Source organism: Sminthopsis crassicaudata, chromosome 5 (genome assembly GCF_048593235.1).
Source record: "Sminthopsis crassicaudata isolate SCR6 chromosome 5, ASM4859323v1, whole genome shotgun sequence".
NCBI lineage: Eukaryota > Metazoa > Chordata > Mammalia > Dasyuromorphia > Dasyuridae > Sminthopsis > Sminthopsis crassicaudata.
Genome location: NC_133621.1, coordinates 199,567,408 through 199,639,496, shown reverse-complemented (window position 1 = coordinate 199,639,496; position 72,089 = coordinate 199,567,408). Strand labels below are relative to the sequence as shown.

General features: G+C 41.2%; 2 protein-coding genes, 1 long non-coding RNA gene and 3 pseudogenes across 3 annotated transcripts in view; 3 read left to right on the top strand and 3 right to left on the bottom strand.

Annotated features, from left to right (window-relative positions):
• The first annotated feature begins 7,370 nt into the window (after positions 1-7,370).
• Positions 7,371-17,836, top strand: LOC141543724 (uncharacterized). The gene is made up of 3 exons (XR_012482500.1): positions 7,371-7,610; positions 12,916-12,997; positions 15,785-17,836. It is a non-coding gene; the product is annotated as an uncharacterized LOC141543724 (long non-coding RNA).
• Positions 13,601-14,425, top strand: LOC141542708 (protein farnesyltransferase subunit beta pseudogene; annotated as a pseudogene).
• Positions 17,837-20,652: 2,816 nt separating the features above from the next.
• On the top strand, positions 20,653-37,466 carry LOC141543931 (uncharacterized; annotated as a pseudogene).
• Positions 35,697-48,740, bottom strand: LOC141543723 (uncharacterized). The gene is made up of 3 exons (XM_074269415.1): positions 47,013-48,740; positions 39,436-40,973; positions 35,697-37,865 (listed from the first exon to the last, which is right to left on the bottom strand). The coding sequence occupies exon 1, from the start codon at positions 48,692-48,694 to the stop codon at positions 48,077-48,079; it is 618 nt and encodes a 205-aa protein (XP_074125516.1). The 5' UTR covers positions 48,695-48,740; the 3' UTR covers positions 35,697-37,865; positions 39,436-40,973; positions 47,013-48,076.
• LOC141543930 (protein farnesyltransferase subunit beta-like) lies at positions 42,534-47,141 on the bottom strand (annotated as a pseudogene).
• Positions 48,741-57,729: 8,989 nt separating the features above from the next.
• Positions 57,730-72,089, bottom strand: part of LOC141542442 (prostaglandin-E(2) 9-reductase-like) — a 25,499-nt gene continuing 11,139 nt past the window's right edge. Inside the window, exons 6-9 of the mRNA XM_074266851.1 lie at positions 70,783-70,892; positions 69,038-69,203; positions 60,718-60,800; positions 57,730-59,221 (exon numbers count right to left, since the gene is read on the bottom strand). Coding sequence (XP_074122952.1) covers positions 59,179-59,221; positions 60,718-60,800; positions 69,038-69,203; positions 70,783-70,892 — 402 coding nt within the window. The 3' untranslated portion in view covers positions 57,730-59,178. The remainder of the gene's footprint in view (positions 59,222-60,717; positions 60,801-69,037; positions 69,204-70,782; positions 70,893-72,089) is intronic.

Genomic DNA, 72,089 nt, shown 5'->3' with positions numbered 1-72,089 from the left:
AGCCCCCTGACCATGGCTATTTTCTCCTTTCCTGCAGTCCATCTGCTCACTCACAGCAACTGTCCTCTAAAGGATTTCATGGGGTGCACTGATGGGCATGTGGGTAACCCCTGGCAAGCCGTGCTTCTGGAGATGAAGCTGCAGTCTGGGACCACATCCTGCTCTTCAGTGATGTTCACCTCCTCAGGTCCTTCCTTACAGACCATGGTAGTTCCAGCAGCATCTCAGCACCCTTTAGGAACTGGACCTTAAGCAGGGTGGTGGAGGGGGTTGAGGGGGAAGAGGGAAGTGAAGGGGATGAGGGCTGGGGTCTGGGCCATCCTTCTCCAGGGCTCCCAGGGAGGAGGGGGGAGAGGTCTGGAGGCAGCTCCAGCTTCTCCCAAGGTTTTCCAATGAAACGGGAAGAGAATGCTTATTTCTGGGGACATTCGGTGTGGGAGAGCCTCAGCCAGAGCCTGGGAGAACTGGCCCTTGACTGTGGAGGGCACATTTCAGACAGGACATGGATCTAGAGGAGTTTATATGCAGATAAGTGCACACTACCAAGTCCAGCATCAGAAATACATGTGATTGGATCAGTTCAATGGAGAGGCAGGAGCATCTACCTGGTCCTGGAGGCCAGTGGTCCACACGGCCTCAACCCAACTGGAGGCTGAAGCCTCCCTCTTGCAGCATCGTCCCAACCAGGAGCTGGCTGGATGGTTTTCCTCTTCTACGCTTGACCCATGGCACCATGGGAGGGCTCTAGAAATGCCTTGGTTGTTGGGATGCTGGACTGCCTTTCCAAGGAGGCTGCACCTGCCCCAAAGCAGGTTTGTAGCCCCGAGATGTGAGCATCCTTCTTAGAAGATATCAGCCCCAGATGAGGAACTCTGCCACTCAGATGTTTCTTCGCTGAATGCCCAGTGGGCCCCTCAGTAGCTGTGGGGCTCCTTGGAAATTAGAGAGCCCTGGATTTCCTTGGTAGGAAGCAGCTGCTCCTTGGCAATAGCTGTTGGATAGCCACTGGGTAATGGACTCAGGAAATTCTTGTTCGTGTAGGGTTTGGAGTCTTGTCACTCAACAAGCATTGTGTAAGTGCCCACTCTGTGCAGCCATCATACTGGACGCAGGGCCAGTCTCAATTTGCACCCCCAGAACTTGGCCCCTAGTCAACACTGAATGCACACACTGATTCTCCTGGGAAAAGGCCCCGGGTTTGTTCAAGTGAACAGCTTGTTCTGATGTAGGCGGCTACCAAAGGAAGGAGCTCTAGAGGCTTCATGCTGCTGGAAGCACATATGAATGGAGCATTCCTGGACTCTCTGAGCATCTATACCCCACTGAAAAGCTCCAGTGTTAGTTCAGTGGAGAGAGCCCTTAATTGATGCTGATTGCTAAAAAGCTCCCTTTCTTTCTCCCTTTCTTAGGTTACATGAAAGGTATTTATTATTTTGGTTTTGTGGAAATGAACCTCTTGGATGCCTTTATTTTGCCCTTGACTTTAGTCAGAATATTGAGCAATTAGAACAGGATACTGGCAGTTAGTATATTCAATAGACTACTGGAATCAGGAGAATGTGAATTTCAATCTTGCCTCAGACTTTCAGTAGATAGGGCAATGGAGAGAACTGGCACCTGGAATCAGGAAGCCTCATCTTCTTGAGTTCAAATCCCACCTCAGATATTTACTAGCTGTGTGACCCTGAGCAAGTCACTTGTTTGCCTCAGTTCCTTGTCAATAAAAGATGGAAAAAGAAACTCCAAAATGAACTCAGTAAGAGGACATGACTGAAAAAACTCAAGACACTATCTGTGGCAAGTCACTTTATTCCTGCCTTAATTTTTCCTTAATTTTATTTAGCTATAACTCTTATTTAATATTTTTCCCAGTTACATTCAAAACAATTTTTTTACATTTGTTTTTTAAAACTTTTGAGTTCCAGATTCTCTTATCCTTACCTCCCAATCCCCCTTAAGAAACATATAAAATTACACAAAACATTTCCATAAAAGTCATATTGTGAAAGAAAACTTAGATCTCCCACCTGTTTTTTTTTAATTTTTAAACTTTCCAAGAAAAATAGCTTCTTTTTTAAAAAAGAGAATATGATTCTATATTTAGACACAATTTCTTCTCTGAGTATGGATAGGATTTTTCATCATAAGTCCTTCAGAGTAGTCATGGATCATTGTATTGCTGAGAATAGCAAAGCCATTCACAATTGCTCATCCCAGGACATTGCTATTACTTTGTATACAGTATATTTTACTTTGCTTGAGTTCACGGAGGACTTTCCAGGCAATTTTTTTTGAGAGCATCCTGCTCATTTCCCACAGAATAATATTTCATGGCAATCACACACCACAGTTCACACAACTATTCTCCAATTGATGGGCATCAATTTCTAATTCTTTGCTCTGAGAAGAGAGTTTCTACATTTGTACATCTTGGTACTTTTCCTTTTGTTGAATCTCTTGTGGTATTCATGCCTAATAATGATATTGTTAGGTCAAAGGCTATGCATGAATTTATAGCCCTTTGGGCATAGATTGTAGATTGTAGATGGTCTCAGTCAGTGGGGGAATTCTGGGTAAGGTATAAGACCCTCCAGCCCAGAGGGAACCTGATGACATCTGGTTTGGCTCCCCATCTACTCTGAGGACTCTTGGCCTTCCTGAGAAGTGGGGGGGCTGACACTCTGCGTTGTGATTGAAGCAGAGTGATACCAGGTGGCAAACTATATAGAATAGCAAGTGTGGTCCCACATGCCCAGTATATACTTGGCACATGCCCACTATTTGTTACAGAAGGGTATGAGGGTATAAAAAGGGGCAAGTCCTTGAAATAAATGGCTGAGAGGTCTGGAAACACCAGTACCTTGCTGATTCAAAAGTCCTGCTTTCAGGCAGGGGCTAGGGCTGGAGCCTGGACTATACTAGCGAGTCCTGCACACTGGGCTCCCACCCTGTCTCCACAGACCTCTCCTGCTCTCCTTCCAAGTATTCTTTGGTGTCTCTGGACTGAGAGGGCTGGAAAGCTCCAGTATAGTGCTGATTCAGAAGTCCTACTTTGCTTAGGCCAGGGCTGGGGCTGGGACTGGGACTGGAGCTGGAGCCGGGATTATACTAGTGAGTCCTTCACGCTGGGCTCCCACCCTGTCTCCACAGACCTTTTCTGCTGATCTAAGTTGCCTCCAGCTGGAAACTGTTCTGGGGCGTTCTGATGCTCTAAAAAAATTTGGATCCCTTTGAGGGAGAGGTGGTGGACTTCCTGCCTTTTACCTTATCTTGGCTCCATCTCCAGAAACAAACTTCTGTGATCAAGTGGAACAGCTCTGGTTCTGGGCTCTGTCCTGGTAGTGAATAATCCTAGCCTGGCCTCTGCAAAGCTGACCTTTTAAATTAGCCTCCAGTGCAGAGCTGATCTTGAACCTTAGGCATTCTTTCTATATCTCTTAAGCACTTAACTGTGTGCAAAGCATCATCCTTAAGCACCTGCTGTGTGCACTGCACTGTCTGTGGCAGGGGTAAGGGTGAGAAATAAAAGATGAACAAGGCATCCCTGCCTCATGGGAGGAAATCCTGCCAGAACCTGGCATTTAGCTGACATTAAGTGCTCTGCTGGCTCCATCTACCCCCTCCTTCCCCAAGGTTTAACATGGTTCATTTCTAGGTTTCAACCAGGAAAGATGGCCTTGGTAGGGATTTTCAGGGATAGAATCATGTAGCTTCTTCCCTTAAATGGGAACAACTCTCAGCTCTATCAGAGCATCAGTGAGCATGCCAGGTTTTGCACAGCCCTTTCAGCATGGAATTTATCTTATTAGATTCAGGGAGCAGCCTAAAGGGTTCTGCTCTACTAGGCAGAGAGTGAGTGCCCAGAGTACCAGAATTATCCTATTGCTCTTTTGTGTCTCCCCCAGCTAAGCATGTTACAACAGTAATATGTCTGTATACAGTAAGTACTTCATAGGGAATGAAGAATTCACCAAGTGTGTGTTGATTGAACAGGAAACTCTCACAGAGGTTTACTTTCTTTCCTCCTGACACCTTGAACCTGACATTTCCCCAAAGGGGTGTGTTGACTCCTAAAATTCCCATTGTAGATTTAACATGTGCTTGAAGCGGACTAGAAAGAGCCAGCTCTGTGTGCCTGGAGTAAGGGGATGGATGGAGGATAGTGTTATCAGTATTTATCTGCTCACTGTGCCACTAAGTTAGTGCACAGTGCTGGCTCTGGAGTCAGGAAAATACAAGTTCAAATCTATGCTCGGAAACTTATGTGACTCTGGAAAAGTCACTTCATTCTGCTTGTCAGTTTCCTTATCTGTCAGAAATGGCAAACCACTCCAGTACCTTTGCCCAGAAAACCCAAATGGAGTTAGGGAAAAGTCAGATATGACTGAACACCAAATGGCCCAATTAATGTTCTAGAGTGCTGGTGGTAAAATGAGAACTCTACAAGCTCATGTTTTGCATTCACTCTGTTATGGTGGATGCTTCAGTTCTCCCTCCCCCCAGCCTCCCTTTCCTCATCTGTAGAAGCAGCATAATCCCTGACAGCAGCCCGGCTCCAGGGAGAAATGTTTTAGTGGGCAAGGCCAGACCAGGAACCTGAGCAGCCCCCAAAAGGGATGTTTGGTTTAGTCTCCTCCCTGTGAAGCCCTGACTGTCACCATTTTTATCAGAAGAAGAAAGCCTTCATGGACATCTGTAGGAGCAAACAAGTCAGAAGGGTCTGCTTCCTTTATCTGAAAATGATCTGAGGGTCTTAGGAGACTCCAGCTCCCCTGAGTTGACAGTATGATACAGTAGCCAAGAAAACCAATGCTACCGTGGGTAGGAGGACCACCAGATTCCAGCTCTGGAAAACAATGGGGGCAATAAAGGACAGAATTGTGCCCCAGGGGTTAGAACTAGGAAAGAGGTAAATTTAGGGTGGACATCAGCAGAGAGATCCCACCAGTAAGAGCTGCCCTGACTCTGGGGACTGCTTGGGGCAGGGGAGAGAGAAAGGTCTATCTTAAGGGAGGGCTATCCCACCCTTTGTCCAGGTTGGAGCTTGTGTCCAGCAGCACAGAACCTATCCAGAGCCAGGGGATCATTTCCTTCCCCTGATCCGTCCCTGAAGGCTCTATAATCCAACAAATGCCTGGTCAGTCCATCAATAGCCCCCATCTAAGAGATGAAAGCAGGGCTTAAGGATGGATGTCCTTCATGTAGAGTTCAGAATCTAACTGGAAGGTCAAGGCCCTGTTCCCTAACTACTGCTCAAGCTTCTTTAATTGGCCCCATTAAGGACAATGATATTGGGGGCTGAGGGAGAACTTAAATCAGTATTCTGGTTTTTTGGAAAGGCTTGACTTGGGGAGACTTGTGGTCAACCTATGGTCTTGGTATTATAATTCAGAGGACATACCTGTTGTATACCTGCGGTATACCTCTTACCATTTCTCAGATTCCTGTGCAACTGGGGTTGCCCTAAAGGCTTTGAGATAGCAAAGGAATGGATGAATGTTTTTCCTTCCTCTCTTCTCCTTCTTGGTGGAGGGGTCCTCCCTCCACTGATGCAGATTGCAACCCTCTGCCTTAACTAAATGATCTTTGAAGGTTGTTGTGGCTGCGGAATTCATCCTTCACTTAGGAGGGATGGTCCTCTGAGCAGATTCTCTTGTCCATCTCTGGATCTGAGCTCAAAGCCCTCCCAGCCTGCTTGAACCTAACATTCCCCCAAAGGGGCATGTTGACTCCTAAAATTCCCATTGTAGATTTAACATCATGTGCTTGAGGCGGACAAGAAAGAGCCAGCTCTGTCTGCCTGGAGTAAGGGAATGGAGCCAGGATAAAGTGTTTTATCAGTATTTAGCCACTCACTGTGCCACTAAGGGGCATCATTAGGGCACAGTTCTGGTCTGGAATCAGGAAAACCTGAGTTCAAATTTGTGCTCAGAAACTTACTAGTTATGTGACTCTGGAAAAGTCACTTCATTCTGCTTATAGGAGGGTTCACCAGAGCTTGTTCTTTGGGACATGGAGAAGGAGGAGGAGGAAGAGGAAGAGGAGGAGATATCAATAAAACAACAATGGGGAATGGGGGGGGGAGTGCTGTGCACCAGCACAAGTAATCATCTGAGATAATGAAGCAGGGTAGAAGGGCCAGCTAGTGAGTGAAGAGGCTCATTAACACAGGAGAACCTATCGAGGTGAGGGCAGGCTGCAATCTGCAGGTGTGGATGCAAGGGATGAACCATGGGGGCCGGAAGCTTAGAACATGAATATTTGGGTCTCACTGGATCTCTCTTCCAGCTTGCCATCCACATGAATTAATCTGGTTTACTGTCATTCATCATATACTGTTGGCTGCTGAAGAGCACTGAGCCTGGACTCAGGCAGACCTGAGTTCAAATCCAGTCTTAGACACTGAATAGTGTGACCCTGGCCAAATAATTTCACCTGTCTACCTCAGTCTTCTCATGTAAAAAATGGGTATCATAACAGTACATATCTCACAGGGTTTTTGTGAGGATCAAATGAAATAAAAATAGTGTCAGGCATCTAGTAGGTGCTATATAAATCCACAAGTGTATAGCGCTGTGTGTGTGTGTGTGTGTGTGTGTGTGTGTGTGTATTTCCAACTCTCTCCTGAGCTCCCTTCAGCTATCAGTTGGACACTTCCCATGCACACAGCAAGTGCATAATCAGTGCTTGATTTGACTGCTTAGGCTGCTCCAGACTGACCTGCCACTCATTCCCATCTCTCTCCTTGCCACCCTCTCCGCTGCTCTTGCTCCCCGTTCTCCATTAGGCTATCTGGGACGGCTTTGGCCCTTTCTTTGGCTTAGATCTGATAAGCGTTGGCTCTTCACCTACTGCATACAGGCACAGGGTGGGGAGTAAAGAAGATGGCCGCCCTGGAATCTTCTCTCTGCCCAAACAGGCTCCTACCATATCCAGCTCTCATCAATTCCTGCCCCTTCTCTGAGCTCCCCAAAGTTGGACGTCCATCCCGTCCTCACTGCCTCCAGGATAAGCTCCAGCCACCCTCCTCTGACTCCACCCTCAGCCCCCTCCCCAGCCGTTGCAGGACCCCTCCCCCACCCCCAGGCTTCTCCGGGGACTCTGCTAGTGGCGGTTGCAAGTCTCAGTCTCCCAGAAATCTCCCCCGACCCTTCTGCACCCCCACCCCGACCACCCATCTCGCTAGGGCGGGGCCTCGAGGCCTAGTAGCGGGTCGGAGTCATCAAGCAGCGTTTGTTGCCATAACTACTGGCACCGGCGGATAGAGGTGGTGACTGGGCGTCCGTCCCCTCTTCTCTCTCTTCCCCCCCCCTCCCCCGCCAGTCCCGTTCCTAGCCGTTGTAACGGCTAAACTAAGAGTCTGGTACTGGCTCGTGCGCGAGGCCGGCCGGAGGAGAGCGGGAATGGTCCCGGCGGCCAGTCTCAGTCCTGAACTTGTCTTGCTGCCTCTTCTCAACTGCTTTTTGCCGCCGGTGAAAATATTTCTAGTAACATGTCTAGCGTTCCTGACTCGCACCTTTCTGACAGCGGTCCCCAAACTCAGCTCCGGGCCGGAGGGCGAGGGACGTGCCGCACGGTCTTGGAACCGCGAGGTCCCTCTCCAAAAATGGGTCAGTAAACTTAATGGGGGGGGTACTTCTGGGACCAGGTTCCGGATCTGTCCTCTGCCTCCCGGTCTCCGCTCTTCGCACCGGCTCGGTGGTCGCTTCTCCGAAGTGTTGGGGTTATGGGACAAGATTAGGAAAAGCCTACCTGAGCTCCGCCAGGAGTCCTTCTCCCAGACTTCCCCAGGAGGGCCCCTGCTGTAATTCATGGATATTCTCCCCTAGGTTCTGGCATGGGGGATCATGGCCTGAGAGGATTCCTTGATGATCAATCCTGGAAGACGACCCAGAATGTCAGTTACAGTCCCATGAGTTCTACAGTCCCAGCAAGTTCCAATGATCATAGTGTCATAGCTAAGTTTCATCCTTAATGACTAAGCATCACATATCTTTGATGTAGATGAAAAAAGTCCAAGGCATTCAATTTTATATTTTTAAAACAAATCATGTTCTTAAAAAAAAAAAAGCTCTAAAAGGACTTTTTCCTTCTAGATCTGTGTCTAAGTTGTCAAGATTTAACTCAAACTCAATATAAAATAAGAGCTATAAGAACAATTAGTATATTGAAAACACAAAATTCAACTAGAACTTGAGAATTATTACAATTATTACAGGGCCTGTATTGGAAAATGAATATTTCTCTTAAACATTATTAGAAGTTTCAAACTCTTCTTTTTTAATACTTATCCTTGTCAATGGAATTTGCTGCAGGAGAAGGCAGGCAGGACATAACATTAGTTCTGTTTGATTTCAGGTATGAGAGTCATAAGTAGCCGATTATATGACAGGACTTTATGGCCAGGTTAGAAAATTTTTTTCACCAAGGAAGGTGGAAGTAGATCACGAGAATCCTACCTTCACTTTTGGAAAGTCATTCTCTCAACTTACCCAGGGACAGACATCACCTACTGAAGTTATTATATTGTAGAAGACATTTCCCTTGATGAACCAGCAGCCTTGTCTAACGCTAAGACACTTAGACCTGAATTCAAAACTCAGAATAACAGCAAATTGAAGTCCCAAGAGACTTCTTAAAAGAGACTTAGCAAAATTTTACTAATTCTAATAGCTGAGGGCTAGATAATTGTTTTTCTCACATATTAGCCTCAATCACATCTAGAAATTTTTTTAAGTATTCATAAATTTCATCTATTTGTAACTATCATTTCTTCCACCCCCCCCCCTTATCCCTTGGTTGGCAGAGAAAACCAAAGGGAAAAGATTAAACTATTTCTAGAATACATTGGGATAAGACTAAAATGAAATCCCCTCAAGAGCATTCATGTAGACAAATAGGTCATACCTGTGCACAATTTCCTTGGTGAAGGGTAGGGTCTCAGAAGGAGCCTTGTCTTTAGAATTAGAGAATAGTTCGACCTTGGTCAAGGACTGACTTGACACAATTATAATCTGCTTGGTGGTACTTCTGGAAAGGAGTGCCTTCCTTTCCTCAAGTCACCCAGATCCAAGAGACCTGTTTAGCATTGTACTGTTGTTTCCACTTCTTCACTACAAGTTCCTACACAGTGAATTCATTAATTCATTAATGGCATTAAAAGATAGATGAGTTTCCAACTGATCCCAAATGACATCCACTTTACTATTCAAAAATGTCATTTTTTTTCACTTTGGGTGGAAGAGATCTTAGTTTCTCAAATGGCAATGCTGCAGAGTTTGACATTACCCTATCAGTAGGGCTCACACTAAGGGACCTCACAAAGATCTCTCTTAAGAGGATTTTATCATGCCAGTAAGTCATTTAATATTACCATGGCAGTAAGTCATTTAATATTATTTTCTATATAAATATATGTATGTATATATACACCAATATCCACATAATATATTTGTATTAATATAATACACTAATATCCACATAATATATTTGTAACGTATTCAAATTGAAAAGAGGAAGAAATTTCCTTTCAACAGTTTCTCTTAGCCTTTTTGCATTTAAAATATTACTAAGCATATAATTTAAATACCTTTAAAACTTCTCAATTCGTAGAAAATAATTTATCTCATTGCCTCCTGGCATTTTCATGCTAATTATAGTAGTTTATGCAGTGCCCACTACATGCCAGGCTTTTTCTAAGTCTTGAAAGGTGCTTAAGGGGCAGCTAGGTGGTGCAGTGGATAGGGCACTAGCCCTGATGTCAGGAGGATCTTAGTTCAAATCTGATCTTAGACGCTTAACACTTCCTAGCTTGTATGACCCTGGGCAAGTCACTTAACCCTGATTGTCTCAGCAAAAAATAAAATAAAAGTTGCTTAAGCCTATTTTTTAGTAATACTTTAATATGTTTAGCTAAAAGTTTCCCTATTTTGTTAATATTCCATGCCAATTTTTAAAAGTACCACTAAATGGATAGCATCTTGCTTAATTTAACTATATTCCTACAAGGTCTGAACGGTATTTTTTACATAAACTAGGCACTGAGTTAAGCACTTAATAACAGTGTGTTTCTTTCCCTATATCCCAATTGAGATATAGGGGTAAATATTTATTATTTTTATACATACAAAGACTGATATAATTTACTAATATTACAATATTTCCAACTCTGTCAATTTTGATTAATAATAACTAGTGGTAATAACTAAATATCATTTTGCCCAAGGTGCCATTATTTTTAAGTGGCTTATGTTCAAAAGAATTTGTGGTGACACTTCCAATTTCCCATTTCTGCCTTTTTTTTTTTTTTTTGGTTACCAAAAAGACAAACTAATTCCTTTATATTTTCTTAATTACTAGTCCTTTAGTGTAACTATTGAAACTAGAGCACAAAGATTCTTTCTCTAGCAGTGAATCAACATGGATTTTATGAAGCATATTTTGTAGTCTTAAATTGATTGGGAAAGCAACAGATGCACTAACTATCAAAAGGATATTCAGAATATTCCTCTCTGAAATTTCCTTTGCAAAATTCTAAAACTCTTTACTTTCAAACCTTGAAGTTATATTGAAAGTTCAAACAACCTTTAACTTTATCCATCCAATCATGCTTAACTTTTCTTATTTCCCTATGAAACACTATTTTTCTACTTATTTTTCTAGTAAATTCAATTTTGGTTCTTTAATGGTTACAAATGGAAAATTTCATATTAATTTCTTTAAGGACTACTAGGTAATCTTAGTTAAAAGAACATAGTTATTTTTATTTAATTAAAGGTAATTAGATTCAAAAGCAACTCAGCACAATGAGTTCCTCATTGTAGAGGTGTCACAGATTATAATAAGCAAGATGATTTTAGAGAAACTATCTCCTCAATTAATTTTTGTCTTCCTTTCCTCTCATCAATTTCCAACATGGCAGTGTTAAAAACAGAAGGAAAAAAGAGAGATATGTCCTTTTAAAAATCTGTTTTAGGCAGGAAAAATCTATTCTCTGATTACTTTGGCAGTTTGGTGTCCTCAGGTTGGTCAGTTAAAAGTAGCAAACTGAAGATTAAATCAACTCCATTACTAACCACATTGACCTTTTTCTGAAGATAGTCTAAAATTTCCTTATTCCTTGCTACAATAATAATTTTAAGTACACCTTTATTCTATAAATTAAATCGAAATCAATTTTACAAATTGATGTTCCCAAATTTGTAAGATTAGCAAACTGAAACTTCTTTAGAATTAGCAAATTCTGAGTTGTGAAATTATTTAAATTCATAAGATTTTTAATCTAATTTTTCCTATAATACTTCCTAATGTTTACTTATTTTCATACTCCTTTGAATTCTTATTTCACTGCATCTTTCCTAAATATCTCTTATGGCTAAAAAGACAGTTCTTAAAATGCAAACTTTAGCTTTAAATAAATCATTAGTCATTTTTAAGTTCCTCTAAGGAATAATTGATTTGTGCATTTTTTTTTTTTGGCTAATGTGGCTGTTTTCATTAAACTCTAAAGAGTTTAGTAATACCCTAAAAGTTCATTAAAATATTTTATAAAGTTTTCCAAATTATAATTTAAAAATTAAAGAACTTTGAATTTTTGTTTTTCACAAGTTTGGTTTCCAATTTTTATCATAGTTGGTTCAATTAATTTGTATGGTCTGTCTTTCCTCTCATCAATTTCCAACATGGCAGTGTTAAAAACAGAGGGAAAACAGAGAGATCTGTCCTTTTAAAAAATCTTCTTTAAAAAGTTTGTTTTTATAGCCTTTTTTTATTTGATTTTTTGATTTTTGATTTTGATTTGATTTGATTTTTGATTGAGGAAGGGCTTAGATAAAAACACCGGTTAGCTATGGGTTAGCACAAAAGCACAAATAGTATAGCTATGGGTTAGCACAAATAGTATAGATAATTATAACAGACACATTTCCCATTCTCTTAACTTATAACTTGTCAATATAGAATATTCTTTGTTTCTAAATTAAATGAGTACTTTCAGAATCATATCAAAAATGTAAATTATTAACAAAAATTGCTTTTGTCTAATAGACCAATTGAATTCACTTATTTTAAGTGCTCTTTGTATTTAGTCCCTAAAAGATAACAGAATTGATTAAAGTTCCATTTCTTTTTCTTTTTTTAAATACAACCACAGGAAGAAAAACAAAACCATGATGTAAAATTTAGCAGTATCAATAGTTCATTTGTTCTAAGCTGATTTTCGGAGATTATTCAATAAAACTTCATAACTTTCTAAGGAATCAAAAGTTCTATACTTTGGTCAAAACAATCCTCTAAACCTTTGGGGTCCTCAAACCAAACTTTACATAGTCTTTCTTTAGTCATTCCCCTAATAGGAACTCCAACCCTGTCCTAATTGGGATCCTGTAGGATGCATTGCTCCCTTTCCCTGATCTTTTTTTCTCCTATGGCATCCCGATCAGGAGGGCACTTCTTCAGAGGACCTTCCCCTAAGAAAATTGGATCAGATTTCCAAAGATCTGCTTTATCCTTCTGAGAAGTTCTCCAACTGAAAGTGCTGGAGATTAACTGTCTCCAATATGAAGCAAGAGAGACCATTTCCTATCTGCTTGAGTCCTCCCTACATAAGTGCCTTTCCTATAGCTAACACTATAATATTTAGGGATTTGTTTTGGCAGATGCTCTAATAATTCTTGTAATTCTTAACTTATTTCTCTTATTCCAAGGCCACATAGCCACCCAGGGCAGGGCTGAAATCCAGGTCTTCCTGCCTCCAAAGCGTGCCCTTTCTCCACAAGTCACACTCCTGGATTGGGGGGTTCTAACGTCACCCAAAATAAGAGACCTGAGTCTCTGGACCCTGATGGGAGCAGCACTTGGAGGGCTTGGGTCCTCAATTACAGCCAAATAATCCATGTTGAAATGTTTGAATTGCAGATTGTACCCAGCTTTCTGTCCACTGGGTCGGTGGTAGATATTGTGGACAGCTACGCTAGGCTGTAGAGATTTCAGATGGAAGGTGAGACACTTTTTTCTTCTTGCCCTTGATTTGGGATTTTCCAGAAATCTGGCATCTCCCAACATTTTCAACCGTGACTTTGATAAATACCACATGGGAGGGCTTACCCAACCTCCCAGGGACTCAAAATAAGGTGGCATATGAGATGCCAGGTGCCCCCAAACATCAGCAGCCTTGCACATTAGCCCAAATGTTAAAAGAGACCAATGTAAAGGTCTTTACTGGGCCTACATACTCAATTTCACAAGTACACTAAAGAGGAGCTTTGGCTGGATAAATTTGTCTGAAAAATGTCCTGGATTCTTAGGGAACTGTAAGTAGAATGAGTGTGGTAGAAGAGCCAGGATCCAAGAAAGCTGGAGTGATCTTGGGAGACAATGGGGAAAGCAAGGGGTCCAGAGCTAGAGAGTGAGGGATCATTGTGTAGCCAACAGACTGGTTTGTGCAAATTCAAGTTTGGGCTCAAGGGAGCCTCCTGGATGGCAGGGGATACCTCCCCTTGGATCCTGCACAGCTTGGAGTTGCTTGATGAATTGGCTTAACATGTGCATCACAAGCTCAACAGGTGGCACTTAGACCTTGCTCCCACGTAGGCAGAAGTGAATGCACTGTGCATCATTAGCACTGAAGAGGTCTTTGCTGTCATCAATCAAGAGAAACTCATAGAATATTTCCGTTACTAAAGCAATCTGTTTTTTTTTTCCTGCACATTGGTAGTGAGGTGGAAGTCAGAAGTACTTACTGGGCTGCCTGGGTTACTTCTCCGACATCACACCTAAACTGGAAGCACTGCAGAATGGATAGCAAGGTATAACTGGGAAGATAGAAGTGGTAGTGTGCCAGGCATGGAGGCCCATGATGGCGATCCTTTTTTGTATAGCAGATCATCCTCAAGAAGGAGAAATCCTTAAACCCAAAATGTTTGGTTACAGTGGGTGACAAGTTGGCAAGTGAAATTTATAGGTAGATTCCAGGGCTGACACAAGAAGTTGGTAGGTGGCTGTTATTTCTTCTGGCAGCTTACTGCCACTGTTCCTCTAAGCACTACATGCTCAAGGTGATGCTCCCTTTGGTATGAATTGCTGGATGTTTCACCAGCAGGCTTTGCAGGAATAGGTTTACCGATGCTGCCAGTGCCCTGTAGCAGGTCTTCTGGATAAATGTGGCAAGACTTAGCCCACCTGTTATTGCCTGAGTGGCTTATCCATAGCACAACACTTTAGCAGTGGAGAGATTCTATGCGATATAGTCTTGGGAATGCTAGAAAATAGCTTCCAACCTACTCAGCCCGCATACAACATTGTCTCAGCAAAAAGTGTTCCAAGCTTCTATGTATTTCCTGCAGAAATCCATCCCATGTATAGAGGAGGTAGCAGCAATTTCTGCTGCCACTGACTAAAAGGCACTGAGTACCCTCCCGTCACCACTTTGATATACACAATGGTGTGCAAAGCTTTAGCTACCATGGAGCTAGGTTTTTCCCCCTTAAAGCACACGCGGATGTGTGTCTATATGAACATATGCATGAATTTGTACATGCACACACGCACACACACAACAGTCCCAGATTTGAAGAGCACTTATTTTGTCATTGTTCTTTTTATTCCTAGGCCAGGTAGATCAAAAAACCAACTGGCCCATGCAGAATCATTAATGCAGAATCATTAATTAGCTTGGCTCTAATTATGGTGTATTTGGGGAACATTGCATGCTGAGAAGAAAATGGTCCTTTTATCATTTTCCAAGCATGGATAATTGTTTTTAAATTAATTATGTGAATATAGCACCAATTGCTGCCATTTCTGCTTCCACTTCACCATAAATGTGCCAGGAGAGATGCCCTTCCAAGAATAGCAAATAAGAGCACCTGAAGGCTTGGGACCAATGGGATGTCTCCCAAAGGACATTGATGGGTACTCAGTTGCTTCCTAAGCTGCAGTGCTCTTATTTCAAGGGAAAATGGATGTGGTGGGAAGTCCTGAATAGTTTTCCCCGGGGTTAGTAAACTGAATCCTTTTCTACCATTGGATATTGGAGGAGTTCATTATCTTGCAGAGGCCACAGTTTTACTGATAGGACTTTATTCCTCCTTGGGGTAGCCCTGGCAGTCCAGAGAAGTGTGGGAAATTAGCCTCCAGCTTAAATCTGCACAGGAAGAGGAAGCAAATGCCCACATCTCACTCCCCATCCCTTCTATACGGTTAAAATAACTTTGCATCTTTGAGGGAGGCAGCTGGAGCCTGGGATCATCTTTTGTCCCCGTTCCTTCAGATTCCATCCTCCTGGGGTGTGCTCTCCAACCTCCCCCATCCGTTACCATTCACTTTAAAATCTGACCCGGGATTCTTGTGTCCCACCAATACTGGGTAACAAAGGAGGTTAAGCCGCAGCATGTGGTCAAATAAGTAAGACTTTTCTAGGAGAGAGCTCCTGCGGAGGGACGGGCCCACCGGCCCCTCCATAGCTGTCCATACGGAAGAGCTCCACTTAACCATCTGGTTCAAGGCTCAGTCAGACTGCGGCCCTTTTCTCGTTCTGTTGCTTTCGCTTATCGGACTAGGTATTGCCTCCTGTAGTTGATAAAATGATGCCTGTTTTTATTTTTTTAATTATCATCAGAATGGTCAGGAAGCCCAGGGAGCCCAGCGTGATGGGAAGGCCTTGATGCACTTGGGAAATGGCACAAAAAGTAAAATCATGCAGGTTCTGGACACAGGCAAGGGTTTTCTCGGCCATTCCGAGTTAAACACGGAGCACAAGCCTGATGGGGTGTCCTTTTCCTCACAGATGATGCCCGCCTCCACCTGACACACTGCCGTAAAAGGCACGGCCGCCCGCGCTCCACGGCCGCCTGGAAAAGCGGAGGGGACGGAGCGCGCGGACGGCCGAACGGGGCTGAGACCCTCGGTCTCTAGTACGGAGAAAGCTGGCGTCTGAATTGAAGAGGGCCCGGAGCCCGCGCCCCTGCAGCCTCGTCGCTGGCTCACACGCTGCTGGTCCAGGAAGAAATAAGAGGGGTTCCCCCCCTTCCGTAGGCTTAAGCCAGTCTGTAGGAATAATAGACCCATTTCTGTCCCCAGGAGGGGGAGGGGCGCTCCAGGAGCTGCTAGAGTTTTTCTGATCCTCCATGGCCCGGATGTGTGGCCTTTGACAATGGATGCCCTTTTTCATTAACATATCAGCTGTGGTACCGGAGAGGGGGTTCGGGCCCACTTGTCCCGTCCTGGGCGAGTCCGGGGAGCTGCTCCGATTGTTAGAGAGAAAAGCTGGATTCTGGCTATGGCGGACAGCGGGAGGTGCGGGCGCCGCCTGCGGCTGTCATTCAGTTCTCCCGCCTTTTTGAGGTTCCTGGAGAGCTGCCTGGGCAGCCGCGGCGACGCCCACGTGGGGGCGAAGGCCCGGGGCGCGCGCTCCTCACTCCTCACGGCTGGGGCGCTCTTCCCCCTCTCCTTCCTTTTGAATATTCTGGTTTCATTTTCCACCAAGGGTTGGTACATTCTAGTGTTGTGGATCCGAATGATGTCATAGTGCTGTTCTCTTGTGTCATCAGCATCGAAGTTCGAGCCTTGCAGTCTGCCCTCGATGTTATTGTACCTCGTTGTCCAGGAGATGTTCTCACAGTTCTTGGCTCCGCTTCACTTGATGCCGGACAAGAGCAAGATCTTGCTCACCCGGATCCGGAACAGAGCTGCTCAGCGAGGCCGGAGGCGGCGGCCCTCCGCGGGCTTGCGGTCTCCGCCCGGGAGCCCAGGCGAAGGGTGAAAAAGGAGCGAAGGTCGGAGCCGCGGACGGCGCCCGCGCCCCGGAAGGACAAAGCGAGGCTGGGCTTCCCAGAGCAGGCCTTCCTTAGGCCTGTCTTCTAGGATTTCACCTGAAAAACGATGGACTTCTCGGTGGCGGTCCGGGACAAGCTGCCTAAGTTGGAGGGTGCTGAACTCCCGGCCGGCCCCTGGGTATCCACGACCTCCCGCTGCCGTTGGGACGGCAGCGATCTGTTCTGGGAGCCCAGAGCTTCGCCTTGGTTTATATGACGGCACTAGTTGCCGCCTCCGGAAGCATCCCGTTGTTCCTCGGGGCCCGCTGTTTTGTGCGGCCTCCGCGGCCCCGTAGCTGCGCTCGGCCGGTCTCCGGACAGGAGCAGGCGCTCCCTGCAGTGGGCGAAGTCGCCCTCCCGAGGAGGGAAGGGGGGAAGGCGCGGAGCCACGTGCGCCCCAGCCCCGGGGGAGACCTTCCTCTGGGGATAGGCGAAGAGAGCACGAATGGCCAGCTCCCGAGGCGCACAGAGCGGGCCGCTCTCCGTGCCCTGTCACGTCCCGCAGAGGAGCGTGCTCGGGAGCTCCAGCGGGAGCTGGCCGCAGCCGGCGGGAGGCCCCAGCGCGCCGCCAAAGGCGGCAGCCAGAGGTGAGGGGGCACTGCCGAGCAGGCTGGGGCGGGGAGGAAGTCCTTCCTGCGGGCGCTGCGCTTGTGGACGGGCCCAGACCTCTGCGTCTGTGACCCTCTGAGAGCCCCGTGAGCGGGCCGGAGAGTCTTCGACCTCGACCCTGCCCGGCACCTCCGGGCCCGCTGCCGTGGGTGTTGTGCCGGATGGCCCGGAGGTTCCCCAGGTCACTTGTGGGGGTCAGCAAGAAGGTGAGTGGCGCTGCCCCGGAGAAGGGGGCGAAGTGGGCGTGCCTCGGGCAGTACCCCTCGCTGGACGTCCAGGTTCTGTTCTGGGAGCTGGAGACCGCGGGCCCGTGGGCCCGGGGCCCGAGCCCAGGCCGCTCGCTCCCCGTGTAGAAGGTGACCAGGTAGCAAACGTATTTTGTTTTGTTATTTTAAATAAGTTGTAAACAATAAAGAGAGGCAGTTTCATATCTAGTCTTTTTCTATTCTACTACATACATGGAAATACCATTTTATTTGGGATTTATGTTTAGAGTAAACATGAATTTTAACAAGAGAAAAGTAACCTTATTTGCTGACAATATGATAGTTTACTTTGAAAATCTTACAGAATCAGCAAAAATGGTGATTACAACAACAGCTTTAGCAAAGTTGCAAGCTACAATATCCTCAAAAAATCAACATTTCTATATAACAAAATATAAGCGCTAATAGTAGCGGAATTACATTCCAAATGCCTACAAAATAGCTGGAGACCCAGTCCCCAAAAGCAAGCAAACGATTTCTATGGATTCAATTACAAAGAAAGAACAACTTGAATAATTGGAGAAATAGCCTGTGTTCATGACTAGCAAACCAGTAAAAAATGAAAATGCCAAAATTTATACCTTTAGCATGATATTACTTAAATGACCAAGGGGATAATTTATAGAACTTGATAAAGTTCATTTAGAAAAACAAAAGACGGAGATTTTCAAAGGAAGTGGTGAAAAGCAGGGATAAAAAAGGAATAACGTCCAGATTTCAAAATAAAGCAGTCACCGTCAAGATCACCTGGTATTGGCTAAGAGAGATCAACGGAGCAGACTAGACAAAAGGGATCAAGAAACAAGAGGTCTCAATACCCCCGTGTTTGATAACGTTGAACACACAAATTACCAAAGGAAAACCTTATTTAATAAAAACTTAAGGGAAAACTCTAAAGTAGCCTGGAAGAAAATAGGCATAGACCAGCATTTCATACCACACTTTACATACAATACAACCTAACTGGATATACAACTTTAATGTTAAAGATATTACCAGAAATATATTTGAAGAGAAATAATGTATTTTATAAATTTATTTTTAACCAAAAAGGAGAGTAGCAATTACAAAAGATGACTTTGATTACTTGAAACTGACATTAACACATCTAAAATAAGGGAGGTTGTCAAATTGGGGGGAGGTGGAATTTTTGTATCACATTTCTTTGTGAAAGGGTATGATACCAAATAATATGACTAATAACCATTCTCCAGTGAGGAAGTAGTCATAGGATATGAACAGTTCTCCATAGAACTGCAAAGTGTTCACAATCAAATAAGGAAAAAAAAAACACTAAAACACTTAAAGAAATGCAAATCCAAATATCCCTGAGGTTTCACTTCAAAACCTGCAAGTTACAAAAATGATCAAAAGTGTTTCATGATGATCAGCCAATGATCAATGTTTGAGAACTTGAACACTTCTAACACATTGTTGGGGAGCTGTGAAATGGTTCAAGCATTTTGGAAAGCAAATTGGAATTAATGCAAAACAAAGTGACATGTCCAAATCTTGGAACTAGAGATTCCATTCACTGGACTTAAACCTCAAAGAAGCCACTGATGGGAGGGCTCATAATATTCCAAAATATTTAGAGCATTATTTTTTTTTCTGATAGTTGGAGGAAAAAATAGCTGTCCATCAATTAGGCTAAATAATGGAAGCACATGAATGTAAAGGAAAATGATTGCTATAAGAAGTGATGTGTGTGATGAATGCAAAGCAGCATGCAGAGATTTAAGTATACTGATGCAGTGAAGTCAGCGAAGTCAAAACAATCTACCCAACGACTACCACAGTGTAAAAGGAAAGTACACTCCCCAAATACAGAGGACTCAAGAAATGGTGGGGAGGTCACCATTTACACATAGCATATGTTTCTGGATTTTTAAAATGTGTTGGTGCTGATCCCCTCTAAAAAATAGGGGATGGCTCTTTGGGAAAGAGAGGGATACTTGGGGTACTAGGATACAAAAAAATCATCCCACCCTCCATTTATCCATCTTAAGCTGGTTGGTGGGGATAAAGAGAAATCCTTATCCTTCATTTCCATTCAATCCAATTCCCTTATCAGGAAACAATGAACACAAAATTAATTTTTTGCAAAGTAATTTGTAGTGGAGATTTATTGGCAGAGAGTGAAGTTTTTTTTTAAGGGGCAGGTAGGTGATGCCATAGTGCACAGAACACTAGACCTGGAGTGGGCAGAACCTGAATTCAAATCCCTACTTGGACACTTCACCTGAGCCAATTACTTCATCCTGCTTGCCTCAGTTTCATGTGGAAAATGAGCCAGAAAAGGAAATTGCCAACCTCTCAAGATCTCTGGGAAGAAAACCTTAAATGGGTTCCTGGAGATCTAACTACCAATGAAATGACAATGGCTGTATTATCTACATGCTAATGTCTATCCCGTGTAATGTGTACATGCACTCAGTGGTCCCCTCCCACCTCTCACTCCTCTTGGGCTCTTCCACATCCCCACCCCCCAATTACCCCATGTCTGTCCCTCTTCCCCATTTCACCGAAGTCCAGTCCAGTCCAGTCTACTCGCCCAGACCCCAGTCTCCCCACTGACCCCTCTCCTGTCAGGCTGCCTTTGGTCCCTCTAGCTCCACTGGAAGGTTCCTGTGGCATCTGCCTAATGTCATTCTACATGGCTCTCACTTTGATTGGGTGATTGTAACAACATAGGGAATGGAGCAAGTGGGAGTCCTTCCCTCAGAGGTCGAAGGAGGGTGCCCCAGACAGCTAAGGTCCTGCTGACTCTAAGCTCTTAAGCTTGGCCTTCTGGCCTTCCTTTTCCCCTCTTAACCCATTGATCCTGACCAAGTCACGCAAATCTGGCCTCTGCCTGGTACCTCAACCTTGAGGTGCTTCCTGAGTCAAGAGTATTATTACAGTGTAAACAAGGGACCCTCTTTGGTTCCCTCAGCTAAGGGGCAGAGCTCGTTTGTCCTGGAGCCATGAGACAAGACCATCCCCTGAGAACCTGGTTGGTCAAGCAGGCCATGTGCCTTAAGGTTCTAGACAGGTCAGACCTTGCTTTAAGAAGCCAGGTCAGTGCCCAGAAAAACTGCACACAGCCTGAGAGAAGATGAAGGTGCTAGGGACAGATGCCTCTGGAGAGGGGATCTGGGGGGTGGGGTTGGTGGCCTGCAAGCAGAGCCAGCAGTATATGATATGGCTTGTGTTTTACTGTATTTCTCTTTTTGTTAAACATTTAGCTAAATCCATTTTACCCCTGTTCAATGGACTAAAATAGGGCCAAATGATGGACCTTTCCTGATTACAGGGACAACAAGCTGGTAGTAGATAGCTGTTATTTTTTTCTGAAAGGCTCAAGGTGATGCTGCTCTTAGCGTAAGTCGCTGGATGTTTCACCTGCAGGCCTTGTAGGAAAATATTCCATGTGGCCAGGGCCTGGCAGGGGCTTTCTGGATAAAACTGGCAAGTCAAGGAACTTCTACTACACTACTTATTGCCTGAATGACTTATCCATAGCACAACACTGTGGCAGTGGAGAGATTCTATGCCAGAAAATAGCTTGCAACCTACTCAGCCTGCATACGACATCACCCCAGACAAAGTGTTCTGGGCTGTCATGTGTTTCCTGTAGAAGCCCATCTCAAATACAGAGCAGCAACTTTTGCTGCCACTGACTAAAAGGCAGTCTGCGGGCGGCCATCTCAGGAAAATCTCCAGGCGCTCCTTGCAGTATGAAGTCAGCCCTCCAGATGAGGCGCAGAGCCACGAGCCCCACGGGCATGGGGGAGACCTTCTTTGGAAGTCAGGGAAGAGAGCACGAATGGCTAATAGAGTATATAAGAACCAACAAGGACTGGAAGAGATTCATTCCATCTTCATCAGCCTTGTGGTGGCTCTCCTGTCTCCTTCACTTGGGGCCTGGTTAGCTTTCTGGAGGCCCTCCGAAATGGTTTCAGTGCAGGAGGCAGAGAGCCACCAGGAGCCTGATTAAAGATGGAATGTCTCTCTCTTAGTCTTTGTTCCACTCTAATATACTCTTAAGTACCTCATCGTAGGTGTCAATCTTCTAGAACTATATTAAGTACTAAGTACATGTAAACTAGAGAATCATCAATTCCACTGAGTTAACACTTTGCTGCAAGATTAAATCAATCATATTGAACTAGAGAACTATTAATTAATTACCATGCTAAACTAGATAACCGTTGTCTTATCAATTCCACTGAGTTAATACGTTGTTGTTTTTTCTTCTTTAAATGAGATATTAGCTAAAATTCCTTTATGATAAGAAAAAAGTAAGTAGTAAAGATAAGGATAGATTTAATCCATTCTATAAACTGCCAAACTGACCTTAATGAATTGTGCAGATCATATGTGTTAAAAAATCAAGACTAATACCAAATTAAACATGTACTTTTTGACCTAGTATTTAAGATCCCTTATAATCTAATAATATATCTTTTCCAGAAAATTGGCTACCCTGCTGTTTCCAAAGAGGTCTGGTACCTCTAGACCTTTGTTCATTGTATTCCCCTTATTTAAAATGCCTTCCTTTTCTCCTCCTCCCTCCAACACTTATATACATCTGTTTACTGTGATGCTTTATTGTGTTAAATAAAATTGCATAAGATGGGTCTGGCCCTGTATGACTTTATTTTTTCCATAAAAAGCTATATTATTTTCAGTATACATATACAATACTCTGAGATTTTCCAATCCCAATGGAACTGAAACAAGGCTGTGTGTTTTCTTCCATGCTTTTTAGCATGATGTTTTCACCTAGGTTGTCAAACATCTTCAATATGGACAAACATGGTATCCATATCAGCTACTGATAAATTCATTGATGGTAAATTCTTCAACTTGAAAATGCTACAAGTCAAAACTAAAGTGGAAGAAAAGCTGAGATGCAATAAAATATGGATGGATCTCTGCTGCTTGTGCTAATTTTGACCTAGTAATTAACACCTATGTTATATATGTCTTGTGAAGGTCCCGGCTAGCTCCTCTGAAGGGCTCATAATAAGTCCTTGTCAGGATAAGCAAAAGTCCTTGCCCCATGTTGGGCGCCAAAATGTCAAGGTCCAGTCGTCTCTAAGTTATCCTTCCTGACTGACGTCTCAACTCTGTCCCAGACTAGACTAACTCCTTGCCCTCCTGCCCTCCTGCCCTCTTCTTTTATCCTAGCAGAGATTGTAGTGAGAACTCAATGGGGCTTGTGAGAAAATACTTCAACCAATGAACTTGCTCCTTTTAAAGGTTGTGTAAACTCCTTTTCAGAAGTTCAAAGGTGCAAACTCCCCCTAAAGGCCTGAACTAAAGGTGTGAATTCTGAGCTAGAGAATTGCCCAGACAACCTGATTTCTCACCTTGCAATCCTAACATCGTCTTAATTATTTATATTTATGTATATATATGCATATACGTGTATGAAATATGTACATATTGCAACTTTCTCCATCATGGTTTTGATATACTGATGGTTGGCATAAGAAATTAAATGGGAATTTTGGGGAAGTTTTTTGTGACAGCAGACAATATACAAAACCTGTGACTAAATACTAAACCCAAATTTTACAATAAGTTGAGGTAAGGTACAGTGAACTAGACTTACTAAAATAAAATTTTAATTTCACATAATGATCTGCATATTTTCTGGTATGTGGAAATTTATTTATCTTTGAAAATAAACTTAAAACATAATCTTGATTGTTCATAGGTTAGGAAATAATGAGGTAATAGGAGGATGTAGGACAGGACTGGATCTGCAGGTCTTAGATGAGATCATTGGAATGAAATGCTAACCTAAGACAGAAAATCAGTAATTCACTGGCATCCATTGCTAGATGTAAGTCTACTTTTATGGTTCTGATCTATGTTTTATTTGTTAGTGGTTTTTTGTTGAATTATTATTATGGGAATTATTTCCTGTATTTAAATACAATTTATATTTATACACATCTATGTCATTTTATTTTTATTTAAAAATGTTATTTTTAAAAAATCATCTACATTTCCTAATATATTTCTCTACTTTATACCCAGAGAGTCATTTTTTCGAACAAATCACTAAAAGAGTGGGGGAAAAGTATTTACTAAGTCTGCCTTTGTATTGGGTATTCAAAATTCATAGTATCCAGCCTCTCAAATTAAGGCAATATATTCTAACTTTCCTTCTTTGAAACCAGGCTTGGTCATTATGATTTTGCATCATTCCATTTCTATTGTTTTGTTATTTCCATTTACAATGTAATAGACACTGTGTATATTTTTTTCTTGGCATTTTTTCACTTTGTATGGGTTCATATAATTCTTCCATACTTATTTGTACTCATCATATTCATTGTTTCTTTTGTTTTCTTTTGGTATTTTGGTATTCTATCTTGCCTGTCTGAAAGTGCTGGGTCACTTGTGGATTTAATATATTGTTGATTGGCCTAGAAGCTTTAAGCTGTGACCTAGTCTGGTTCATCCTGTTTTTTAGGCAGCCTGATGGCCTTCCCAGATCCCAAGAGTTCACCATATTGATGCAATACAGGACAGAAAACCAATATAGTGCTATTACCCCTCAGAACTCCTGAGCTTAAGTGATCCACCAGACTACTTCTATTCAGTGGCATGTATTACAGATATGTACCACTCATTTCACAAGGGAAGAAATCAAGCAAATAGTTTAAGTGACTTGTTCAAGGTCACATAGCTGGTAAGTGTGTGAGACTAGATTTGAACTCAGGGCTTCCCTATTCTGGGGCCATTATTCTATCCACTGTGCCATCTAGATGCCCCCATTGTCTCTTACATCACAGTAATATTCCATCACATTTCCATTTCACGTACCAAAAAAATAAATAAATAATAAATAAATAAATAAATTTTAAAATAAATTTTAATTTATTTAAATTAAATTTAAATTATTTAAATTTATTTAAATTAAATTTAAATAAATAAAATTTAAATAAATTTTAAATTATTAAATAAATAATAAATAAATAAATAAATAGATAAATAAATAAATGAATGAATGAATGAATAAAATAAACAATAAATAAATAAATAAATAAAGCACAGACCATAAAGGCAGTGAACAGATCACTCCCTGGATCACACTGCTTTGAAAGCACCATATATTTACAAACTCCCAGACTGAGCTGTGAAAGCAGAGGACATAAAAGAAAAATACCAGTTATTCCCCACTCCTACCTCCTGAAGCAAACAGAGTCCCAACAATACCTAATGTCCAAAGTAAAACATAGGCTGAAAAAAAAATGAGCAAACAACAACAAAAGGTCATAATAAACTATTGTGGTGACAAGGAAGCTGAGGACACAAATTCAGAAGACCTTGACTTAGAATCATCTACAAGGAAAGCTTCAAAGAAAAGTACAGATTGGATGTAAACCCACCAATAATTGATTGCAAAGCTAAAGAGAATTTTTAAAAAGCAAAATTTTAAGTATCAAATAAGAGACAGAGAAAAATTGGGGGGGAAATGAAAATGAAAGAAAATTATGGAAAGAGAATTGGAGGCTTAGTTAAAGAGACCCACATACAAAAAAATGAAGAAAATCACTTCTTAAAGCTCAAAATTGGTCAAATAGAAAAGAAGTACAGAACATAATTGAAGAAATAATTCTTTAAAGTTAGAATTAGTCAAATGAAAACCAATGACTTCAAGAGACATCAGGAAACAAAACAAAATCAAAAGTCTGAAAAAATAGAAGAAAACACAACAATAGGGAAAAACAATTGATGTAAAAAATAGATTGAATAGAGATAATTTTTTAAATTATTGTTCTACCTGAAATCCATGACCAAAAAAAGAGCTTGGAAATTATATGTCAAGGAATTTTATTTCATAGAGTAGAATTTTTAAATGTCCTCCAAGCATGTGTTGAAAAAAATCCCCAAATAAAAATTCTCAGTTATACTCTAGACAAATTCCAGACTTCTTACATCAAGGAGGAAAAACTGCAAGAAACTAGAAAGAAAGAATTAAAATACTATAGCGTCAGCCTCAGAAAAACACAAGATTTAGCAGATTCCTGTTTAAAGAACTAAAAGTCTTGGAATATAGTATGTCAGAAGGCAAAAAAGCTAGGATTATAACACCAAGAATAATTTACCCAGCAAAAGTGAGTATAATGGCTGGGGTGGGGGAGAAAATAGATTTTAATGAAATAGAGCACTTTCAAGCATTGCTGGGAATTTAAATTTTGGACATTCAAAACACAAGAATCAAGAGTAGTACAAAAAAGTAAACATGATTGATAAATCATAAAGGGTTAAACAAATTAAACCATTTACATAAGACAATTTTAAATTAACCATCAAGAACTCTGTCATCCCTAGGGGAGTTAGACTTTACTTAAATATAGCGTTTACAACCAAGTGAAAAAAATGTTCCAAATCACTAATAAGAGGCATGCACCCTGAGGTTTTATCTCAAACCCTACAAATTGACAAAAATTAAAAGAAGTGGCACCAATCAATGCTGGAGGGCTTGGGGAAAGATAGGCACACTAATAAATTTGTGAAATGATGCAAGCATTTTGGAAAGCAACTTGGAATTAGGCAAATAAAGTGATTAAAATGTCCAAACCCGTGAAACCAAAGACTCCATTAACTGGATTTCTATCCCAAAGAAGCCATTGATGTAAGTGTTCATATATTCTAAAATATTTAGAGCAGCACTTTTTCTGATAGTGAAGAATTGAGGGGAAAATGCTCAACAATTGGGCTAAACAATGGAAGCACATGAATGTAATGGAATATGACTATGCAATAAGAAATGATGTGTGAGATAAATGCAAAGAAACATACAGAGATCTACATGCACTGATGCAGAATGAAGTCAGAAGAGCCAAGAAAACAATCTATCCAGTGTCTGTACAGTGTAAATGGAAAGAACACCCCTCCCAAATCAAAAGTAAATTTAACAAAAGATGACAAGAAGATAGAGTGGAGGGGGAAGTCCACAGGACTTACACATGGCAGATGTTTCTGGACTTTTTAAATGTGTTAGTTAATTGTGCTGATTCTCTCAAAAAATGCCATCTGTGACATGAGATGGCTCTCTGGGAGCAGAGGGAAAGGATACTTGCAGTACTATGGTGATATAAGACATCAACAAATATTTTAAGAAAAAAATTCTACCCACCTTATCCAATATGCATAAAAATGAAGCAATCCTTGCCCTCCATGAGCTTCCTTCCATTTAATACATTCAATTCCTTTCTATCTGGGGAACTACAGGATAACAGAAAATAAAAATCCTTACATTCAAAGTAATTTGAATCAGGAAGTGGAATTTTCCATTCCAGGCTAAGTTTGGCAGGGAGCAAGGGAGTCTAAGAGGTAGCTATGGGGCATCATAGTGCCCAGAACACTGAGCTTGGAGTCAATAGGACCTGTGTTCAAATGTGAAGTCAGACACCTTCACCTTGGGCCAATTATTTCACCCTGCTTGCCTCAGTTTCCTCATCTGGAAAATGAGCCAGAAAACCTCTGCCAAGAAAACCCAAATGGATTCCCATAGGGTCATACGAAAATGGAATGACCACCAATGGGTAGGTTACCTACAGGCTAATGTCTGTGTACACACACACTGTGTAATGTGTACATACACCCAGTGGTGTCTTCCCAGCCCCCACTCTGGGCCCTTCCTGTTATCTCATGCTCACCCCCCAGCCACCCCATATCTACCCCTCTGTCCCCCCTCACAGCAGTCCAGCTCTCAGGCACCCTCCCAGCCTCCCCATTGGCCCTGCTCCTGTCAGACTGCCTCCCAGCCCCATCCCGCCATCTCCGTACCTCTCCAGTTCTACTGTGGCAGCATCTACCTTCTGTCATTTCTCCCCTGGCTCCCATTTTGATTGGGTGATTGCAAAAATGTAGGGATGGAGTAAGCAGGACTCCTTCCCTCAAAAGTGAAAGAAGACTGCCTGGGACAGCCAAGCTCCTGCTGGCCCCTAGCTCCTAAGCTCTGTCTAGCCTTCCTTTCTCTTTCCCTCTTGTCCCACGGATCCTGACCAGCCCACATAATTCTCACCTCCCCCGACTGGTGCTTTGAGATGCTTCTCAGTGGCCCCTCTCATCTGTTCCTGTGATTCGTGAATCAGGAAGAGTATTATTGTCTTGTAAAAGATCCCAAATAAAGGACCCTCTCAGGCTCCCTCAGCTAAGGGGTAGAGCTCTTGTCTGGAAGGGGCTGTCCCTGTGGCTTTCTGAAAATTCAGATGGTCAAGTAGGCTATGTGCATTATATTAAACTTTTTTTTTCAGTTTTCTGAGTTTTTTAAAAAGCATTTTTATTTTCAAAATACATGCATGGATAATTTTTCTAAGTTGACCCTTATACAACCTTGTGTTCCAAATTTTCCCCTCCTTCCCATCCCCTCATCTAGATGACAAGTAATCCAATATATGTTAAACATGTTTAAATATGTTAAATACAATATATGTATACATATTTGTACAAGAATCTTGCTGCACAAGAAAAATCAGACCAAAAAAGGGGAAAAATGAAAATAAAATGCAAGCAAACAGCAAAAAGAGTGAAAATGCTATGTTGTGATCCACCCTCTGTTCCCACAGTACTGTCTGTGGCTACAGATGGTTCTCTTCATCACGAGATCACTGGAACTGGCTTCAATCATCTCATTGTTGAAGAGAGTCATATCCATCAGAATTGGTCCTCATATAATCTGGTTGCTCTATATAAAGATCTCCTGGTTCTTCTCATTTCACTTAGTATCAGTTCATGTAAGTCTCTATATTAAACTTTTATTCTCTCATTTTTAGTTTTTACAACATTGCTTATCATTATAAGATACTGGAACAGGGGATAGAAGAGCTGTTAAGCCCCATACTTGACACCCAGCAGGTGTCTAATGTTTATTTAGACTGATTGCCTCTGATGATCTCAATCATATAGTCATGACAAGTGACCAGGGAAAGTTATGATGGGGGAATCTTAGTTTGGAATCCTTCTCTCTTGACACATGAGGGGGAGAAGGTTTTGACAAAATTATGCCTAAGAATTTACAGGAGTGACAAAAGTGTGACAGCAATCAAAAGTCTAGTATGAAGATGCCCTTGAGTTCTTCCTGTTTCAGAGGTTGAGGAGGAGGCTGGTCCATCTTCAGCTGGCCACAGATGTGCAGGTGAGACTGTCATCCTTCTGGCAAAGAGTCAGCCTCTTGCCATGTTTCTGGAGCTAAAGCTAGACCGCCACTCCAGAGTTTGAACTCCCCAGGCAGCTTCCTCAGCAGGAGCATATCAATGGACCAATTCAGGTGGTGATTGTGATCCTGGTGAGAGCATATTTCAGTCTGCACACTGGATGGGACTGAGGACAGATGTCTTTCCTTCCCATTTCCCAGGACCTCAAGAGTCATCTGGCTAAGGTCACTGAGACCCAGGGGGAAGGAGGATGATTGGCCCAAGGTCACATAAGTAGGAAGAAGCAAAGACAGGATTTGAACTTGGGGCCTCTGAATGGGAAAGGTTTAGACATGAGAAAGGAAGACAGATGACATGGTCTGAGCTCAGACCCTGGAGGTGGGGAGGAACAGGAGATGGTGTGGACCAGTTCTCAAACTATGGCCCACGGACCAGATGCGGCTCACTGAGGACGTTTATGTAGCCTGCCGAGTTATGGCAAATGGGCTAAGGGGTGGACACGTGTGAGCTTTTGTTTTTATTATAGTCCGGCCCTCCAACAGTCTGAGGGACAATGAACTTGCCCCCTATTTAAAAAGTTTGAGGACCACTGGTGTGGAATTTTGCCTAAGTGGAGGACAGGACAGTCTCATCCATCTGCTGAGCAACAACAGCCAACAGGCATGGGAAGGGCAGTGCACTAGAAGGCCTCTCTTCATTCCTTGGCACAATAGGCCACTATTTAATAAATTGGAAACTGAGTTAGAGAATGGCTGAATAAGTTTTGGTATATGAATGTTATGGAATATTGTTCAGTAAGAAATGATCAGCAGGATGATTTCAGAGAGGCCTGGAGAGATTTACATGAACTGATGCTGAGTGAAATGAGCAGAACCAAAAGGTCATTGTACATGATGACAACAAGATTATGCAATGATCAATTCTGATGGAATGGTCTTTTCAGCAATGACATAATCCAGGCCAGTTCCAATGATATTATGATAGAGAGCCATCTACACTCAAAAAGAGGACTGTGGGAATTGAATGTGATTCACAACATTAGCATTTTCACTCTTTTTATTGTTGTTTGCTTGTATTTTATTTTCTTTCCCATCTTTTCCTGGTTTGATTTGATTTTTTTTCTTGTGCAGCAAAATAAATATATATTTATGCACATATTGGATTTAACATATATTTCTACCATGTTTAAATATATTGGATTACTTGCCATCTAGGAGAGGGTGTGGGGGAAGAAGGGAAAAATTGGAATACAAGGTTTTGCAAGGATTAATGTTGAAGAATTATCCATGCATATGCTATGAAAATAAAAATCTTTAAAAAAAGACCCAGCTTTTTTTTTTTCTTTCTTTCTACTATTTCTATTCTCCCTCATGCTCACAACCTCATATAATTGGGAGGGAAAAAAGAAAACTTTTGTTGGGAACTAAGAGTAAAAGAAACAAATCCTTGCTTTGGCAGTGTCCAAAAATAAGCATCTCAGTGGTATTCTGACTTCATTATTTCTCTCAAAGTGGGTAGCAGACTTCATCACCTGTCTTCTGGAATCATGAATGGCCATTGCATTTATTAAAGTTCTTATTGCCTTCAGAATAATTTGGTTTTTTTCTCTAGTTTTCCATTTTATTTTACAATGTTGTCATTGTAATTATCTTCATCATTTCTTATGGCATCACAATAATATACCATCATTTCCTTAGCCATATTCCAATTGATGGTAACTCCTTTAGTTTCCAGTACACACACACACACACACACACACACTCTCTCTCTCTCTCTCTCTCTCTCTCTCTCTCTCTCTCTCTCTCTCTCTCTCTCTCTCTCTCTCTCTCTCTCTCTCTCTCTCTCTCTCTCTCTCTCTCTCTCTCACACACACACACACACACACAGAGAGAAATCCCCTATAAATACTTTGTCTTTAAATTCAATGTTTCAATTAACAAAAATCTATTTTCTTTCCTGCCAAATCCCTCGTCTCTTTAGAAAACAAAACCCAAGACCTTTGTAACAAATATTTATAGTCAAGCAAAATAAATTTTCCCTTGACTCCGTCCTCTAAAGTCTGATTCTGCACCCCATATCTGTCAGGAGGGACCTTGATGAGCAGCTCAGCTGGGTTTGCAGGTGGGGGAAGAGGCTCTTGAGGCTACATTTGTCTATCTTGTAGGTTGGGAGTCGGCTCCTTGTGGAAAATGTGAAAAAATAAACTTCTGGATTTCTGAGTTGTTGTTTTTTTCTACTTTTTTAGAACGGCGGGGTGCTGACCTCGCGGGACTCTGAAGTCTTCCGTTTTTCCAGATAAAACGGGCGTTAGACTCGTGGGTCAGTGGGCGATTTGGCCCTCGAGCCTCAGGAAAACGACATTTCCACAAACTGACGCACGTTGGACGCACACACACTAGCAAACACACGTTGCTGGGCAACGCAGCTCGAACCCTGCAGGTGGCAAAACGTTGGTCTCGCAGCTCCGATCCAGCCGAGCCAATCCCGCTTGGATGATGGTGCGAGAAGGAGCTCTCGCTTCCTTCTTACTGCTGACGCCGTCCCAGCAAGCCAGGAGCTGACCGAGAGCTTCGCCTGCTCCTCCCGCTCCAGCCCGACCAGCCTCCAGGCACCCTCTCGTGCCTCCAAGTGCTCTTTTTGGCCACCCCATCCCCACTGCTACCCCCACCAGAGCTCTAATTTACCTCTGGCCCATTATCCAGAATTCTTTTCGGGTTTCCCGTTATCCTGGGCCCTTGAGCCTGACAGTGGCCCTGATTTCCTGTCCTCCATAGGTCGAGGCTCCAAATGAGATCTGGCTCTAAACCTTGAATTACCATCTAAGCCCAGACTAGGCTCAGAACTAGCTCCTGCCTCAGTTGCCAGAGCCTCCTTGCCTCCTCAGTAAAAATCCAGATCAGTCCCCAGTCCCATTCCTGGGAGGCCTGCAGAGTCTGCCTTGTTTCATACCCCCCCAGTACAAGTCCCCCTCCCCTGCCCCAGGGGCCCAGTGGGGCCCTCGACCTCTCCTGGGGTCTCCAGTCCACAGGATCTATGCTAATCCTCAGACTATACTAACCCCCCTAGACTGTCATTTGCCAGGTCTGGAAAGTAATCTATACCTCTTTATCTTAAGGGGTGACATCATCTGTATTCCTGGTAATAATCCTGGGCAAGGGGGCACCAATTGGGACATTGGCTCACCACCTCTGGCCAGAGATGGGACTGGGGGTCCTGCCTAGTCATTGGTCAGGCCCTGGAAGGAGACCTGTACTTTATCAACACCTCCTTTAGGCATCCGAGTGAAGGGCAGAGCTCTGAGCCTGAATTTCAAACAGGCCCAGAAAGGCTTCTGTGGCTCTGGCCTCTTATTACTCCAGGACAGCCCCAGATTTGGACAGTCCCCAGGAAACCCAAAAACATGTTTTGTCAGCAGCAAGACCTGTCCTGGCTATTTGTTTTGGATTCTCTTGGGAATCATCATGAAAACTGAGGGTGCATCTCTGTCTCAAAAAGGGTGGCCTCCTTTGGGACCTGGCCCCCAAAAGATCAGGAAGTCCACTTCAATAATGGCCTCTTGAGGCCCCATGGGCTTATCTTCTACTTGTGGCCATTCTCTTAACAGCAAAACTCTCCATGGCCTCCAATGGACTTTTCACCTCCAACTTTCCCAGAGCAGCCTCAGGGCCAAGGTGACATAATTACATCAATTGCCCCAGTGCCTCCTGCTTCATCACTCATTCATTCTTGCCATTCCACCCTGAAGGCCATGCAGGCTTTACGGAGAAAGCAGAATGCCCCACCAGCAATCTGGAGCCAGCCATTTTAAAAGCCTCCCTTGGCTCCAAAGTGCTGAAGCCTTCGTATACCCAAAACTCCTGTTGCATCCATGAGGTGAGGATCAAGGAAGACAATCCTGTTTTGTAAGAACTTAGATGGGAGTCATCCCCTGACCTTGAATACTGCTGTGAAGGTCAACTGTAGTATCCCCAATAACATGTGGTGGGGAACAGAACTTTTACTTGATCCCTCATGTAAACACCACTTCAGACTGGAGCAACCCCATAAAGATGTGGGGGATGATTCAAGTGAAGCACTTTCCCCCAGGCTGTCTCCACCAAGGGGCACATCTCCTTGTTCATGCAACGTCCCTATATTGTCATGAAGCCTAATGACAAATTTTCAAGGATTTCCATTTTCACAAGACAGGTGAACATGAGAGGGGGAAGGACTGTGTGGTGGGAGAGAATAGCAGCTGAAGGCAAGAGCGTCTCATCTGTCCACTGAAGTCAGAATGCACAAATAAGACCAAGTCTAGAGAGCCATGGCACCGCAAGGCCAGGATCCAATACCTGACTGCCCGCATCGTGGGGATGCCCCCCAGCAATGACCTGCACATGGATGTTATCCAGACCCTGCCCCAAAATCCGGTGACCCTCTTTAACGTGATCATTTTTACCTACCTGGTCCTGGCTTCCCGGGAGATGCACAAAGATGAGACCAGTTTCTCTGGGAGCACGTGATCACCCTCCCTAATCCAGATCCCCTTGAACACATTTGCTACCTGATCACCTACATGGGGAGCCTCCTGGGCTTGGCCCCCGGGGCCAATGTCTTTCTCGGCTTTCGGGAACAGAGGTGTCTAGCAATGTGCACTGCCTGTCTTTGAGTCAGTCCACAAAGCGCAGCCCCTCAACAGGAAGAACTACTTCTGGCCTCGAACCTGCTCGGCACCAGTCACCTCTGGCTGTCACGTCTTCACCGGCGGGTTCACAGGTCCCTCCAACCACCTGCGTGGACTCCCCTGCCATCTGAACGTGCTCCTGGTCACGCTGCTCTGTAACATCCTGTTCTTCAGCTGGGACGAGTTGCTGAAGCACCTGCGTGATGTGATGAGCCCATGGACAGCGCCCTGATCTGTGGGCCTTTGGAGGTGGCCATTCATGCTCTCTTCACCTACTCCCAGAGGAAGGTCTCCGCGGTGCCTGCGGTACACATGGCTTCGTGCCTTCATCCCTTTAGGAGGGCTGATTACTAAATTTGCAGGGGACCGCAGATTCGGGGCCAAGGCGTCCCCACAAAAAAGCAGACCTTGGGGACAATGTAATGCTTCCGGAAGCAGCAGCCAGTGCTATAACAGAAACCAAGGGGAAGGCTCCCCAACTCCGGGCTTCCAGAACAGAACGCTGCCGCTCCAAAGGCAACTAGTGCGTCTGAGGGAGGCCCGGAACAGCCAGGACCAGACCTTCTAGAGCCAGGAGGCGAAACCTCAAATTCAGCACCCCCCCCTCCCCACACTTAGAGCAAGAACCGGAAGTCCATCCTTTTTCAGGTGAATTCCCGGAAAACAGGCTTAAGAAAGTCATACTCTGTGAAGCGAAGCCTTGCTTTGTCCTCCGCTGGTGGTGTGTACGTGGCCTGGATCCTGGTCATCTGCAGCTCTGGCGTTTGCTCCTTTTTCTTCATCAGTGGGCTAAAAAAGTATGGATCCCGGAAGTCCGTGGATTGGCTGCTCACCTGAGTGCTCCCCCTGAACAGATCAATATTTATGATCCAGGTGGTCAAGATCTTGCCTTTGTCCAGCATCAAGTCAAGCCTAGTCAAAAACTCAGAACACATCTGGACAACGGGATACGATAGATTGAGAACAGACTGCAAGGCATGAATTTCAATGCTGATGACACAAGATAACGGTACTATGACATCATCCGGATCCACAGTACTAGAATATACCAACCCTTGGTGGAAGATGAAACCAGAATATTCAAAAGGAGGAAGAGAATTCAGAAGAACGCCATCGTGATTGTGAGGACCAGCATCAACTATTTCATCTTTCTCGCTCTCTTGTTGTGCATTGCTTCCCTTACTGGGCACTCCCACAACTTCCACCATAACCAGGCAGTTCGGAGGCAGTTCTCCAGGAACCTCAAAAAGGTCAGAGAACTGAATGACACCTACAGGTGGCACCCTGGTGTCCTGCTGTCCTTGGTCCACAATAGCCAGAATCCAACTTTTCTGTCTTTTAACAGCTGGCTCAGGAGGGTTTGCCAAGGATGCCACAAGTGAGCACCAAGTCTATTAGAAAGTCCTCTCATCTACCATGGCTGATATGTTAATGAAAAAAGGCATACACTGTCAAAGCCTGTGTGATGGAGGATCAGAAAAACTCTCGCAGCATTTGGACTGCCCCCAGCGACTCTTTGGTGGAGCATGGATCTATTATTCCTACAGATTGGCTTATGCCTATGGAAGGGGGGGGGGAGAGGTACCCTTTTACTTCTCTGATCAGCAGCTATGTAATTACAATAGGCTACAGGAACTTTGTGATAGCTGGTGGCTCGATGAAAGAACATGGGCTGTGATCCTGTAGCTGGCCACCTTTAAATTCAGACATCAGCTTATTCTGTACTATCTCAGTCTCCCATGGAAGGTCATCAACCCATGTTTGGCTGTACAATGTGTTAAAAGACAAAATCCCAGACAAAAGACTCAAGTCTTTTATGTATTTTACCTATTTTAAAATAAAATTATACATTTACCTATATATGCTATTTACCTAAAGGAATAAATATATAGAACCCAAAAGCTATAAAGTGGAAAAGTAATTCAGTTTCACTTTAGCGTCAGTTTCACTGCGGTCAGTTTCACTTTAGCAGCAACGCTAAAGAGACGCATAACCCATCCTACCTGCATAACCCATCCTACCTACTTAGGTGATTGGAGGGGGGGGGGCTACCTCACCCTGATGCTACTCATCATGCAAGCTAGCAAGCTATATAGGGTTAAGGCAACTGAGGCCATGATCATGTAGTGAATACCATCTTCCCCTCTCAAAGGGCGATTCATTTAACCGAATTGCAACCTTTGGTCATAAAAATTTTATTTAATAGTTCAAAATAAACATGTTATCTCCCAAGTTCTTTATCCCACACCCATTCAATGTGAATAGGATTTTAATTCTAATTGTTCCAGCATATTTGTTTTGCTTTCACCCCATTCTTTGGGGGCAGAATCGACACCTTGCTGACCACCACAAATGGTCCCCAGGTCATCTGGCACACTCAGGGCAGCCGGTCGGGGTCGAAAACTCCAGCCAGCACATGGGGCTCTTCATCCTCCGGACCTGGCTCTCAAGATACGGGAGCATTTAAGCCGATCCACAAGGCGCCCCTCCGCAGGAAAGACTACTTCCTCCTCGAACCTGCTCGGCACCAACCATCTGTGGCTGGCCGTCTTTGCCAGCGCGCTCTCGGAGCCCTCCCATCGGCTGCGGCCGTGCTCCCGAGCTCGCTCCTCGGTAGTAATATGCTCTTCAGCTGGGATAATGCTTCCTGTGCAGAAGCACGAGCCACCTGCGGGGCCGAATGAGGGTGGCGTACAGCGCCCCGATCTGTGGGGCTCTGCAGGTGGCCATTCGTGCTCTCTTCACCTACTCACAGAGGAAGGTCTCCTCCGTGCTTGTGGCCCACGTGGCTCCGCACCTTCACCCCTTCAGGAGGGCTGACTTCCCAAACTGCAACGAGCGCCTGGAGATATGGTCCTATACTGAGACCACAGATTCAGGGCCACCGTGTCCCCACAAAAAAGTAGGCCCTGAGGAACAACGTGATGCTTCCGGAGGCAGCAGCCAATGTCATCACAGAAAGCTAGGGGAATATCCCCAACTCTGGACTCCCCAAAACAGAATGCTGCCACCCTTAAATCAGTTACTGCCCGTGAGGGAGGCTTTGGACACCCAGGACCAGACCTCCCAGAGCCAGACAGGTCTAAGAAAGTGAAGCTCTTTGCAGCCAAGCCTCGCTTTGTCTTCCCCAGTGGTGCGTCTGTGTGACCTGGCTCCTGGCCTTCTGCAGCTCTGAGTGTCTGCGTCTCTTTTTCATCGTCCTGTAGGGGATAGAGCACGGATATCAGGAGGACTGGCTGCTCGCCTCTGTGTCCTCCCCCAGGCTGGTAGATATTTCTGATCCAGGTGACCAAGATCCTGTTCTTGTCCCACATCAACTCAAGCAGAGCTAAGGATTGTGGCAATATCGCTTGTGGACTACAAGGTACGATGACATCAAGATCCAACTGCAGGGCATGTATTTCGATGCCGATGGAGCTAAACAAGTACTATATTTAGTACTATGATACAAGATAAACAGTACTATGACATCATCCGGATCCACGACATTAGAATTTATCAACTCTTGCTAGAAGCTAAAACCAGAACATTCAAAAGGAGGAAGAGAATTCAGAAGAACGCCATCGTAGTGAGAAACATCATCAACCATTTCATCTTTCTCGCTCCCTTGTTGTGCATTCATTGTCTTATTAGGCACTCCCACAGCTTCCACCATAGCCAGGCAGTTCGAAGGCAGTTCTCCAGGAAATCTTGAAAAGATCAGAGAACTGAATGACAGCTACAGGTGGCGCCCTGGTGTCCCCTTGCCTTTGGTCCATAATAGCCAGAATCCAACTTTTCTGTCTTAACAGCTGGTCCAGGATTCCAGCCCTACCCAGGATGCCACAAGTGAGCACCAAGTCTATCCAAAAGTCCTGCTTCTTCTCTGGTACCACAACTGATGTTAATGAAAAGGGGCAATTATTTTCAAAGCCAATATAGCCAGGTAGTAGTGGATCAGAAAAACTAGCAGCTTTTGGACTGCCCAGGTGACTCTTCCATGGACAAGAAGCCAACCAACTTTACTGAAAGCTTGGGAATAGGGCCCATTATTCCTGTGGATCGGCTCATTTCTGTGGAATGGGGGGGGGAAACAGTTCTTTATTTCTTCTGTGACCAGCAGCTGTGTAATAAGACTGCAGAAACTGAGTACTGCTGGCTAAATGAATGAACATGGGCTGCGATCTTGGAGCTAGTCTTTAATTCAGACACTAGCTTATTCTGTACTATCTCAGTCTCCCTATGGAGGGTCATCAGCCCAATATGGCTGTTCACTCGTTCAGTCTCTGGTGGAGTCAGCTTGAGCTGTATCTGTATGGAGCTGCCATGTGTTTATCAGAGTGTATCTGGTAGAGACAATCATCATCATCTAGAAGGAAAAGGAGAGAAATGTCAGGAATGTGTTCAATCTCATGACAATTCTGAAGGGGCAGATTTTTTTAAAAAATAAAAACTGTTGCTATTTTATTATCTAAAGGTGGTAATACATAGCCCAATAAGTAAAAGCAGTAGGATCTAAGTGGAAAATTATCAGAGTCTGACAGCAATTCCTCCTCCTACAAATTCTGAGCCACCCCATAGATGATTATGGGTGGATCATCATTCCTTGAGCCAAGTCCAGGTCAGTAATAATGAGTTCCATATCAGGAGGCTGAATGAGGTGACTAAGTAGAGATCTTCAGTCTGGATGAGCTTTCTGCCTGACCAACTTTCAAGCATTTAACTACCTGTATAAGAGCTGTTCCATCCTTAGGCTCATTTCTATGACCCACAATAGACATGATATTCAAGAATTCTGGATCATATTTTAAGGGGAAAGCCTAAGTAGTACTAACAAATCTGGATGGGATAGGGGAGGGAGGATATCCCTGGATCTTTTTTGATGAGGCTGGCATTTGAAGGAATAAGTGGGCAAAACTGAATGATTGAAGGCTTCAGTTATGTCACCCTAATAAGTACACTCCCCCAGAGATACAGGTGGTTTTAAAGGTACATGGGCATTTGCTTCATCTTGCTGTGCAGATTTAAGTTGGATGCCCATTTCCCACACTTCACGTTCTCTCAGGAAGAATAAAGTCCTTTCGGTGCAACTGTGGCCTCCTTCAGAACTGAAATTTTACAATCTCCAGTGCTAAGAAAGATGATTTCCATCTATTAGTCACAAGGAAAACTACATAGGTCTTGTCACCACATCTACTTGAGATTTAGGGCAGCACACAATCCCAATAAACTTTGAATAGAAAACACATCTGTATCCAGAAAGAACTATGGAAATTGAATGTTATGTTCATTTTTGGTTTTTTTTTTCCTTCTGTGGTTTTTTCCCCCTTTTATTCCTAAAGAAATGTGATAAAAAAAAAAGTTAACATACATGTATAACTAGAAAAAGATTTAGAGCAATAGGTGGTAGAAATTAGAAATACACCAGGGCTCAGGTAACAATCAATGTCCTTTGGGGGAACCATATTAAAAGGATCTTTAAATGGTCCTCCTAGAAGGCGCTCTCTCCTGGCAAAGTTACATTGGAGTGCAAACAGAAATGGCAGCAATTGATGCTAAAAACACATTATTACTTTAAATACAACTATTCAGGCTTGGCAAGCTAATAGGAAGGTGATCACTCCCTTGTCTGCATGAAATGCTCCTCAAGCACACCAAAACTGATTAGCAATTTCACATGGGCCAGTTTTTCTTCTGGCTGGCCACCTAGGCATAAAAATAACAAGGACAAAACAGTGTTCTGTAAATCTAGGATGTGTGTTCCTGTGTTGTGTCTGTGCATGTACAAACTCATTCGAGTGTACCCACAACACACACACACACACACACACACACACACACACACACACACACACACACACTCACACCTGTTGAAATATCTACCTCTATGAGAGCAAAAGTTGCATACAGCACTGTGGTGATTGGAGGGAATGCAGTACCTTTTAGTCAGTAGCAGAAGTTGCTGCCCCATGGGATGGGCTTCTGCAGGGAACATATGACAGACAGCCTGGACCCACCAGGCTGACGTCTTTCTCCGGGGAAACAAGAGGCATCCAGTGATGTGCACTGCCCGAGTGAAGCCGACTTCACCCCCCCTTCTCTGGGGGCAGCACCGACACCTTCCTACTGACCACCACAAATGACCTGGGGAACATCCTGGCCATCCAGGTGTGGGACAACACCCAAGGCAGCCGGCCCACCTGGTACCTGAGCAGGGTCAAGGTAGAAAACACTCCAACCCGCACGTCTGTGGGTCATGGTTCTCGGAGGAGTCACGGGAGAGACCTTGGGGCCAGTCCACTGGCTCAAGGGCCACTCAGCAGGAAGAACTACTTCCTCCTCCAGCCTCGAACCTGCTCCGCACCAACCACTTCTGGCTATCCATCTTCGCCAGCGTACTCACGGGGCCCTCCCGCCGGCGGCGGCCTCTCTCCGCCTGCCGGACAGTGCTCCTGAGCACGCTCCTCGGGAACAGCCTCTTCACCTGGGACGAGGAGGAGCCCCTGCCCGTGAAGCTGCAGCACCTGCAGGCTTTGATGAGAGCCTCGGAGCGCGGGCCTGAGCTGTGGGTCTCTGGAGCTGGCCATTCGTGCTCTCTTCACCTACTCCTACAAGAAGGTCTCCCCCGGGGCCGGGGTCGCACGTGGCTCCGCGCCTTCCCCCTTCAGGAGGGCGACTTCCCAAACTGCAACGAGCGCCTGGAGATGTGGTCCTATCCTGAGACCGGCCGACCGCAGATTCGGGGCCGCGGAGTCCCCACAAAAAAGCAGGCCCCGAGGAACAACGTGATGCTTCCGGAGGCGGCAGCCAGTGGCGTCACAAACAAAGGGCAAGCTCCCCAATTCTGGGGTCCCAGAACAGAACACTGCTGCCCCTAAGTCAGTTACCGCAGCGAGGGAGGCCCGGGACACCCGGAGCAAACCTCCCCGAGTCAGGGGGCGGGGCCTCGACTCAACACCCTAAAATTTAGGAGAGCGAGTTCCAGAAGTGCAGCGTTTTTCAAGCGAAGTCCCAGCAGTCGGGCTCGAAAAAGTGATACTCTGTAAAGCAAAGACTCGTTTTGCCATCCCCAGGGGCTGCGCCTGCGGAGCCCGGCTCCTGGAGATCTGCAGCTCCGCGTTTGCTCCTTTTTTATTATCCTGTGTGGGCTAAAGTACCGATGCCAGAAGTCCACGCATTGGGCTTTGTGATTCGTGATCCAGGAGGCCAAGGCTCCGGCATCAAATCAAGCCCAGCCAAGTACTTTAAGAACATCTCTTGGACAAGGAGGTACGGGGATATGGAGGCAGACTGCCGGCCGCGACGCCGAGGAGTCCGAAACCGAGAGGTCGGATTTGGAGTCTCCCGGTTGGGTGTCAGCCACTCACGTTTGCTTGTCCACTCGCTCAGCCTCCACCTCCTCTCAGAGCCGAGTCAGCTTGAGCTGTATGGTCTGGAGCCGCTTGTCCTGGTGTTCTCTGGTGGCCCACATCGTCTTCTACAAGGGAAAGGAAAAGACTATGTCCAGGATGTGTTCATTTTTTGTTTTGTTCTGTTTTGATCTCAAGTCAAAGTTTTATTTATTTTTCTTAATATCCATCTCAGGATGACCAAGACTTGCCTTTTAACTCCAGAACCCAGATGATTTCATTCCCTTTCAAGCCATTTTCCATGTGCACCAAGTCCTTCACATCACTTTGGTTTCCTGGTCTTCCTAACCATTCTGAAGAGGCAGTTTTTAAAAATAAAAACTTAACTCCTTTATTATCTAAAGATGCTAATACATAACCCAATGAGCAAAAGCAATAGGATATGAGAAGTGCAAAATTGCCAGTTTAACAGTTTGACAACAAACTCCTGCATTTCGGCCCACCCCATCACGATCCATCACTCCTTGGGTCAAGTCTAGGTCAGTAATGAAGTTGCACTTTAACTGCAGCAGAAAATGGGTTTCCAAATCTGGAGGCAGCCTTGAAGGCGGTAACTAAGTGGAGATCCACAGCATGGACAGTTATCAGAGACTCTCTTGGCCACAACCTTCCCCTCAGTATGAGCTCTCTGCCAGACCAAATTTCCTATATAAGAGCTGCTCTATCCGGAGGCTTGACCTAGCTTGATCTTGAAGAGAGGATAGAGTTAGAAGAAATGGAAGAACATGGTAGTGTACTAAATGATCACAGGCTCCAACTACTTCATCCTAATGCAAGTACTCCCTCAAGGATGCTAAACTGTTTTAGAGGCACATGATGGGGGGGGGGTGAAGAGTGAGACATGGGGATGTTTCCCCCTTGTGGTACAAATTTAAGCTGGAGACAATTCACTGGTCTCCCAGGTCTAATATATAGCACCCAAGGATGAATAAAATAGTTTCAGTACAACTGTGGCCTCTGAGAGGAACTGAAATCCTCTAGTGTCCAGTGTTAGAAAAGAAGGATTTGGTCTGTTAGCCACAGGGAAAAGTAGGACAGACTTCCCACCATAATACCTTCCCTTAAGATTTAGGGCAATTAGATCAAATAGATCAAGTAGAGAAATACACCAGATTTAGGTAAGAAGTGAATCCCTATCAATACCCTTTGGTGGAACCATCCTAAAAGGACCTTTCGTGGTGCCATGGCTTCAGATGGGCTTACTCCTGGAAGGACATCTCTCCTGGCAAATTTACAATGAAGTGCAAGCAGATACAGCAGCAATCAATACCAAAATACAAGTTATACAGTAGTCCATGCTTGGCAAGCTAACAAGAAGGCAACTACTTGTCAGCATGTAGTGCTCCCCAAGTATACTATAACTCAGCCAACGTTGATTATGGATTTCATATGAGCCACAGTTTTTTTGTTTTTGATCTGGCTGTCCTAACCTAAAGAAAAATGACAAAATGGTGTTCTTCAAACCTGGGACTGATGTGTGCTGTGTCTGTGCATGTAACTCGTGTGTATACATATATCCACAACACCCATCCATCTGTTTTAAGGAGAAGAGATCTAGCTCGATGGTAGCTAAGGCTTTGTATAGCACTGTATACAGTATAGATATGCTGATGGTATCTGAGTGATGATTAGAAAGAATAGTGTTTTTTTAGTCAGTGGCAGCAGAAGTTACCTCCTCCACACATGGGATGGGCTTCTGCAAGAAATACATGATAACCTGGACCACTCTGGTGAAATTTTGTGTTCAGGCAGTTATCAGGTGGGCTAGAAGTCTTGCCAGCTTTATCCAGAAGACCCTTGGCTGGGTCCTGGCCACATAGGAGATTAGCGTCCTGTGACTCATGCTAAGATCAGCATCACCTTGAGCATGTAGTGCCTGCTCAGGGGAACAGTAGCAGTGACCCTGCCTGCCAATAACAGCCATCTACCAGCTTGTTGCATGGGCCCTAAAATCCACCTACAGACGTCATCTGCCAGCATTCAGTGTTACAACACACTTTTCAGGCTTAAGGATTTCTCCTTTTTGAGGATGACCAGTGCTTCCAGTCTTCAAAAATATAGCCACCATGAGCCTCCATGACTGGCACACCAATCCCTCCTTCCTAGCTCTGACACCTTGCTATCCATTCCACAGTACCTATGAAGAGTTTAGATGTGATGTCAGGGAGGCAACTGGCAGCTCAGGAAGCACTTCTGACCCCCCACTTCATCTCCATTGCAGGAGAAAAGAACTATCAGGTTGCTTCAGGGAACAGGGGTATTTTAGGAGTTTCTCTGTTGATGACATTAAAAGCTTCTTTAGTGCTAATGATATGTAACTCATTGCTGCCTATGTGGGTTCAAGTGTAGGTGCTGACCAGGTTCCCCTCCAAAGCCACCCGTTGGACATCAGTCCAGAAGATGACACACATCTGAAGCCGCTGATTCATCAAGCATCTCCAAGCTAAGCAGGATCCAGAGCAGAGCAGGGACACTGAGCATCCACACACTCAGAAGCACTTGTCTGTTGATAATGGAAATGCTGCTCTAGATGCAGTTAGTCTGTATACACATTGTTTCTCCCTAATAGAAATGTAAGCTCCTCGAGATTAGGGAATGTTCATTTTTCAGCATCCAGCACAAAGCCTGGCACAACAAGATGGTTAAATGTTAATGAACAAACTTGATCCTTGGCACTTGATGGTTGATCTTATAGGCAATGAAGACATCTTGCATCTTATCTTCTATGTTTGCCCCAGGAGGTCATCTTCCTGCTCCCCAGGCCATCCCAGTCCCAGTCCCTGAACATTCAAAGCTTGGAAAATGACCCTATTTATTCCTATGGGTTGGCTAATACTGATTGAATTTTATTTCTTCCCTGACCAGCAGGAATATAATTCCATAATAAGACCTTGAATAAAGCCGACCAATTTCCTGCTTGCAGAAGAGTCACTGGGGACAGTCCAAATGTTGCTAGTGTTTTTCTGATCTTCCATCACCTGGCTTTATTAGCTTTGACAGTGTATGTCTTTTTTTCCCATGGTAGATGGACGCAGGACTTTCTAGTAAGACCTGAAGACATTTGTTGCATCCTGCACAAGCTAAGAATCTTTGGACCAGCTGTTAAGACAGCAGGACACCCGGGCGCCTCCTGCAGCTGTCATTCAGTTCCTGACCTTTTTGAGGCTCCTGGAGAGCTGCCTCCAAACTGCTTGATTATGGTGGAAGCTGTGGGAGTGCCCAGTAAAGGAAGCAATGCACCAGGGAGCGATGGCAGATGATGTTTCTCACAAACACAATGGGAATCTTCTGAATCCTCTTCCTCCTTTTGAATATTCTGATTTCATCTTCCATCCAGAGTTGGTACATTTTAGTGCTGCGGACCTGGAGTTCTCATGTCATCAACATCTGAGTTTGTGGCCTGCAGTCTGATCTTGATGTCACTGTACCCTGTTGTCCAAGAGGTGGTCTTGGAGTACTTGGCTCCACCTGGCTGGAACAAGAGCAAGATCTTGGCCACCTGATCACAAAAATCGTCAGGCTCAGGGAGGACACAGAGGCCAGCAGCAATCCTCGGGCTTCTGATACCCGTGCGTTAGCCCATGCAGGATGAAGCAAAGGAGCAAACCCCGGCCACAGATGACCAGGAGGCTGGCCACGTAGGCGCACCACCTGGAAGGACGAAGCGAGACTTGGCTTCACAGACCATGACTTTCTTAAACCCGTTTTCCAGGAGTTCACGGGAACCAAGTTCTGGGATGCATTCTCCCAAGTCTGAGGGTGCTGCCACTCTCCCCTACCTCGCAGTCCCTTCCCCACTGCTGGTGAATGCTCACCAGTTTGTCATTAGCCTTCATGATGATATAAGTGGAGTGCAAAACCATTGAGATGTGCCACTTGGTGGAGACACTGCCTCTGACTACAGCCTGTTAAGAGATGCCAACTGCGTCAGGTGCGTTAAGGGACCTTGATTTAGTAGATGGGGCAAAGGGCGCTCTCACTGGCACTGATGGCACGTCTGAGGTTGCTAAGAAAGAAGCAATCAGGAGCATGTGACAGTTGCTCTCGTAAATCAAAACCTTGCACAAGACTTTTACTTCTATAATATGGATAAATACCTCCTTGTGGCCTCCAGTTACCACAAAAGTAAAGACTCCCATGGTCATTTTGAGGTGGTCTTTAGCTGGTCCCACAGTGAGATTAAATAAAATTCCAGTTTTTCCTTCCTAAGGATAAATGCTTCCCCTACCTCTGGTTGGACTTCTGATATGTCCCCATTTTCTTAGGTCTCTCTCATCTGGAAATGACCAATATCTAGAAGAGTTTTCTTCCTTGCCCAGCCAAAGGAAGGGTTCATCCTTAAACTCATAAAGGATCATTCTTAAACTCATAAAACAGTGGAAATAGGACCCTCTCTAGCCAAACCTATGGTGTTTCATTTTCTCAGATTGAGTAAAAATAATTTTGGAAGTCTTTCCGGCCAAGAAAGCCTTGGTGACATTTTGCTTTTCATCTTTCTTGACATGCATTTTGAAGTTTGGGGGTGATATAACAGTCTCCACTTCTCCAGGTATTTTAATGGAAACTATCCGCCAGCAGTTCTGTGACAAGTTTCAATAACTATCCTTGTGCCAGTTTTGAAGACATTAGACAAATTGGTTGAAATGCCAGTACTCACAATTTCTATTTGTTCAGAATGGAATTCTTTTCCCAATTGCCTGTATCTCTGCAGTGCCAAGTTGATTTCTATTTACCTGCTATTGGCTGCCTTCTGGATCCCTGCAGTCAAGCCAGAACTTTCTTGGGTGATTTCCACAATGGACATTGTTACTTGGTTAATTTCCAGGTTGTAGTGGACAGGTAGTTGCAAAAGATGAGGGACTCCTGGATCTCAGTAGTTCATATGTACATTGGGGTTTTACATCCTTTGAAACAGAGGCCATTACATAGGCAAGATAACCTGCTTGAACAAAGTTATGAGTGATCAGCACTGCACCATTCTGGGTAAGGTTGTAACAAGTGACTCAACATGGTATTTCGTATGTTTCTGTCCAAAGGAGAATTCGCAGCAGCATGCAGGGTCACTTTTGGGAGAAGGCATCCAGAGAATCATAAACTTAAGCATATATCACCACCAAATGGTCGACCTCACAATTGGAAAGAGTCATCATCACAGGCTGAGCCTCAAAGTATGTCATAGCCCCAAAGAACTGTTTTTTATCATCCACATGCCAGAAATTCAAAGCTATAATTTTTAAACTGAGGGACAAGTTATAGTCTCTGAAATTGCTACATTGTACTGCAGATTTGGTCCCTAGAGCTATGCCTTTGTCAGGGTGAGTGTTGCAGTGACCACGAGGGGTGGAAAATTGACACCTCCAATTTGACAGCTTTAGAGAAATGAAGCAGAAGTGATCTGGAAAACCCTTAAAAGCAAAAGCCCTGATGGATAAGGATTGGTAGGCCCTGTAATAACCTGCTGTTATCAAGGCTCTTGTTTGAGTAACTGGTGTGGCCAGAGACAGTAGCCACCCCACAGTCTGTGCACTTTCCAGACAAGAAAATTTGATTTGTTATAATTAAATGATTTTCACAATTTTCAATGTGAAAACCTTATGTATGGCAGGTGGGGGACTGGATGACTGTAAATGATTTCCTCTCCTCCTCCTGAACCACCAGGAGGTAATAATAGACCTAGTTACCTCTTGAGTGTTCTTGGTAACACTGTATGCACAGGGTCAGATTCCTGAATCCATCTCAGAAGGGTCCCTGAACTCAGGATCTAAGTAAGCTGACTCATCCAAAGTCCAGCTCTGGTTGAAAGCCACCCTTCAATAATTGCTACCAGTTCCTTGTTAGAAATCAAAAGAAACATGTCAGCAGAGGTGACAGACATGGTGAAATTGGCCATATACAGTGTGTGCCAAGACTAGCTCAGGAAGAAGGAAAAGTGCTTCTTTTGATTCCTGCTCTAGTCTGGAGTGGTGTTTACATTAGGGATGGGGTACGAGTTCCATTCCCGAGTGGTTGTGGGGGATGCTGCAGTTGACCTTCACAGCAGTATTCAGGGGAAGGGGATGGTTCCCTTCTATCTCTAACAAAACAAGATTGCCTTCCTTGATCCTCACCTCATTGATGAAACAGGGCTTCTGGATACACCCCACTGTTGTCTTGAGCTCTTTGGAACCATGTGTGTCCAGGGAGGCTTTTAAGATGGCTGGCTCCAGATTGCTTGTGGGGTATTCTGCTTTCTCCATGAAGCCTGCACGGCTGTCAGGGTGGAATGGTTCAAGACTGAACAAAGAATGAAGCAGGAGGCTCTGGGATATGTTGCTATACGTATATGTCAGGTTGGCCTTGAAGCTAGCCCCAGGAAGCTGGAAGTGAAAAGTCCATTGGAGAAACAGGAGAGGATTTTCTAAGTCCCCTTACTGAAATAGAGTGGTCAGCGCTACCCAAGGTAGATGAGCCCGTGGGACTCCAAGGGACCAGGGTTCAAATGGAATTTCAGGTCTTTGTGAGCCCCGGTGCCAAAGAAGGCTACACCTTTGGGGCTGAGGTAGAAATATATGCTTAGGTGGTCATGATGACTCCCAAAAAGCCCAAATTAAACAGCTTTTACAGGCCTTGCTGCGGATAGAAAAGGAGATGGGTCTGGACTTCCTGGGGACTTCTACTGCCTGCAGCTGTTCTGGAGTAATAGATGTCAGGGCTAAAGGAGCCTGTCTGGAACTGTCAGATTCAGGCTCTGAGCTCTGCCCATCATTCCTATGCCAAAAAATGGGCAATATAGGAGTACTGATTAGGTACAGGTCTCTCTCCAGGGTCCTAGTAGGACCCGCAGTCCCATCCCTGACCTGCAAAAGTCAGCATCCAGTTGGGTTTCCCTTGTCCAGGGATTTCATCAGGGATGCCTTAAGATGAGAGTTGCAGGTCACTTTCCAGACCTGGCAGAAGACACAACCAGGCTGATCCAGCCTGAAGGTCAGCCTGGATGCTGTGAGCTGGAGACCCAAGGGAGATGGAGGGAGGGCCCCAGCGGGCCTCTGGGACAAGGAAGGGGAACTTAGGATATGAAGCAAGGGATCCTCTGCAGGCCTCCCGGGAACGGGGCTGGGATCTGAACTAGATTTTAACTGGGGAGCCAGGTATGGGGCACCCCGGCAACCTGAGCCAGGAACTGGCTCTGAGCCTAGGCTGGGCTAGGTGCTAATTCAAGAGCTAGAGTCGAGCCCCGGAGCTGTGGAGGAGACAGGATCGGGACCACGTTCAGACTCACGGCTCCCGAGTAAAGGAAACCCCGAATCCGATTCTGGAGAAGGGACCAGGAGTAAAATGGAGCCCGGGGTGGATGGGGAGGGCGTAGAAGGGCAAAAGGGGCGCTTGGAGGCATGAATGGAAACTCCTCCCGGAGGCTGGTCGGGCTGGAGCCGGAAAAGCCGGGGCGGAGCTGGGGCAGCTCCTGGGAAGCTGAGGCAGCAGCATCAACAGCAAGAAGCCGCCGAGCGCTCCTCCTCGCACCATCCTTCCAGCCAAACTGGCTCCGCTCGCTCCGAGGCCAACGTTTATCACCTACAGGCTCACGCTCCATCGCCCGGCAACGGGTGTGCGGCGAACGAGAGGGTGTCTGTTTGTGGGAACCTCGCTCTCGCCAAGGCTCGCGGACCGAATCGCCCGCGGGCCCGGGGTCCATCTCCTCCACGGAAAAACGGGGGACTTCAGCGTCCCGCGAGGTCAACACCCCATCGTTCTCCTGACTAGAAAAGAAGAAAAAAATCTCAGAAACCCCCCAAACCCTGTCCCCGCACATTCTGAGGAGCCTCTCCCAAACTCCAGATAGAGAAACGGAGGGTCAGAGACCCTTCCCGCCTCGTGATCACAGCTGACCACGCCACCAACGTCCCACGATGAGCCCGACACCCCCTTCCACAGAGATGGGGTGCAGAATCGGGCTTGTAACGGACCGGATCTCCCCCACCTGCCAGCCCCAGCACCACCGAGGAGAGGTCCTGCTGCCCTGCAAAGGAAGGGACAAGCCCCGGGAGCTGAGCTCCACGTTTATAAATGGTCATTGGCGAAGTTTATTTTGCTTGACTATGAATATTTGTTACAAAGGTTTTGTATTTGGGGTTTTTTAAGGGATAAGGAAGGGGAAAGGAAATAAATGGATCTTTGTTAGTGGAAACAAATTTAATTTAAAAACAAAATATTTATAAGCAGTTGTTTTGGTTTTCTTAGAGGACTGGAAACTAAGAGAGTGATTATCTTTGGGATATGGCTAAGCAAATGATCATATATAACTAATGTCATAAGAAAGGAAGAGAAATCTGGAAAGATGTGGATGATGCAGAATGAGGTGAGCAGAACCAGGAGAATAATGTATACACTAATGACAATTGTAAGAAAAAACAAAACCATTCTGAAAGCAAAAAGAACTTTTCCAAAGCATTGGTGATGAAGCCTGCCACCCACCTCTTGAAAGAGAAATGATAGGTTCAGCGTGCCATTGGGATGTATAATTTTGGATATTGCCAAAGTAGGGATTTGTTTTCTTTACTATTTGTGACAAGGGTTTTTTTGGTTTTGGGTTGTTTTTTTTTTTTTTTTTCTTTCTTTTTTTTTTTTTCTAAAGAGGTGGTGAGCTTGCCGGGGAATGGGCTAAATTGGAGCCCTGGAGTGGAAAATGGGGCAGGAAGGCAAAAGGAGCACTTGGAGGCATGAGTGGAGGTTCTGCCCAGAATGGACCGGAACCAGAAAAGCAGAATCTGTGCTGGGACAGGTCCTGGAAAACTTGCAGCAGCAAGAAGTGAGCAACCGATCCTCCTTCCCAGCGGAAACTGGCTCTGCTAGGTCCAAGGTGCAATGCCAATGTTTGTCACTTACAGGTTCACACTCCATCACCCAGCAACTAGTGTTTGCTACTCTGCCTTCGTACTAGTGCATGCATACAAGTAAAAAAGAAAAGGAAAGAGGGCATTTAAGTCATCTTAAAAAAAAATCCAACTACACATTTTTAAAGCATTTATTATCTGACCAGCACTGGAAACAGAACAAAGCATAGAAGGGAGCACAGAAAAGTAGGACAGTTTTGAAAATGACATATTACATTTATTATGTGTGGGTTTTTTAAAGAACAAATTATAAATAATAGACACAGGTAGTTTCACATATAGTCTTTTTATATTATACTACATACATGGAAAATACCTATTTTATTTGGTGTTATGTTCACAGTAAAAAAAAAAAAAAAAAAAAAAGTTTAACAGAAATGGAAGGATGCCCAGTCTTCCCACTATTATTTGATATAGTTCTGTAAATGTTAGCAATAACATAATAGGGGAAAAAAGCAAAATAAAGAAACTAAAGAACTAATTCTAGGTAAAAAGGAGATAAAACTATCCCTATTTGCTGATAATGATGGATTACTTTGAAAAGCCTATCGAATCAGCAAAGCTACTGATTGAAACAGTAGCTTTAGCAAAGTCTCAGACTATAAAATAAATCCTCAAAAATCAATTGCATTTCTATCTAATAAAACATAAGAAGTAAGAGTTGTGGGCAGAGATTAGAACACTTCCTGAACTTTCTCCAGCTTCCCTCAGAAACAACACTTGATCAAGTCTCTGAATGAATTTTGGAGTGACAGAACCCACAGAGTGTAATGATTTTCCAGCTTAAGATATCTTGTAAGGACTTCAGGAAAGATCTAAATTAGGCTGGAAGAACAGGACATTGTGAAGGGGGAGACCTTATTTAGGGAGTCAGGGAGGGAGACTATTAGCCAATGTATAGCAGCTTTGTCTACTCTGTTCAGAAAGTCAGTGATTAGCAGGCCTCTAACATAATCACAGAAGGCAATTTGTGAGCCTCCAAACTCCAGCATAACAGTAGTTGAGATTTGGCTAGGACCACCCAGAACCATGGAAAAACCTACAACAGTCCCAGCACTATCAATGACAGGGTCCTGCTGCCTGCAAAGGAAGCTTTGAGCAGAACTCAACTTTTAAAAATGAGCAAAAAAGCAAAAAAAGCTCTGACATAGAAAGCTACTATGGAGACAGGGAAAAATCAGAAAGCCAGAAGACAGCAAAGACAAAATGCCTTAAAAAAAAAAAAAAAAAAAAAAAAAAAGCCTCACAGGAAGATATGAACCGACCTGGAGCTCAAAAGGCTCTCTTGGGAGATTTCAAAAAGGATCCTAAAAGAGAAAAAAGAAAATGGAATGGGGAAATAGGAGTTATGAAGGAGAATTATGAAAGGGGGTGGGGGAGGGGAGCCAGTAGCTTGGAAAAGGAAGCACAGAAAATTGAAGAAAGCAACTCCTAAAATATATAAATATAAATTTGGTGAAATGAAAAAAGAAAACAATTTTTTAAAAATAGCTATTTTTCAAAACACATGCAAAGATAGTTTCTTGCCACTACATAAAGGATGTGGGTCCTTTTCCATAAGTTACTTAGTCTCATTTTGGAAAAAAGAAATTAAGCTATTAATGAACTACTTAAGAAAAAATCTCCAGGGCCAGATGGATTTACAAATGAATTCTATCAAACATTTAAAGATTTAATTTCAATACTATGCAAATTATTGGAAAAATATGGAAAGGATTACTCCCAAATTTCTTTTATGATGAGGTGTTTATACAGGTGTTTTGACCAGATAGGGTCAAAATAGAGAAAATTGTAGACCAATATCCCTAATTAAAATTTATGCAAAAATATTAAATATTAGCTCAGAGATTACAGAAATTCAGCACTAGGATAATGACCAACTGTAATTTTTACCAGGAGTATAAGGATGGTTCAATATCGGGAACACTATTAGCATTATTGACCATGTAACTAAACTAACAGAAATCACCATTTTAATGAATGCAGAAAAAGCATTTGACAAAATATAACACTCATTCCTATTACAAACATTCCTAGATATGAACAATTTTCAGATGAAGAAATTGAAACTATTTCTAGTCATATGAAAAAATGTTCCAAGTCATTATTAATCAGAGAAATGCAAATTAAGACAACTCTGAGATATCACTACACATCTGTCAGACTGGCTAGAATGACAGGGAAAGATAATGCTGAATGTTGGAGGGGATGTAGGAAAATTGGGACACTGATACATCGTTGGTGGAATTCTCCAGAAATAGTGTTCTGGAGAACGATTTGGAATTATGCTCAAAAAGTTATCAAACTGGACATATTCTTTGATCCAGCAGGGTTACTACTGGGCTTATATCCCAAAGAGATCTTAAAGAAGGGAAAGGGACCCACATGTGCAAGAATGTTTGTGGCAGCCCTCTTTGTAGTGGCCAGAAACTGGAAACTGAGTGGATGCCCCTCAATGGCTGAATAAATTGTGGTATATGAATATTATGGAATATTATTGTTCTATAAGAAATGACCAGCAGGATGATTTCAGAAAGGCCTGGAGAGACTTGCATGAACTGATGAGTGAAATGAGCAGAACTAGGAGATCATTATATACATCAACAACAATACTATATGATGATCAATTCTGATGGATGTGGCCATCTTCAACAATGAGATGAACCAAATCAGTTCCATTTGTTCAATAATGAATAGAAATAGCTACACCCAGCAAAAGAACTCTGGGAAATGAGTGTGAACCACTACATAGTATTCCCAATTCCTCTGTTTTTGCCTGCATTTTTGATTTCCTTCACAGGTTAATTGTACATTATTTCAAAGTCTGACTCTTCTTGTGCAGCAAAATAACTATATGGAAATGTATACATAACATTTATTATTTAACATATATTACTTTAACATATTTAACATGTATTGGTCTACCTGCCATATAAAGAAGGGAAAGGAGGGGGAAAGTTGGAACAGAAGGTTTTGCAAGGGTCTAGGCTGAAAAATTACCCATGCATACATCTTGTAAATAAAAAGCTATAATAAAAAAGACTGTCTATTAAGAACTAAGGATAGTTTACCTCTCAGATCTGTGGAGAAGGAAGGAATTTGTGGCCAACGAAGAGCCAAAGTATATTATGGAATTCAAAATGGATAATTTTGATTATATTAAGTTAAAAAGTTTTTATATTAAAAAAATCAATGCAGACAAGATTAGAAGAAAAGCAATAAACTGGGGGAGGGGGGGAGTTTACATCCAAGAGTTCTGATAAAGGCCTCATTTCTAAAATAGAGAATTGACTCAAATTTATAAGAATTCAAGCCATTCTCCAATTGATAAATGGTCAAAGGATATGAACAGTCAATTTTCAGATAAAGAAATTGAAACCATTTCTAGTCATATGAAAAAGTATTCTAAATCACTGTTGAACAGAGAAATGCAAATTAAGACAACTTTGAGGTACCACTACATGCTTCTCAGAATGGTTAAGATGACAGGAAAATATAATGACGAATATTGGAGAGGATGTGGGAAAACTGGGACACTGATCCATTGTTGGTGGAATTGTGAATGAATACAACCATTCTGGAGAGCAATTTGGAACTATATCCAAAGAGCTATCAAACTGTGTATGCCCTTTGATACAGCAGTGTCTCTACTGTCTACATCTTAAAAGAGATCATAAATTATGGAGGGAAAAGGGCCTCCATGTGCAAAAATGTTTGTAGCAGCTCTCTTTGTGGTGGCAAAAAATTGGAAAATGAGTTGAGGCCCATCAATTGGGGATGACTGAGGTATATGAAAGTAATGGAATATTATTGTTCTATAAGAAATGATCAGCAGGATGATTTCAGAGAGGCCTAAAGAGACTTGCATGAACTGATGCTAAGTGAAATTAGCAGGACCAGGAGAATATTGTACACATCAAGATTATACAATGATAAATTCTGATGGATGTGCTCTTTTCAACAATAAGATGATTGAAAAAAGAAATAGACAGCAAAATTATACTAGTGGGGGATCTCAACCTTGCTCTCTCAGAACTAAATTAATTGAACCATAAAGTTAAGGAGGAAAATAGAATTTTAGAAAAGTTAGGTATAATAGATCTTTGGAGAAAATTGGAGACAAAGGAGTATACTTTTTTTTGGTGGTTCATAGGTTCTATGACTACATATTAGGGCATAAAAACCTCACAATCAAATGCAGAAAGGCAGAAATAGTAAATGCTTCCTTTTCAGATCACGATGCAATAAGAATCACATTAATAAAGAGCCAGGGGAAAATAGACCAAAAATTAATTGGAAACTAAATAATCTGATCCTAAAGAATAAGTGGGTGAAATAACATCTTAGACACAATAATTGCATCCAAGAGAATGACAATAATGAGACAACATACCAAAATTTATGAGATGCAGCCAAAGCAGTTCTTAGGGGAAACTTTATATCACTAGATGCTTACTTGCATAAAATAGAGAAAGAGAAGATCAAGAAATTGGGCGTGTAACTAAAAAAGTTTAAAAAAAGAACAATAATGAAATGATTGAGGCCAGTTCCAATGGTCTTGTGATAGAGAGAGCCATCTACACCTAGAGAGAAGACTGTGGGGACTGAGTATGGATCAAAACATAGCATTTTCACTCTTTTTGTTGTTGTTTGCTTGCATTTTGTTTTCTTTCTCATTTTTTTCCCTTTTTGATCTGATTTTTTCTTGTGCAGCAAAATTGTGGAAATATGTATATAAGAATTGCACATCTTTAACATATATTGGATTGCTTGCCATCTAAGGGAGAGGGGAGAGGGAAGGGAAGAGAAAAAATTTGGAACACAAGTTTTTGCAAGGGTGAATGTATGTTTTGAAAATCAAAAGCTCTAATAATAATTTTTTAAAAAACTGCCTGTTGAATATGAATTCTGAACCTACATTAATCTTACAAAAGAGTTCAGATGTGTATTTTAAATGGGATGTGTGTTCTCTCAGTCAAGAAGGGCTTGACTCTTGTAATTATTTTTTCTACCAGGATGTCCTTGGACTAGAAGTCAAATTAGGTGAGTAATCAAACTGAAAAGAAATGAGATTGGCACACTAAGGAAAACACTGGTATATAAAATCTTAATTGCATTTAAAAAAAAAAAATATAACTCCATATGGCTGAGAGACCAGACTGCTGCTTAGAGAATAGGTTTAATGTTTAACTCAGGACTGCAAGTTCCACTGACCAGGAAGAAAGATCCATAGATTGGTGTGTGGATTTTTATCCTTTTATTCATCTCAATCAACCCATGAATCTCGTCTGTAAACTCTCGCTGTACAGGGCCAATCAAATTCAAATGTTGTTTCCTTATTCCCTTTTTGAATCCTAAATAATGTGTAACTCAATAGAAACTTGGAGGAACAGACCACCTCTTTTCAGCTCTCCCCACAACTTCCACTAAATTTAATAAATTTCTAAGTATTTTTAGCTCTTGGTATCTTCTCTGCCAAAAACTTTTGTTAGTGTCAGAAGTAGAATCTTTTGACAGTCAATTTAAAAAAACCCAAAATAGGGCTGGATTGATCTAGATGGGGATCAGTCTGTTACCTTAAGATCCAAGTAGAATGCAATAATTTTTCCTTTGTTTAACTCTATATAATGTGGAAGTTCTAGAGTCAAGAACTAGCCTAGCCACTTTAACAATAAACAATTAGTCCTTTAAGAATGCTTACCTATCTGATAAAGCCTCATTTCCAAAACATATAGAGAATTGATTCTAAGAATTCAAGCCATTCTCCAATTGATAAATGGTCAAAGGATATGAACAATTTTCAGATGAAGAAATTGAAATCATTTCTAGTCATCTGAAAAGGTGCTCTAAATCACTATTGATCGAGAAATGCAAATTAAGACAACTCTGAGATACCACTACACACCTTTCAGATTGGCTAAGATGACTGGAAAAAATAATTATGAATGTTGGAGGGAAAACTGGGACACTGATGCATTGTTGATGGAGTTGTGAAGAGATCCAACCATTGTGGAGAGCAATTTGGAACTACGCCCAAAAAGTTATCAAACTGTGCATACCCTTTGATCCAGCAGTGCTACTACTAGGCTTATATCCCAAAGAAATACTAAAGAAGAGAAAGGGACTCTGTATGTGCCAAAATGTTTGTGGCAGCCCTTTTTGTAGTGGCTAGAAACTGGAAACGGAGTGGATGCCCGTCGGTTGAGGAATGGCTGAATAACTTATAGTATATAAGTGTTGTGGAATATTATTGTTCTGTAAGAAATGACCAGCAGGATGGTTTCAGAAAAGTCTGGAGAGACTTACATGAACTAAGTGAAATGAGCAGAACCAAGAGATCATTAAACACTTCAACAACAATACTCTATGAGGATATATTCTGATGGATGAGGCCATCTTCAACAATGAGAGGATCAAAATCAGTTCCAATTGATCTATAATGAACAGAACCAGCTACACTTAGAGAAAGAACACTGAGAAATGAGTATGGACCACAGCATAGCATTTACACTCTTTCTGTTATTGTTTGCTTGCATTTTTGTTTTTCTTCCCAGGTTATTTTTACCTTTCTAAATCCAATTTTTCTTGTGCAACAAGAGAACTGTATAAATATAAAAACATATATTTTATTTAAGATATACTTTAGGGGCAGCTAGATGGCGCAGTGGATAGAACACCAGCCTTGAATTCAGGAGGACCTGAGTTCAAATGTGATCTCAGACACTTAACACTTCCTAGCTGTGTGACCCTGGGCAAGTCACTTAACCCCAGCTTCGGGGGGGAGGGAGGGGAAGATATACTTTAACATGTTAAAAAAATTTTTTTTAAAGAGTTCTTACCTAAAGACCTTGGGAACAATGTTAAATTTGATAACTAATAAATTCTGTTTGAATCTTTGCTTCCTTTTTTTCCCCTTTTACTGTATTTTCCTTAATCCACCTGTGGGCTATTAGAAATCAAGTGGGTACCTTTGTCTGGTGATAGTTACTCTAATATCTTGGTGAGTATGGCACTGATTTAGGACTAAAATGGAAAGGCCACCAGTTGAACCATATGAATCACTGTCCATAGGCCAGTGTCATCTTCTGACCACGTGGGTCTTCTGACCAGGTATTCACTAGGGAACCAACAAGTCAGGGCATCAAGTCAGGCATTATGTGAGTAGGTATAATGAAGGCTTTTAAGATTACATGTGGCTGTTCTTGAGCGTGCTACCGGTTATTAAACTATAGATTCAAGAGATCGTGGCCAGAGACCTTTGAAGGCCTCAGAGGAGACCAGTCGGGTAGAATTGACACTGCAAAGGTCAGTGGTCAAAGGTACTAGGACAGACTAGTAATTGTAACTGCCAGGAGGAAATGTTACAAAAATTCTAACATCTCTTTAATTGATCAAGTTTGATGAATAGCTCACCTAATAAGCTTCCATGTGCATTAGTCAAATAAACTTTTAACCAGGATTGGACATTTATGCCAAACACTAGTATCCCAATAGTAGGAAACCCCTTTCCTACTCTACAAGGTCCTCAGGAAAATGTATTCTGTCATATCTGGTGTTATTTGGAGATTTTGCTACCTTGGAATATTTCTAAGGAGAAAATGCAGCTAAGCAATAAAAACAGGGGGGGAAATTACTAAAAGGGAGAATGGAGGGAAAGACTAGTGAAGTTTCATATTTGAATAGTTTTCCCAGTTTTCTATAATTTTATGCAAAATTCTCCTTCCTAATAACCAGAGTTTTACCCCCACTTCAGACTTTTAGCTCAAGATAAAGTTTTAGGAATTAAAAAAAAAAGGAGAAAAATTTTTAAAAGAAAGAGAAAAAATTTCAAAATACTTTTTCTGTCATTTCAACCCTCGTCAGATTGGTGTTACAGAGATAAAGGTGACAAGTAAAGAAAGAAAATTTTTTTCATGGTTAGTAGAAATTTATTATAAATTAATTAGAAAACAAATTTTTAAATGTAATATCTTTATTGCAAATTTCCAAGTTACAGTTTAAAAGTTTTTGTAAATGCTAAAATATCTTAAGGAGATAACTTGAAACTACCATTGTAAATCTTGGGAATAAAGCTAATTTAAAACACTTGGTACTATAATTTGAGGTGCTGGCAGCTTAATGGCCTTTGCGAAATTGAAGTTTTGAATGAGGTTATTTGTGATTGTAAATCCAAACCAAATTATAATGTAGTTCATTTAAAATGAAATAATCCTAACATTTTACCCTTTATGGGTGGACCATACCTTAATGAAAAAAAAATGATATTTGACATGAAGGTGATTTATTTAGAAACTTAATGAATAAGAATTAAAAGTGTAACTACTTAATACTGCTCTTTTGAATGTAGTTAATAAATGAAACCTTTTTATGTAAGATGATTTATATATGCATTTAACCAAATTGATGATATTTGACTGGCAATAAATTTAAAAATCCAGAATACTGATTATGTTATTGTTAGACTTAAAAGCTTTATAAAAATTATTTTTGATAATTTGATAGATTATTATTTGATAGATTGCTTGGTCATTAATTATTAAAATTATGAAAATTGTATTCAAATTATATCTTCTTTATTAAATCGATCCCAGATTTAAAGATTTTATTTTTGCCTTAGGGTTTACCTCAGATATAGATATTTATCAGTCTCAAGGTTTATAGTGACTAGTCGTCTTCTGGGTTTTGAGTGATTATATATTCATTATTTATGTGTAATCATAGAGTATGATTACTTTCTTAATTGCTAATGCTTGATTTGTGCTCCAAGAAGGATTTAAACTAAAAAAGGATTATTATTATTAATTTTTTTTTTACAAATGAATGACTTACTTCTGTACCCTGTAGTGGCAAATCACAGCACATACCAAAAGTTATAGAAATTAGAAATATAGAAATTTCACATTCATGTTGAATGTGAAAAGAAGCTGCAATGAAATTATAGAGAAACGAAGGGGACTACCATTCCTAGGACAATTTATCTGAGTACTTAATTCAGGAGAATTAAGGAGATTAAGGAATTGAATAGTTACAATGTTAAAAAGGATATCAACATATATGTTGAAGTATTTATTATATGATAAGATCTATAGAAAGAGGAAAATTGGGAGCCTATTGACTTACTCCATATAATCTCTCTAAGTAAAGGTTACCTTTCTTGAGAAATAGTAGATAAAATTTGCACTACTGCATGAAAAGTGACTGGTAAACTTTGAAATACTACATAAATGTGTACCATTATATCTGTCTTTAATTAGAGTAGGAAAGGCAGAGTTTAAACTAAGTCTTAGTATAGAAGCATGGTTTGACCATAATACTGGATTTCATTTCCATGAAAATCAACAGAATGTCAGCTATTTCTTTAAGAAAACTTCAATGACCATAAATCTTCTGAGTCAGAACTCTATTAATAATCATCATTAAAAGGATAGTTGATATTGTCCTGGAATCTAAAAAGGAGAAACAAATGCATTTTAGGTTTTAAAGAAATCTCTCCAATGTACCAACTCAAACACCTTCCCTTTCCCCAAACTCAGCCTCCTCAAACACACCCTTTCCCAGATTAAGAAATTTATAATCTTTGTAGCAGTTTGTTTTCTTTGGCCCCTGTATCTCTAGGGCTCTGAGATGAAGTGCTTTGTTTATAAAAAGCAAAAATGTCACTGGATCGAAGAGTACATGACAGGGAGTAAGATGTGAGAAGATGGAGAGGTAGGGAAGGAGGAGTAGGTTATGAAGGATTCTTAATGTCAAACAGAGAATTTTGTATTTGCTCCTAGAGTTGAGAGGGAGCCATGAAAATTAGCTAATAGTGACTCAATGGAGTATGGGCTGAAATGGGGAGATTTACAGCAGTCAGACTCACTTAAAAGCCTATTGTAATAGTTCAGGTATAAGGTAATAAAGGCCTGCACTGTGAGGGTGACCAAATCAGAATAAAAGGCAGTATATTCACATGATGTAAAAAAGTGAAATCCTTGGGTCTCCAAAGAAAGCAGTGTCCTTTACAGTAACAGGGCAAGGTTAGAGTAGGGAGTGTATGGAGGAAAGATAATTCATTTTTAGACATGAAAAACAAAAGTTGCAAAGTTAGAGACAAAACCCAAGGATATATATATATATATATATATATATCATGCTTACTTTAATGATCATGGTTATAAAATTTCCCAACATTACTACCATGGGACCAATCACCTAATGAGAATAAAAGCAATCATGGAAAAAGGCTTTTCAAAACTTTACTTCTTGAGGAATGATAGAGGAGTACAAGAAACATGATAGGAAATGGGTTTTCTTCATCTATTCTTGCATGTCTATGACTACTCCTTTCCATGGTAAATTAATTTAAAATTTTTAAAATTTAAATTATCTTAAATTTTTTTAAATTTTAAATTAAATTTAAAATTAATTAAAACTAAAGAGTTCATCTTCACAGAATCTATGCCCAGGCCAAAAGCTTAATTTGAAAACTTTAAAGATCATCTAATCCAAATGCTGCTTTTTCCAGATTTTCTAAGAAACCTGAGATCCAAAGAGATTAAGGGATTTGTTCATTGTCTCATAGTTAATAAGCAGAGACATAAGTTTCTGATATAAGATACATCTCCTTTTGTACGGGAGAAGTTTGATTACTGTAAGTGGAGAACTGAACAGTCATGTTTGAGGGCAGAGAAATGACTCAAGTAGTGAATGCCTTATTGCAAGCTTCTAAAATGATTTTTTTAAAGACCTGACCCAGAATAAATACATAGGAGAGGTCCAGGATGCTACTTCATATAAAAGGAAGAAATTTATGACTATTGCAAAACATTATACTTTGTAGATTTATAACTTCTCCATTAAGAACCTGAAGAAAGAACTCCTTCTTTTAATGTACTGTCCTATGTTCCTGCAGTCACAAATTTCTAAGATAGAAAATAAGATGCTAAGAGCAAAAACTCACATATCAAGAGTCAAATAGCGCAAGTTTCTGTTAAGGCCATCAATGACTTTCATGTCTTCTGAAGTTAACTGGAAATCAAACACCTGCCAGGGAAGAGAAAATATTATAGTAAGTAGGATCTGCTTATAGCACCTCAGAAAGGAACAGACACCTTGATTAATTAAATCATTCACATTCTCCCCTGGGACTTGAAATTCTGTCTGATGTTGAAGGTGTTTAGGATACCTGAAAACTATCTTACTTCCACTTAGATAGCCCTCATCTCCTTGGGTGGAGTCGCCCTTTCTGATATCCTCCTTTTAGAGTTATAGGCTTTCCCTTAATCTAGAAGTTTCCACTTAGCTGTTCATGGGGAACCACTTGAAGACTCTGTATATTGGTCCAATAGGTTCATATTTTAAACAACTTAATTCTGCTTTAAGCAGCAAATAATTGCCCAAAATTTGTTGCAAATATATTTTCCCCTGTGACAAGGATGTGGATATTTAAAGCAATATAAGATTGTTTCTGAAAAAAATTCAAACCATCATGCCCATAATGATTTCTGTGTCTGTATGGCTGCTAACAGCAAAGGGATCACTTCTGACTTAGCCAACATGTTCTTGAAGTTTCTCAACCTGTCAAATTGTTTCCAAACAGTCATGGCCATGGAACTCCAATATTTGAGTACAGATTCCCAAGAAGTGATCAGATGCATGATGTATACCACATTTGCATTCTGTATACCACATCAAAGAGCTCCTTCATCCACCTCCGTTAGCATTTATAGATCTCATCAGTAGTATAATTAGGAGATCAAGATGCTGATATTTGCATTCTTGCAGTGCAAAAAAAAAATGTCAGATTGTTTGAAATCCATGGTCACTTACTAGCCATTGCAGACTCTCACAAGCATTCTGCAGAGAAAAAAAACCACTTATATTGCTTTTTATTTCTGTATAAAGACTGTTTCCTAACTGAAATATATCCTCTGCTTTTGGTATTATTCTTAAGTTTGGGAAATTTTCAAATGAACTGATTGATTACCAACACTGATGAGTGTTTCAGCAGTGTTTCTTTGAGGCACTTCACCAATGATAGAAAAGGATGAAGTTTTATCTGAGAGATTCTTACCCTACAAAGAATAATTTAGAAATAAATATTGTTTAAAATGAAGCAAAATGTGTAATTGCCTCTTTAGTGCATTTATCACATTTACCCAAATATTGGACTTCCATGGCCATGACTGTTTGGAAACAATTTGACAGGTTGAGAAACTTCAAGAACATGTTGGCTAAGTTAGAAGTGATTCCTTTCCTGTTAGCAGCCATACAGACACAGAAATCCTTGTGGGAATGATGGTCTTGACTTTTTTTTCAGATTTTTATTAACCATTAGAAAAATCTTTTAGAGGTTATTCAGGCCATTTACAGCAGACTTGTGATGGAGAGAGTCATCTGCATCCAGAGAGAGGGTTGTGGGCACTGAATGTGGATCCCAACATAGTATTTTCACATTTTTTGTTGTGTTGAAGTCCAGCTCCAATGTGTGACAAAGGGTATGAAATGACAACTGTGCGCCAGGTGGAAGATTGTCTTATGCAAGCTTCAAATTTATTGATCAGAGAGTCTATCTGTATGTGTATGTGTGTTTTTAATGTTTATAGAGTCAATATCTAATACACTTTTTGATATTCCAGTATCCACCCTAACAATCAGCCTGCTCAATGAAATGCAAATGGTTAGACCCAGATTTTGGCCACTTCAACAGAATTGCAAATAGTTGTGATACACAACACAGCAAAATTATCATACCAATTTCTTCAATACATTTCTCACAAATGTTTTTGATCTCCATTGTGGACTGCTTTTTCTTGTTCTAAGTTCAAAGGTATGTATTTGATCTATTATATAGCCGAGTTTGCATTTTGTTTCAGTTGCAGAAAATCTCTTATCAACATATTAAACAAATCTATCTCAGCAAATGTTTATTGGAAAGGGAATCTGAGCCAAGTTACCTTTGGTTTCAAAATCTGAAATGAACTCTTGCTTTTTTGTTTCTCATTTCTCCTTTTTGATCTGATTTTTCTGTGCAGCATGAGAAGTGTGAAAATATATTTAGAAAAATTGCACATGTTTAACCTATACTGTATTACTTGCTTTCTAGGGGACGGGAAAGGGGAAGAGAGAGGGAGAAAAAGTTTAGAAAAAGTTTTGCAAGGGTGAATGTTGAAAAATATCATGAATATTGAAAAATATCTTTTCAATATTTTGAAAAATAAAAATCTATTATTTTTAAAACATTTATATCTTAACTATTTGTTTTTGTTAATTAATTACATGGTTAAATTTTTAAAATGAACTTTTATTTTTAATAAAGAGAACATATAAAATTCTCCTACCATTTTCCACCATATTATTTTAGGGAGAAAAAGTTTTCACTTTATTCTTATTTTAAACTAAAATACAGAAATAAACTTGATGTGGAAATAGTTTTAAAATGTTTTATTGGTTGTTGAATCAAAAATTGCAAAACTGTTCAAATAAAAGAGCTCAATATAAAAATTTGAGTTTACGTAAGATTATGTAATTCCACAGTAATTTCACTGTTTTTCATGTTCAAAAATATGTTTAAAAAATGAAGTCTTGCAGATAATTGTAAGAATATGAAATCTTACTGTAATACTCTTTAAAATTCTTAGTGTAAAGAAGAAAAATAATAAACAAAATTTTTAGTGAATGACCCACATAAAATATTCAGAATTATAATTTTAAAGTTTTCTATTTGAAGTTTTCATAATTTTAGGTAGAATATTTATGTTTAATAATTACTTAATATAAATTTCCATTTGGGGTTTTTTTGTGCAAAATTTATCATTTATTTAAAGCCCTTAATTATTTGGTGATTCACAATACATGACATGTTGTTGGAAAGGGTTTGGGGAACAAAACCTTTGGGAACACTTTCACAGTGTAAGAAGTAAATGTGCCTGAAGCATCCTTATAATTATTCTCTTTTCCTTAATGTTATTGCTTTAACTTCTGTTTTTCTGGTTTTGAGGGTTTTAAGAGGTGGAACACAACAACTTAATTCATGTGAGTTGTCACCCAACTTGCAAAATTTATAAAATATTTTAAAAATCATTGATTCCTTCTCATTTGCCCCCATCCAGATCCCTCTAGTAAAAACAGGCTAAAAGATTCTATGCTCTCTCTCTCTCCACCCAGTTCTCATTTTCCTAATCAAGTATCAGTATCAAAGCCCTATTCCTCTTCTTTGCACTTAACAAAGAAACAAAAACATTTAGGATTTTAAAGTCAGTTTTACTAATTAAAACAGAAGATGTCAGAGTAAGGCAGGAACTCATCTAAACTGTTCCAAATTCACCTGCAAACGATTATACAATAATGCTTCAAAATGAATTTTAGAACACGAACCAATGAAAGGACAGGAAGAAAAAAATTTCCAGAATAAGACAACTTAGAAAGTCGATGGGGAAACTCTCTCAGGTAAAAGGGGAGCACAGGCCAATGCAGGTGACACCAGTCATGTCAGTAGCAAGGCCCTGAGTCAACAGCCCCAACACACCAGGCCCTTCAGTCTCTGATCAAGCCAGCTAAGAGACTCCACACCCCCAGCAGAGCAGACCAGTGGGTGAGGTGTAAGAAGCTTGAAACAGTGTCCTTTTTAACCTTAGGAATAGAGCTCAACTTTAAGTTGAAACAGACTGGGAAAATCACCACAAAAAAAGAACCTGCCCATAGAAAATTACTAAAATGATTAAAACACAAACTCAGAGGAAGACAACAATGTCAAAACATGTACAAACTCTCAAAGAAAAAACTGTGAATTGGTCTTACTCACGCCCCAAAAGAACAACCAGAAAAGCTCAAAAAGGATTTAAAATTTTAATAAAAGAGGTAGAAGAAAAACTGGGGAAAAAAATAAGAGTGAAAAAAATGTCATGAAAAAAAAAAGAGTCAACAACAGGTTGGTAAAGGAAGCAAAGAAAATAGATGTAAAACAATTCACTGAAGAAAACTCCTTGAGAGGATTCTGAGAAGATGATGGAATAGGTCAGAAAATTCCAAGCACTCCAGATTTTCCCCACAAACAAAATAAAATTGTACCTCAGGGCAAACACAGACCAATGAAAAGCAAATAAGACTTGGGAGGCAGACCAGGAGGTCTCTTAGGACAATGACTACCTCTGTTCAAACAGCAAGCAGGGAGCCCTAGGGGGCTGGCTAAGTTCTGAGGTAGCCTCAACCACTACCACAGGTACTTTTACTTCCTAGACAGTGGGGGGAGGGCCTGAGTCCTGGAAAACTGAGGGAACTTCTTCAGGTGATAAAGAACCCCAAACTCAGCTGAAGAGTAATGTAAAATTTGCTCAGAAAGAATTTATAGAACTCAAAAAAAGATTTTAAAAATCAAATGAGATTGAGGAAAAACTAAGAACAACTCAAGAATAACAAAATTATGAAAAGAAAGTCAATCAACTAAGAAGAAAATGACTCTGAAAATTAAAATTGATCAAGAGGAAATCAGTGAAGTTATAAAATATTAAGAAATAAAACAAAATATAAAGAATGGAAAAAAACAGAAGAGAATGTGAAACATCTTAGAAGAAAAGCAACAGATCTAGAAAAGATTAAGAAAAAACATTAATATAATTGGATTACCTGAAAACTATATGTAACTAAAAAAAAAAAAAAAAAAAAAAAGAATCTTGACCCAATAATACAAAAAATAATGAAAGAAAATTGTTCTGAAGTGATAGAACAAGAGGGGAAAGTAGAAACAGAAAAAAAAAAAAAAAAAGCCACCAACCACCTCAAAGTGATCCTACAAGGAAAACACAGGAATATCATTAAATAACTTTTGAAACTTACTGATCAAAGGAAAAAATTTACAACCAACAAAAAGAAAAAAAAATTCAAATATTCTAAAGCAACAATATGAATTGCACAGGATTTACCAGTGATTAAAATGAAAGGCTGTAAGTCCTGAAATATTATATATCCATAATCAAAAGAACTAGGGTTGTGGCCAAGAATATATCCAGCAAATTTAAGTATAATATTGAATGAGGAAAAAAAGACATTCATCGTACTGTCAGATTTTCAGGATTTTGTCTCCAAAAAACCTGAATTCAATAGAAAAATAAACATAAAGTCCAACATCAAAAACTAATTTCAAGAGACTCACTAAGGACAAACTGTTTATGTTTTATATATAGAACTGCAAATCATGCATCTAAGATTGGCAATAATAATTGTAGTCCAAAAGAAAGATTGGGGTAGAACTCAGTATGATGTGACTTTAAAAAGCAAAACCAGCTAGGAAAAAATAAAAATAGTTATTATGTGTTATAAAGTGTAAGAGCAAGGACCAACACAGAGGAATTAGGTGAGGAGGAGGGCTGGTAGTTCTGAAAACCTTCTCACATTGGGTTAAAATGTGAATAACACACACACACACACACACACACACACACACACACACACACACATAAGAAGGATATAGCACCCTCCAAAATCTATAAAGAAATAAGGGGGAAAAAAAGAAATAAGGGAAGGGGAGCAATGGGATAGGTAGGATATAGAAGAGTGTGTAAATCAATGAGAGAGGGATAAGATATGTAGATTAATGAGAAAGGGATAAGGAGAGAGGGAAAGGGGATATAGAATAATAAAGAATACAGGAGGGCATCTAGAAATTAATGGGAATAGGATGAGGTGTGTAGATTAATAGGAATAGGATAAAGGGGGAAGGAAAGGGTGGGGGGAGAAGACAAGGGAGAGACGCATGGTGAGGGAGGGGCAGAGAGATTAAATAATAGCAAGGCATGTTAACATGTAGAAGTAAAAAAGAAGAGTTTAGCAGGGATATGAAATAAGAGATATTCACAAACATAATAACAAAGATTAGTACAATTTATTAGGGAAAAAATGTCAGGGTAGTAATCATTGAGCTCAAAATCAAATTAAAAAAAATCATTCGAGAGAAATTTATTGCAAATTAAGACAACTCTGAGATACCACTGCATACCTCTCAGAAAATGATAGACTAAAATGATAGGAAAAGATAATGATGAATGTAGAGGGAAAACTAGAACACTGATGCATTGTTGGTGGAGTTGTGAACAAATCCAACCATTATGGAGAGCAATTTGGAACTCTGCTCAAAAAGTTATCTATATCCTTTGGTCCAGCAGTGTTACTACTGGGCTTGTACCCCAAAGAGATTTTAAAGAAGGGAAAGGGACCTGTATGTGCAAGAATGTTTGTGGCAGCCCTCTTTGTGGTGGCCAGAAACTGGAAACTAAGAGGATGCCCATCAGTTGGAGAATGGCTGAATAACTTTTGGTATATGACTGTTATGGAATATTATTGTTCTGTAAGACATGACCAGCAGGATGACTTCAGAGAGGCCTGGAGAGACTTTTATGAACTGATGCTGAGTGAAATGAGCAGAACCAGGAGTACACGGCTTTTTTCAATAATGAGATAATTGAGCCAGTTCCAATGATCTTGTGATGAAAGGAGCCATCTACATCCAGAGAGAGGTCTGTGGGAACTGAGTGTGTTTCACAACATAGCATTTTCACTCTTTGTTGTTTGCTTGCTTTTTGTTTTCTTTCTCATTTTTTTCCTTTTTGATCTGATTTTTCTTGTGCAGTAAGATAATTGTGGAAATATATATAAAAGAATTGCACATTGGTACAGAAAAAAAGCTTTTGACAAAATACAGCATCCATTCCTATTAAAAACACTAGAGAACATAGGGATAAAAGGAGATTTCTTTAAAATAATAAGCAGTATCTATCTAAAACCTACAGCAAGCATTATTTGTAATGGAGAGAAGCTGAACACATTTCCAATAGGACCAGAGGTGAAACAAGAATGCCTATTAAGAACTGCACATATTTAACATATATTGGATTACTTGCCCTGTCTAGGGGAGAGGGTGGGAGAAAGGGAGGCAAAAAAAATTGGAACACAAGGTTTTGCAAAGGTGAATGATGAAAACTATCTATGGATATATTTTGAAAAAAAAAAAAAAAGAGAGAAGTTTACATTTTCAGTCACTAATATTGTTTTAAATGTGTATGTATGTATATATAAGTGTATATCTATGTATGTAGTTGTAAGGATGTGTGTGTGTATATATATGTAATATGTGTATTATGTTTATATCTCTTTGTGTTTGTGTGTATGTATATGTATGTGTGAATATACATGTATATAAGTATATCTATTCTTAATTGTTTTTCTGATAAAACATTTCATATTTTCTTCTATTTTTTCATTCTTTTGACTTTTGATTTCAAAAGAATGAAAAGTTCTTTGAAAAAATAGAAGAAAATATGAAATGTTTCATCAGAAAAACAACAAACCTGGGAAATAGATCCAAGATAGACAATTAAAACTATTTAAAACTTTGAAAACTGTTATCAAAAAGACCCTGGACATCATATTTCAAGAAAATATTAAGGCCTCAATTTCCTAGAATCAGAAAGCAAAATAGAAATTTAAAAAATCCACCAATAATCCCTTGAAAGACATACCCAAATGAAAATTTCAAGGAATATTATAGTCAAATTCCAGAACTCTCAGGAAGTAGAAGGGAAGGGGAATAAGAAGCAGAAATATTGATACAAGGCAGGGTGGATTGAGGGAGGTAGTGGTCAGAAGCAAAAAGTTGAGGAGAGACAAGTTGAAAAGAGAGAAGGATAAACAGGGAGAAAATTGGATGGAGGGAAATAATCAAATTTATGAATATGAATGGGATGGCCTCACCTATAAAATGGAAGCAGATAGAGGTGTATTAAAAACCTGAATCCTACAATATGTTCTTTATAATAAATACATTTAAAGTAGACACACACACACACACACACACACATACACACACACACACATATACACAGAATAAAGTTAAGAGTATGGAGTAGAATCCATTATCCTTCAGCTGAAGCAATAATTGAAACAGAAAAGTTAAAAATTTTAAAGAACAAAGAGTCCTTTAATGTCAGCACTCTCAAACAGCCAGAAGCATGGGGAGACTGATTGGAAGGGTGGGAAGAAGAGACAGAGTTCACTTAATAGAATCCTCAGAAAATTGAAGCAAATAAGTAATTTCTTGGCTATCCCTTGAGAAGAGCAGAGAATGGAGGTGAATCTACACTTTCATCCATCAGATTGAATCACTTCAGGTCCCAATTAGGATCCTCAGAAGTTACCCTCCTAATGAACTGCTTTTAAACTTCTTTATTTTTCATCATTTTCTCCAATATTCCATTTAGCAACATTAATGTTTGTGCATACTTGTTTACCTGAAAGTTCTCTTTGATCCGCTTTTGATTGAAGCTCTTTGCCAAGACTACTACTCCTCGCTGAATCTGGTATCGAAGAACAACCTGGGCTGGTGTCCGATTGTGTTTCTTGGCAATGTTTCCAAGGACTGGGTCATCTAGAAGAACAGGAGACTTTTCATCTATCCTGTAAGAAAAAATAAATATTTTGAAATCTGTGATCAGGATAGAGTTCAATGGATAGTAATCATCCTTCATATTACTCTAGCTTTTTGCATTTTTAAAAACATCTCCAGACATCTCATTTGGACCTCCTAATGATACCATGAGGTGGGCAGAACAAATGTTATTATCTTCTGTTTATATATAATGAAATGTGGCTTAGAAAGGTTAAGTTATTTCTTCGAACTATTTCTACCCATATGAAAAGGTGTTCCAAATCATTACTGATCAGAGAAATGCAAATTAAAACAACTCTGAGATATCACTCAGATTGGCTAAGATGACAGGAAAAGATAATGATGAATGTTGGAGGGGATGTGGGAAAACTGGGACACTGATGCATTGTTGGTGAAGTTGTGAACAGATCCAGCCATTCTGGAGAGCAGTTTGGAACTATGCCCAAAAAGTTATCAAACTGTGCATACCCTTTGACCCAGCAGCGTTACTACTGGGCTTATATCCCAAAGAGATCTTAAAGATGGGAAAGGGACCCACTTGTGCAAACATGTTTGTGGCAGTTCTTTTTGTAGTGGCCAGAAACTGGAAACTGGGTGGATGCCCATCAACTGGAGAATGGCTGAATAAATTGTGGTACATGAATGTTATGGAATATTATTCATCTGTAAGAAACGACCAGCAGGATGAATACAGAGATATTTGGAGAGACTTATATGAACTGATGCTGAGTGAAATGAACAGAACCAGGAGATTATTATACACGGCAACAGCAATACTATATGGGGATCAATTCTGATGGATGTGGCTCTCTTCAACAATGAGAGGATCCAAACCAATTCCAATTGATCAGTGATCAGCAGAACACTGGGAAATGAGTGTAAACTTCTATTATTAGTTATTATTATTAACTTTTTTTCCTAGATCTTAGCAGATTAACAATAGGAAATTTAAATAAAAAGAAAAGATTGGCCTATTGGTAACTGTAACAAATGACAGCTGGAAAGCTGAAAGAAAAACTAGTGAAAAGATACAAGAAATAAGAGCATGACAGTCATCATATATTTAGATCAGGAAAAGATGGTTCTATATCACCTAATAGTCTGTCAAGTCATATGATACACACACACACACACACACACACACACACACATATATATATATATACTTTGTTTATAGGATATAAGAAATTTGGTACTTATTATTATTGCCTGGACAATCAAGAGAAGATGATGCAATGTTATAAATTAATTGGTTAAAGAGGCATGAGGATACCTATAGATACATATTTATATTTATATCTATATATACACATATATATATAATATATTTTGTAATGTTTTTATTTTAAATGATTTTTAAAATTGATATTTGAATAAAGTAAGTTTCAGAAAATAAAAAAAAATTATTTCTTCAAGATCATGCAACTAGGAAAATGTCAGAACTGGGAGTTAAATACCATTAAGTATAATCCCCTAGTCAATACTGTTTCCACTACTCAGTGTTGCATAACTTGTAAACATACAAAATTTGGAATGAACTTTATGAGTGATTAAGGAATCCATTCTAGACCCCCTCTTCTTACTTACCATAGAGGCTCTCTGTGAGATCCCAAAGCACTGTATGCTACTAATATGATGTCATTTGACTTGCAGAACTCCAATAATTTGCTCTGGTTTAGATAAGGATGACATTCCACCTGTAGTACAATAAATACTGAAGTTTTAGCTAATAAAAATAAGATGTGTGTGGCCCAAAAAAGACAATAGTTAGCATTTTAATAATTAAAGGACTTGAGAATTTGCTGGTTACGCTCCAAATCACAGAATGTTAGTATAATATATTTCCACTTAAGGCTCCCCCTTATCAAGAAAAAAAAAATTTTGCAAGGCAATTGGGGTTAAGTGACTTGCTTAGGATCACACAGCTAATTACTGTTAAGTATTTGAGGCCAGATTTTTTACATAGAGCTGAAAGGGACAAAAAAGTAGTTTTATGCTAAAGAAAAAAACTTTAAACCAACTGATAAAGGTTATAAGGTTCAGATACTGCCACTGGTGAATAGTTATAAGGTTCAGATACTGCCACTGGTGAATAGTTTGATGTTTGTAAAAAGGAAAAGAACTTTAATTTAATGAAAATTGTTTATGATGCTGAATGAAGTAAGCAAAACCAGGAGAACATTACACATAGTAATAGCAAGATTATATGATGATCAACTATGAAAGACTTAGCTCCTCTCAGCAATGCAGTGATGCAAGACTTGGGATGAGAAATGTCATGTGCATTTAGAGAGAGAACTATGGAAACTGAATGTGGATCATAGCACAGTACTTTCATTTTTTGTTTGTTTTCTTTCTCTTGGTTTTTTTTTCCCTTTTAGTCTGATTTTTCTTGCGAAACATGACAAATCTGGAAATATATTTGAAATGATTGAACAGGTATAATCTTTATTAGATTGCTTCTTGTCTTGGGGAAGAGGGAAATAAAGTATGGAAGAGAAAATATTTGAAATGCAAAAATCTAAAAAAAATGAATGATAATGAGGTGATTCAGGCCAATTCCAATACACTTGTGATGGAAAGATCCATCTGCATTCAAAGAAAGGACTATGGGTATTGAATGTGGTTCACTACATAGTATTTTCATTTTTACCAGTTTGTTTTTTTGTATCTCATTTTTCCCATTTGATATGATTCTTCTTGCGCAAAATGATAAATGTAGAAATATGTTTAGAAGAATTGCCCTTGTTTAACCCATATTGAATTGCTTGCTGTCTAGATCAGGAGGAGAGGAAGGGAGGGAGAAAAATTTGCAACACAAGGTTTTGCAAGGGTGAATGCTGAAAATTACCTTTGCATGTATTTTGAAAAATAAAAAAATATATAAAAATGAA

Excerpts from the sequence above, each read along its gene's own strand:
- LOC141543723 (XM_074269415.1), bottom strand. The coding sequence starts at position 48,694 with ATGTGCGGGGACAGGGTTTGGGGGGTTTCTGAGATTTTTTTCTTCTTT.